The sequence below is a fragment of the Dromaius novaehollandiae genome, chromosome 24, assembly GCF_036370855.1.
Source record: "Dromaius novaehollandiae isolate bDroNov1 chromosome 24, bDroNov1.hap1, whole genome shotgun sequence".
Taxonomy (NCBI): Eukaryota; Metazoa; Chordata; class Aves; order Casuariiformes; family Dromaiidae; genus Dromaius; species Dromaius novaehollandiae.
This window is the reverse complement of record NC_088121.1, coordinates 7,876,923-7,943,988: the sequence shown is the minus strand read 5'-3', so window position 1 is coordinate 7,943,988 and position 67,066 is coordinate 7,876,923. Positions and strand designations below refer to the sequence as shown.

Here is a 67,066-nt window from a genome sequence, read left to right as displayed (position 1 = left end):
GCCTTGAGGGGACACCCAGGCCTGAGGGGACACCTAGCCCCGAGGGGACACCCGGCCCCAAGGGGACACCCAGCCCTGAGTTTTGGAGGAACGTAGTATTTTATAGCAACCACGAACGAAGTGAAAGTGGAAAACTCCTTTTTTAAAAGCAATTAAGCGGCGCCCCGGGTGGTAAATGCAGGTATTTGGGGAGCAGCGACCGAAAGGCGACGGTCCGGCTGCGCCACACGGCCGGTAACGGGGAAGATGCGCCCACGTAGGGCGATTTGGCCAACTGAGCCCGCAGGTTTGGTGACCTCCAGCTAGATCTGTGCCGGGAGAAGGGACTGCGGGGTGCGGGGGATCCCTGAGCAGGGGCTTTTCCCTGCAGAGATCCTCCCGGAGACGAGGGCGAGGAGAGCAAAGCGATCGCCTGGCGCGGCAGCACCTCCCTCAACGGGTTGCTCCGGCTTTTTCCCCACTGATCCGCTGCCAACGCACCCTCCGGGCAAAAAAAACTTGCAAAAACAAACTTGCAGAAAAAAAAAACCCAAAAAAACAAAACAACCGCCCTGCTTGGAGCCTTCCCCTCCTTCCTAGGGGAACGGCCGGGCCAACCAGCCCGGGCTCAGCCCTCGGGGGCTGCAGCCGAGCGCAAAATAAAGCAAATACCACCCGGCATCGGGCAAGCCCGTGCCAGCATCCAGCATCAGCGTGCGAGCGGCGTGAGTCACCTCCCCCGGGGGGGACATCCCGGCCGGCCTGACCCTCGTGCAAAGCCCGGGGGGGGGGGGACAAGAGGAAAAAACATGCCTTGACAGGGCTTAGAGCCTGCAAATCTGCAGTTAAGGCCTCCCCAGGGCACCGCGGTGATGCCGGGATGAACGCCGGGGATGAACGCTTCCCGCCGGGAAAGAGGGGGCAGCTGGGCTCGTCTTGCTGCGAGCGGGGGTGTCCTGCGGGATCGGCGCTCCCGAGGACCTCGGCATGGGCTGGATCCTGCAGGACAACCAGGAGAAGACCTGCCCTGGCCGCACGCCGCTCCCTGGGAGCAAAGGCGGGTTGCTGACTGCAAGAAGCTCTCCTGGGAAGATCTGGGGATGCCAGAGAGCAAGTCCCCCTATTCCGCCCTGCTCCTCCCTTTTTGCAGGAGCATGGACATTTTGCAGGAGCATGGACATTTTGCAGGAGCATGGACATTTTGCAGCGCCTCAAACACACGTCGGCTGAGGCCGGACTCGGTGGCCGCTGCTCCTGCCGCGATTTTCTCGGCTCCACCGCCCTCTGCGGGCTCCTGCCACAATTTCCATCCCGTTCCCGGGGAAAGCAGGGCCTTGGCTCGGCGCCGGGGGACCGAGCGCTGCCGGGAGGAAGGAAAAGCAGCCGGGAAAGACCTTCCTCCGCCCCAGATGGACACAGGGCAAACAGCCACCCGCGCCGAGAAGCTTTTTGTGCCCAAAAACCTGGCTTTAGCCTCAGAGAGGGATGGCGGGCACCAAGGCCAGGCTGGGAAAAGCCCCCTCCGATCTCCTCCGTAGGGACCCCGCAGCGGCACGGGGAGAGACGGATGGACGGACGGAGGACACAGGGTTCTCCCGGCCCTCAGAAAAGACACCTCGTGACCAGCCTCACACCCAGTAGAAAGTATTTATTTCAATTACAATAAGCCCCACACTGAAAGATGAAAAAACAGTTACAAAAAAAATCCCCCCCCATCCCTCCTTTTACATATAAATATTAAAAATCCCTCTACATCTTTGCTTTCCGCCTAGAGCAAGAAAGTGCCCCGCGAGACAACACGCGGGCACCTGAGCTACCGTCAGTGGTTTCCTTCCAAAAACCGCAGGAAGAGTATTAGAAAGCCCACAGGAAGCCCCTGGCCCCGACGTCGGGGCTTGCAGTTCCCGGGCGGCGGCGAGCGAAGCAGCAGGACCCGTCCGCGAGGACCGCGGGCCGATCCGCACCTCCCGCGGCTCAGCGGGCACGAAGTCAGCGGCCCGGGCTGCGGCAGGCCACGCGTCCCTTTTTGCAGGAAGGGGGTTTTGCAAAGAGAATTAAAAAAGAAAGGAGCCCGCCGGGGAAGCAACGCAGGTCCGCAGCCGGAGCCGGAGGGAGAGCCGGGCGCTCCGGCCGCGCCGTCGCCACCCGCTTGCATCTTTGGCACATCAACTTTTTCCCTTTGCACTCGGAAATTAAAGCTGTCTCCGACCCGGCGGGCTCTCTCCCTCCTGTCCCCAAGGCCCCGCTTTCCCCCATCAGCGGCTTCCCAGGATGGTCCTCCGGGAAAAAACGGGGCTCCAGGGCCGGCCGGCTGCATCCGTGGCCCTGGGAGCCCCAGGCGGCTGCACCTACGGCTGCGCCGGTTCCAAAAAAATAATAAAATAAAGTAATAAATATACTAATCCTTTGTTTAAAAAAAAAAAAAAAAAAAAAAAAAAAAAGCTTTAAAACGCGTTTTCCCTGAAATCTTCCAGTGTATTCCACAACGCTAGAAAAATACTTCCCCCCACCCAAATATATCGCGAAGTGCTTTCCACCCTCGTTGCCTTCGCCGGGGCGGCGCGTGGGACGCGGGCAAACACGGGCTGGCGCCTGCGGGCACGCGTGTCTCGACACGCAGCCTGGTCAAGGTGGGGAAAAACAAACAAAAACAAAAAAAAAAAACCCAAATCCAACCCAAAGTCATTCCAGGAGCGAGCGAGGGGAAGGCGTTTTCACAGTGGGTCGAACGTCGGGCGCCAGCGGGCGCCGCGCCGGCTGAGCACTGGGCAGTTCGGTGCACGGAGAAGTGGTTTGAGCCTCGGGGAAGGACCGGGGGACGCGGCGGGGGCCGGTGCCCCGGGGCGGGCGCCCGTCACCAGACCTCGCACTTCTTGGGGGGGTTCATGGGGGAGCCGGGCGGGCAGCCGAAGTGCTCGGCGAACTCGCGCGAGTTGGAGACGGTGCCGATGACGCGGAAGCGCGAGGGGCTGTGCGGGTCGGTGATGAGCCCCTCGTGCGAGCTCTCCGGCGTGCGCACCGAGCACCACACCTGCGAAAGGGGCGGCTTGAGCTCCGGCTTGGCCATGGGCCACCACGAACCGGCTCACCCATGAGCTACCGTGGACCAGTTTGCCCATGAGCCAGCACGTGGCATCGCTGGAGGCATCTCTGGAGGCATCGGTGATGCCAACGTCTTGCTCGCTCCCCCAGCCAAGCACCGTCAACCCACGTCGCAGCGACCTACCTGCGCGAAGCCCACAAAGAAGAGCTGGTAGTTGGTGAGGCCGAGGGTGGGGAGTGTTTCCTCCTCGCCGTTCCTTCTCAGCCAGTTTTGGTAGGCCTGGAGGACAGGCAGGAGAGCAGGGTCAAGGCCACGTCACCCCACGTTGTCCCACGCCATCCCACGCCATCATCCTACCCGGTAGGCGGCCTTGAGGCCCCCGTTGTCGGCGATGTTCTCGCCCAACGTGTGCTTGCCGTTGATGGCCTCGCCGTTGACGCTGTAGTTGCTGTACTGCTCCACCATGCACGCCGTCTGCCGCTTGAAGGCCTCCACCGAGGAGTTTTTCCACCACGGCCGCAGGTTGCCGTCCTTGTCGTACTCCCGGCCTGCGGGGAGCGGGGCTGTCGGCAAAGCGCCGGGCGACCGGCTCCACCACTGTCCCTCCTGGCCTTACCTTGGTCATCGAAGGCGTGCGTCAGCTCGTGGCCCACCACCACGCCGATGCCACCGAAGTTCAGCGACCTGCGGCAGGGCAACACCAGGCATCAGCACCCCAGAGCGGAGCCGGTGGCCCCATCCCGGCCTTGGGAAAAGGAGGAAATTCGGGAAGCAAGCTCTCCCACCCCGGCTCTTCTCCAAGGGTGTCACCAGGCTCTTACTTGGGAGAGGCGCGGGTGTAAAACGGGGCCTGGAGGATCCCGGCGGGGAAGACGATCTCGTTCTTGGTGGGCGAGTAGTACGCGTTGACCGTCGGCGGTGTCATGCTCCACCTGCGGCACATGAGGACCTTGGTGGAGAGCCGCTCAACCCCGGTTTAGCCCCCACCCCAACGATCCAACTGCCTGGAGAGCATCAGGGAGGACTCATCCCACGTAGCCACATCGTGACCCTCCACCACCACGATATTCCCGGGAGAGGCTTGCTGCGGGCACTTACTGGTCCCGGTTGGGCGGTTTCCGGAGCTGGTCGGCGGTGACCCTGGCCGAGAAGTTGTAAAACTGCATGACGTTCTCGAAGTAGAGGTCGGGCACGGCCTCGTACTGCGGGAGAGAGCAAAGCCGGCGGTGACCACGGCGCTTGGCCTCCGGCGCGGAGGCACCCGGCTGAGCGACTCACGTCGTTGAACACTTTATCCAGCTCCTTGGGGTCCATGATGAACTTGGGGTAGCCGATCATGTTGTAGATGGCATCTGCCTGGGGTGGGACATGGAGGTGTCTTTGGCACGGCACGGCGTGGGACAGCAGCGGTGCCCCCTCTGCCGCTGCAACGCCTCACCTTCTCCTTGGCGGATCTCCTCGTCTCCTCGTCCATCCACCGCAGCGTCTCCAGGCTCTCCTCGAAGGCCGTTTTGATCTCGGCGATCATCTCCTCTGCCTGGGCGAAACCCAACGGCATGTGTCAAATCCTCCCGCCGGGGACGCGGCGGTGCCTCTCCCGGACAGCCGCGGCGGGGCCACCTACCACTTGCTTGCTGTCCTCGGCGAAGGTGGCCTTGACGAACATGGCCCCCAGGGCGAAGCCCAGGTTGTTGTCTGTGTCGCTGATGCAAAACTTCCAGCGCGGGAGGCAGGTCTGCGCGGGGCGAGAAACCCGCCATCAGCCTCCCGCCCCGAGGGGACACCACCGCAGCTCCCGGGCTGGTGGGACCCCAAAACCCAGTTTCCCCCCACCACGGTGGGGACTTTGCAAAAAACCCAGGAGGGAGGGAGCCCCATGGTCGCCAGCGGGGTGGTTAAAGGAAAAACACAGACAAGAAAAATGCAATTTGGCGGCGCTCACCTTCTTCGTCCCGTACATCACCTCCATGAACTTCTCCTCGGCGTCCTGGAAGCGCTGGTCGAGGAAGGGGCTGGTTTTCCGCACCAGGTTCCAGATCATGTAGTTGTTGAGGAGGCTGCGGCGCAAGGGGAGGCCGTGAGCGGCGGGAGCCCGCGGCCGGCGCGCCGCGGGGACGCTTCTCACCATTTGTCCGTGGCGAGGATGAGGTCGGAGACCTGCTCCAGGTACTCCTTGGCGTAGACCACCACGGGCTCCGACTCGTTGAGCTCCACGGGGTAGAAGACGGTGGACAGGAACGGCAGCCAGTCCACGGCCGGTGCCAGCGCCTGCGGAAAGCCATGGCACCGCTATGCCTCTGTTTCAAGGCGTTGAGCAGCATCTTGCCCAAAAACGCTTCCCACCACGCCGGTGGCCACCAGCGCTCAGAGGTGACCCAAGAGTTTCCTCCCTCCAGTCTTGCAGGGGAAAAGTGAGCCCAGCCCAAGCCGGGAGGGCGTAAAAAAGGGGAGAACCTCCTACCTTGAGGTCTCCAGCCGTTATTTTGTGGTAGATGACCTCCTCGTCGCGGTGCTTCTCCTGCGGGATGGTGATGTTGGCCAGCGCCGTCTCGAAGTCCAGGATCTGCTGCATCTGCTGCCGCGTGGCCGCCTCGTCGGTGCCGCCCAGGAAGGTGCCCAGCTCCACCATGTAGTCGAGGTACCCGGCGAGCACCTACGCGGCGTCGAGGGGGGTCAGCGCGGCCGGCGCCGTCCCCCTCCTCCAAAACCAACATCCACGGCCGCTCCGCCACCCTCACCTTCTCGTTCTCCGTCTTGTTCAGGTAGTAGTCGCGGGACGGGAGGCCCAAGCCCGACTGGTCGACCTGCGGGGCGCGGAGAGGGGGCTGAGCGCCCGGCCCGCCGAGCCGGGGGGCACCGCCAGCCCCCCAGCAGCCCCCCAGCCCCACCTGGATGACGTTGCTGTTGGAGTTCTTGGAGTCGGCGCTGACGTAGACGGAGAAGAAGGGCGAGGTGCGGTAGTGGGCCGTCACCTCCCGCAGCGTGGCATTGAAGTCGCCCCCGGCCCAGGGGCCCGTGACGTTCCAGCCGCCCAGCTTGGGGGGAGAGACGCCGCGGTGAGGGCTCGCGCCCGGCTTCGGACGCCCGCCACCGCGTGAATATCCCCCCCGGGGCGGGCAAAACCATTGCCGCGGGGCCAAAAAAGCCCGGGAGAGGGAAGTCGCTGCGAATCGCTGCCTCCCTCCGCTCGGCCGCCCCGGCGATGCTCCGCGAGGACCGGGGACGCCCCGTGGGGCCCCGGCGCGAAAAACGAGCGCGGGAACTGCCCCGAAACAAGCCACCGAGGGCGGAAAAGCAGAAACCCTCTCGTTTTCCCCCGCCGCCGCCTTGCAAAGGCTTCAGCGGCCCGGCGGGGCTTCCCGCGCCGGTGCTCCCGGGGGAAGCGGCGGTCGCAGTCCGCACCTTCCGGATGAGCTCCACGAGCGGGGCGGCGCGCAGCTCCTCGATCTTGCTCTCGTTCATGCAGGCCCGGTAGTAGCGCTGCGCCTTGCGCTCCGCTTCGCTCGACACGTTGGCCGTGGCGTTTTCTGCGCGATCCGGGACGCTCCGGATAGATGCCGGCCTCCCCCCGCATGGCCCCCGGCTCCCTCCCTCCCTCCCGCCGCCAGCTCCGGCTCTCCGGAGGAGAGAGATAAGGAAAGAAAAACAAGCAGCGTTTTTCCAGGAGCTCTGATGCTCCTGCCCTCGCCCCCGCGCTGCCGGCTCCCTCCCCAGCTGCCTTACTTATTTCCCCGCCTGCCGCAGGCTGCAAAAAGCAGCGATCGACCCGTTCGCCACCTCTTAAACTACTCCCCTCCCCAAAATCCCGCTTTCCTCCAGGTTTTCCTGCCTTGTTACGCAGCTCACACCTATCGCTTCGCCTTTCCCAGCCCAAAAAGCCGCCCGGTGCTATCGGTGTGCCAGGTTTCCGCCGGAGCGGCCGGGCGCCGAGGCCGTTCCCGCGCTGCTCCCCCTCGCCCCGAAGCTCTTCCCGAGCTCCCCCCGCTTTTCGGCTCCTTGCCCCCGGCGCCGGCTTCCCAGCGGAAAACGCCGATAAGGAGCCGGTTGTTTGCTCAGAGCTTGAGCAAACCCTTCCCATGGGCTGCGAGGCGGAGACGGGCGCCGCTCGCCCGGGCGGCTTTTTCTCCAGCTCCTCGGGGCCAAGAAAAGCCCAGCCGAGCCCTCGAGTCCGTCCTTAAATCCTGGGGGCAAGTTTTCCCGCGGTGCCCAAAACCCTAAATCCCCAGGGGCAAATTTTCCCGCGGTGCCCTGAACCCTAAATCCCCGGGGCAAATTTTCCCGCGGTGCCCTGAACCCTAAATCCCCGGGGCAAATTTTCCCGCGGTGCCCTGAACCCTAAATCCCCGGGGCAAATTTTCCCGCGGTGCCCAAAACCCTAAATCCCCGGGGGAAAGTTTTCCCGCGGCCCCGGCCGGAGACCCCCCCGCTCACCCAGCAGATGCTTCATGACGGCCTGGTTGTGCTCCCAGAGGTTGTTGAAGGTGCCCCAGCGCGAGTGGCCGTCGGGGAGCGGGTTGGCCTTGATCCAGCCGCCGCAGGCGTAGCCGAAGAAGTCCTCGCAGGGGTCCACGGCGCGGTCCAGCGAGCCCAGGATGGCGGAGGTGACGGAGACGCAGGCCTCCGAGAGGCACACGGCCGGCGGCCCTGGGGGCGGCACGGCGGCTCAGCCCCGCGGCCCCGGCTCCCGGTCCCCCCCCCCCGGCCCCGGCGAGCCCCCCGCCGACTCACGGGCCCGGTACTGCAGGACGAGGCCCAGCAGGCAGCCGGCCAGCAGGGCGGCCAGCGCGGCCACCAGCGCCGCGAGCTGCTTCTCCGTGCGCGTGCGCTCGGCCCAGCAGCCCAGGCCGCTCCGCGGGCCGCGGAAGTTCACCTGCGCGGGAGAGAATAAAAACAGCGGAGAAACAGCGGCGTTTCCCTGTGGATCGCGGGAAAAAACCCCCGGTGCATTCCTGCATCGGCAGCATGAGACCGCGGGAAAAAAACCCTGGTGCATTCCTGCACCGGCGCATGGGACCGCGGGAAAAAATCCCCGGCGCGCTCCCGCCCTCCGAACCGCTCTCAGCTTTTCGGCCCGTGGCACGGACGAGGCCTCCCCGTCTCGGTCCGGGAACGAGGCCGCGGCTGCCAGCCAGAAATCCCGCCAGGAAGGGCAGCACAATGGGAGGAAACGCGGAGCCGGGCGAGCCGCAGCCGCCCGCTCGGAGAATCTCGGAGCCGGGCGAATGTGCGTTTCCCGGCATCGCTGTGCCCGAAGTCAGCGGCTCCAGTGTTATTTGGGGGACGAAACGCCGCAGCCGAGCTGGTTCGGCTCACTGATCCGGCAGAAAAGGGAACGAGCGGCAGCGCCGTCACATCCCGGCGCGGGGACGATCCCTGGGGCATTCGGCTCCCCTGCGGGATTTCCCCGGCGTGGGAAGCAGAGGTGCAGCGGAGCAACACAAGCCTCGATTTTGGGGCGGAAAAAGCCGTTCTCGAGCGAGGATGCCCGTGCAAACCTCCCGGTGCCGGTCGCATCGCTCCCTCGTGACTCCTCGCAGCCTCTCGGTCTCTCCCCGGATATTCCTGCGGGAGCCTGACTTTCTGAGCGGCACACGGGCTCGTCCCGGCCGCCCGCGGCCCCGTACAAAGCGGCTCCCCCGCCGCGCGGGGAGGATCGCGCCCGGCTTAGCCTAATCCGACCTTTATGCGGGGACAAAGCTGCCGGCGGGGCGGTAATTGCTCGGCAAAGGCCCCCGCGGCTCCGGGAAGGACCCGCGGGGCCAGGACTTCGCCCCCGGCCGCGCTTCCCCCTCCTCTTCTTGGCTCTCGCAGCCCCGCGGAGCCGGGAGCAAAGGGCAGCGCGCGGGGAGCTGCCGCCATCCCAAAGCGGACTTTGCCCCGGGGACGGCGGCAGCCCGGCAAAGCGAGCGGCTCCCGGGGGAAGCCCCGCTCCGAAAGGGCCCCGCGCGCCGCCGGGCCCCACCTGGAAGCCGTTGGGGTAGCCGTCGCCGTCGCCCTCCAAGGGGTCCTCGTCGTCCAGCGTCGCCCGCTTGTAGGTCGACATCTGCAAGGCGAAAGGCGGCACGGAGGCGCTCAGCGTCCCCGCTGCCGGCATGGGCCCCGGCGAGGAGGAAGAGGAAGAGGAAGGCGACACTTGCCCCGGCAGGTTATAAAGCCGCCTCCTCCGGGGAAGCTCCACGCCGGAGGGAGCGCGGGGCGCCGAGGAGCGCGCGTCGGCCTCCGCAGCCTCTCCTTGGCCTCGGACAAGCCGCACGTTTCCCCGGGGAAGCCGAGCGCCGCTTTCGCCGCCCCCCGGGGCCGTGGGAGCAGCGGGCAGCCGCGAGGCGCGTTTCCTCCCGAGACTACCAGCTCGCTCGCGCGCTCGGGCGAAGCGCGTCCCAGAGGGGAAACCGAGGCAGGGAGACGGAGCCCCGCGGCGGGTGCTGCCGCGGCCGGGCTGCCCCGGGCCTCGGTTTCCCCCGGCCCCGCGGGTGAGACGACGGCGCCGGGGCTCAGCCGCGGGGGCGAACAATAGGCCCCAGAGGTGGGAACTTCCCCTCTCGCTCCGGCGGGATAACGCCGCCTCCCAGCACCGTTAACCTTTTCCACCCTGCCGCCCGCCGCCGGGGCTCGGGGGGGGGGGGGGGGTTTGTGGGGTTTTTCCCCCCACCCCCGGATTTTTCCCGAGGGTGCAGCCAGGTTTCCCCCTGGCACGATGGATAACGAAGCCCCCCCTGCCCCCCCCCGGCTAATGAGGCGCCGCTGGGGCTCTGGTTTTAATTAGCCCCGGGTGCTTGCACAACCGCCGCGTGTGACAACAACAACAACGCGGCGGGGGGACGGGGCAGCACTTTTCCCCCCCAAAAATCTGCTTTTTTTGCTTTTTTCTTTCCTCCCCTGCTTTCTCCCGCTGTTTTTGCACGAGGCGCCGGGCCGAAAGCGGCAGCTCCGGGTGCAAAATTCCCACCCCGCGGCCGCCGCGTCCCGCAAAGCCGCCCCCGGCCCGGCTCAAAAACCCCCGGCGCAGGCAAATTCCCGGAGCTGGGAGCCGGCAGCCAACGCTTTCCCGCGGGAAGGGGCTTTCGGCGCTCCCTTTCTCCCAAAAAACACTTGGGGGGGGGTAAATAAGTAAATAAATCAGGCTGTCGCTGGCAGCCCGCCCAGGCTCAACCCTGTATTAGCCAGCGGGGAAGCCACGGCGCTGCCGGGAGCAGGGTGGCCCCGGGGGCCCCGGCAGCCCAGCGGCACCGGGCATCACGCAAAAGGAAAAGAAAAGATGAAAAAGAAGTAAAAGTGGCCCGGGAGGAAGTTAGGGACCGAAAAAGAGGCATTTTCCCATTTTCCTTTTTCCCTTCCGCTTTCCCCCAAACGCCCGTCGCCGGCGGGGCGGGACGAGCATCCGTGGGGCACCCATGGGTGCTCGAGCCCCGTTTCGGCAGGCGAGAGCCGCAGCGGTGCTTGGAAACAGGCCGTTTTGCCCAAAACGCCCCTCTTTTTTCCCCAAAAAACTACTAATAAAAACTAAGATTCCCAAAAAAGAGAGGGGAGCCCTCCTGGGTGCGGAGCCCTGGCGGGCGGCGCCGCTGCCCCCCGCTTTTTGGGGAGGGGGGCACCGTCGGGGTGAGGGGCCCCGGCGTCCGGGGGGCCCCGGCGTCCGGGTGGGGGGAGCCTTGGCCGCCGGCTCCCTCCCGGGCGCCATTTCGGCTGCGGCGGCTCCGTTTCGCTGCCGCTTTCCCCAGCGCGGGAAAAAAAAAGAAAGCAAGAAATCGTCAATTGGGCCTTAAAGCCCCCAAAACGTCGCTGCCCCTCGCAGCCCCCCCGGGGCCGATCAGCGGCGCGGCGTTAATTGGGGTCCCGATGCTAATGGGGGGGGGGGGCGGGAATTTGGGGAGCTCGGCGCCAGCCGCGCGAAAAATCTCCGCGCTGCAAAAAAAAAAAAGGAGGAAAAAGGGAAAGCGTTGAGGAAGGAGGCGCCCCGAGCCGGGGGGGGGGACGGGGGGGTGGTGGGCGCCGCGGGCCCCCGCTCACCATGGTCGCGGCTCCTCGGGGCGCCCGAGCCGCCGCCGCGGCCTCCGCAGCGAGGCTGCACCTGGGCCGCGGAAGCCAATGGGCCCGCGGAGGGCCGGGCTTCCGCGCTCGCGGCCCTTAACTCTTTCGGGCGGCCGCGGGGGCCCCCGCTGCCCGGCCTCCCCGCGGCCCCTCGCCGGCGTTTCGGGGTTGGGGGTGCCCCAAGCCAGCGGCTGTGCAAGCGCGCAAGGGCGAGCACACGGCTGTGCGAGCACGCGATCGTGCAAGCATGCAAGCACGCGATCGTGCGCGTATGCACACGTGCGCGCGCCCAAGCGCACGATCGTGCAAGCGTTCACACACACGAGCGTCCAAGCGCACGATCGTGCAAGCACGCACACGTGCAAGCACATGGCTGTGCACGTATGGAGGCACATAAGCATCCACGCACGCGACTACGCAAGTAGGCAATTGTGCAAGCACCTAAGCACACAATTGTGCAAATATGCACGCGTGCGAGCACCCGAGCACATGATTGTGCAAGCATGCACACGTGCAAGCGCCCAAACGTGCAAGTATGTGCACATCCGAACACCCAAGCACCCAAACACGCAGCCATGCACGTGCCCAAGCACCCGAGCGTGCAAGCAGGCACACACCCAGGCACCCGAGCGTGCAAGCAGGCACACACCCAGGCAGGCGATCGCGCCGGCACGCACACGCATCCGAACCTGCAATTAGGCGAGCTGGGTTCTCCCCTCCCCGCCGCCCGGGCCCAAGAGCCGGGAGCCGCCGGCCCCTCCAAGCCTTGCGGCTTTTTTTCCTCTTTTCTTTCCCAGCTGCGGCTTTTCCCAGCCGGGCTGGGCTTTCGGGAGCGCAGCCTCGCCATGCGGCCGTCCCTGCTCTGTACGGACCAGCCGAGCTAACGAGCTTTTTAACAAGCTTTTAATTGCCCCTTGCCGCCGGCACCTGGGGCTGCGGGGCCGCTGAGCACTGACGCACTCGGCTCACGTGTGGGGCTGCTACAAACGCCTCTGCCGGGGGGGGAAAACAAATGGCAGCGGGGTTTGGGGGGGCACGAAACGCCCCCGCCGAGGCCCCCTGTTTATCATAGGACCTACGCAAACAGGCTGAAGCCTGGGGAAACCGAGGCAGGCCGGGCCCCGCTGCGGCAGCCTGCCCCGAAGCGGGGCTGCAGCGTGCCGCCGGCCCCGCACAACCCCATAGCAGACACCGGAGACTCCCCCGCTGCAGCGGGCTGGGGGCAGAGAGTGGCCAAAGCACCCGGCCTTCGCCCCACCGCCAGCCCCGCTGCCGGCGAGCCCCCCAGTGCTCCCAGTGCTCCCAGTAAAACCCGGCAGAGGGCACCAGTAAGCCCAGTTCGGTGCCGTTTCCCCCCCCCCCCCCCCCGCTGCTGGCAGGCGGGTGGAGGGTGGAGGAAGGGGAGGAGGAGGAGGAGAAGGCCGGTGCCGGCGGGGGGATTTAAGGGCTCGCGGGGGCCCCGGCCCCGTCCTCTGCGCCGGAGCCAAGCAGGGCCGCGCGCCCCACGCCGGGCTGCGGGCGCGGAGAGGCCCCGGACGTCCCCGCGCGCGAAGCCCCCGCGGTAAGGACCACCGCCACCACCGCCACCACCGCCACCACCGCCACCGCCGGGGACCTCGCTGCCACCACCGCCACCGCCGGGGACCTCGCCGTGTGCGGGGCCGCGGGGACGGGCGGCGGGACGCGGGGAGCGATGGGGACACGGGGGAGCAGGGGGGACCTGGAGGTGCAACGGGGACACGGAGGTGCAACAGGGACGGGGATGTGCAACAGGGATGCGGCCGTGCAACAGGGACCTGCAACGGGGACAGGGACGCGCGGTCGGGACGGGGACATGCAACAGGGACGGGGACATGCAACAGGGACGTGCAGCGGGGACAGGGACACGCAAGAGGGATGCGGACATGCAAGGGGGACATGCACTCGGGACAGGGACATGCGACGGGGACAGGGACAAGCACTGGGGACACGGGCATGCAGTCGGGACGGGGACATGCAGTCGGGATGCAGACATGCAACGGGGACAGGGACACGCAAGAGGGATGCGGACATGCAAGGGGGACATGCACTCGGGACAGGGACATGCGACGGGGACAGGGACAAGCACTGGGGACACGGGCATGCAGTCGGGACGGGGACATGCAGTTGGGATGCAGACATGCAACGGGGACAGGGACACGCAAGAGGGATGGGGACAAGCACTGGGGACATGGGCATGCAGCCAGGACGGGGACATGCAAGAAGGATGGGGACATGCAGTTGGGATTGGGACATGCAGTTGGGATGGGGACACGCAGGGGGGGCACGCAATAAGGACAGGGACACGTAACAGGGACACGGCCGTGCAGCAGGGACCCCGCGAGCCGCCCTCGCCCACTGCCGTCCCCCGCCGCGCCGGGGCGCGATGAAGGCTCTCCTCCTCGCCCTCGTGGCCGAGCTGTGCCTGGCCTCGCTGGCGCCCGGTAGGTGGGTTTCGGGGGGGGGGGGGGACACGGGGGGGTGCCGGTGGCCGAGCCCGGCTTTGCGCCCGCCCGCAGAGAAGGAGCAGGACCCCGAGTACTGGCGGCGGCAGGCCCAGGCGGCCCTGCGCGATGCCCTGCGCCTCCAGCGCCTCAACCAGAACGTGGCCAAGAACCTCCTCCTCTTCCTCGGCGACGGTGAGCCGGGGCGGGTGAGGGTGGCCGAGCGCGGCACGAGCGTGCCGGGTCTCTGCGGCGGCTCACGGGGATGCAACCCCCCCCCAACCCCCCCCCGCAGGCATGGGGGTCTCCACCGTCACGGCCGCCCGCATCCTCAAGGGGCAGCTGCAGCACGGGCAGGGCGAGGAGAGCCAGCTGGAGATGGACAAGTTCCCCTACGTCGCCCTCTCCAAGGTGGGGCCACCACCCCGATTTGGGCCGCGGGATGGGGCCACCAAGGCGCCGCTCCCGCCCCGGCCTCGCCGAAGCCCCGCTTTGCGGCGAGCGCCCCAAAACCCCCCTTTCTCCGTCTCCCCCCCACCCCGCCGCAGACCTACAACACCAACGCGCAGGTGCCCGACAGCGCCGGCACCGCCACCGCCTACCTGTGCGGCGTCAAGGCCAACGAGGGCACCGTGGGCGTCAGCGCCGGCGTCACCCGCGACCAGTGCAACACCACCAAGGGCCGCGAGGTCACCTCCATCCTCCGCTGGGCCAAGGACGGAGGTGGGCCCCGGCGTCCCCCCGCCCTCCGGCCTCGGGCAAAGGCCCCTTGGCACCGCGGCGCCTATTCGCCCAAAGCGCCCGCTTTGCAAAATCAGGCTTCCTGCACCGTTTTGCACCGTCTGCATCGGGGCCGGCCGCTTTTTTCACCCCGCGCCGGGCGTTTTTGGGGCGCAGGCAAGTCGGTGGGCATCGTCACCACCACGCGGGTGACCCACGCGACGCCCAGCGCCGCCTACGCCCACTCGGCCAACCGCGACTGGTACTCGGACGGCGAGATGCCCCCGGACGCGCTGGAGGGCGGCTGCAAGGACATCGCCCGGCAGCTGGTGGAGAACATCCCCGACATCGAGGTAGGGCCGCCGGCCGCTGTGGGGCCCGGCCCCCCCGGCCGCTGTGGGGCCAGCAGCCCGGCAACGCGGGGGACGGACCGCGGGAAGACGCGGGGCTGCCACCGCGGGCGGACGCGGGACCAGGGCTGGGGGCAGACGTGGGGCTGGGATCCCCAGGGGATGTGGGGCTGGGACCCTCAGGGGATGTGGGGTTGGGACCCTCAGGGGATGTGGGGCTGGGACCCCCAGGAGATGGGGGGATGGGACCACCAGGAGATGTGGCACTGGTATCCCCAGGGGATGTGGGGCTGGGACCTTCAGTAGTTGGGGGGCTGGTACCCCCAGGAGATGTGGGGCTGGGACCCTCGGTAGTTGGGGGGCTGGGACCCCCAGGGGATGTGGGGCTGGGACCCCCAGGAGATGTGGGGCTGGGACCCTCAGTAGTTGGGGGGCTGGGACCTCCAGGAGATGTGGGGCTGGGGCCCTCAGGAGATATGGGGCTGGGGCCCTCAGTAGTTGGGGGGATGGGACCCTCAGAAGGTGTGGGGCTGGGACCCTCAGTAGTTGGGGGGATGGGACCCCCAGGCGATGTGGGGCTGGGACCCTCAGTAGTTGGGGCGATGGGACCTCCAGGAGATGTGGGGCTGGGACCCCTGGAGATGTGGGGCGGGGACCCTCAGTAGATGGGGGGCTGGGGCCCTCAGGAGATATGGGGCTGGGACCCTCAGTAGTTGGGGGGATGGGACCCTCAGGAGATGGGGGGCTGGGACCTCCAGGAGATGTGGACCTGGGATCCCCAGTGGATGTGGGGCGGGGACCCCAGAGGATGCAGGGCTGGGACCACTGGAAGACGTGGGGCTGGGATCAGGGATGGGTCCAGAGCTGGGACCCCCGGGAGATGCGGGGCTGGGACCCCCAGGAGATGTGGGGCCGGACCCCCAGGAGATGTGGGGCCGGGACCCCCATGGGATGCAACCCTCCCTCGCTGCCCTGCTGCCCCGCGGGCTGCGCTTCCCTCGCTGCCCATTTGAGCCAAAATTCGGCCCTGTAAATAAATCTGCTTCTGTGCTTCAAAATAGCCCCACGGCGCAGCCTGTCATTTAGCTCTTTAATAGGCTGCTCGCCCGCTTTTTTCCCTTTAATATAATTTTAACTCTGTCCCAGGCTGGAAATAATTATATAGCGGGGAAGAGGGGTTTTTTTTTTTTTTTCTTCCCGTTCTCCCTCTTCTTCGCCTTAATAATTTTGGCATTGCTTTTTTGCAGCGTTGTAATTCACCTTCGGCGCGGGGCGGCGGCGGGGGGGGGATCTCGGCCCGGTTATTTATAACGGCGGCCGGGGAGGCGGCGCTCCAAAGCAAACAGCCCGCGCCGCGGGACGGGGCTCCGCGCCGGCGGGGTCACGCGGGGACCCGGCCGCACGCGGAGCCAAATCGGGGCTGGCGCAGGGGGATATTTCGGTCCCGGGTGGTTTCGGCTCGGCGGCGTTAATAGCCGCCGGGTGGGTTATTTCGGTGAGGTCCCTGGGGTGGTTTCGCCTCGCTTCGCCGCCCGACGGGGTTCCCTGGATGTCTCGGCCCGCCGCGGTGCCGCGGGGGCTGTTCTCCTCCTCGCGCGGCCCGAATCCCCGCGGGAAAGAAAATCTCAGCTCTGTGCCAGCCATCCGGCGGGGGGCTTTTCCGGAGGGTCCCGTGGGGAAACGGCCGCCCGTTCCCGCAGGTGATCCTGGGCGGCGGGCGCAAGTACATGTTCCCCAAAAACGCCAGCGACGTGGAGTACCCGGGCGAGGAGCGGCACCGCGGCACCCGCCTGGACCGCCGCGACCTCGTCCAGGCCTGGCGCGACAGCAAGCCGCCCGGCGCGGTAACGGGGGGGGGGGGACACGGGGGGGGGGGGGACCGGCACCCCGCGGCGGGTGCATCCCCACGGGACGCCTGGGCTCCGGCAGGTCGCCCGCTACGTGTGGCACCGGCGGGAGCTGCTGGCGCTCAACCTCAGCCGCGTCGACTTCCTCCTGGGTGAGTGGGGCGGCGGGTGGGCGCGGGGGGGTCCCGGGCATGCGGCACCCCGGTGACACCCCCCCCCCCGGCAACCGCCTCCCTGCCCAGGCCTCTTCGAGCCGGGTGACATGGTCTACGAGCTGGACCGCAACAACGAGACGGACCCGTCGCTCACCGAGATGGTGGCCGTGGCCATCCGGATGCTGCAGAAAAACCCCCGGGGGTTTTTCCTCCTGGTGGAAGGTGGGGGCACAAAGGGGGGGCCCGTGGGGTGACACCGACGGGGTGATGCTGAGGGGGTGACACCGACGGGGTGATGCCAGTGGGGTGACACCGACGGGGTGACGCCAAGGGGGTGATGCTGATGGGGTGACACCAACGAGGTGATGCGGCTAGGCTGATGCCGACGGGATGATGCTGATGCGGTGACACCGATGGGGTGATGCCACTGGGGTGATGATGATGGGGTGACACCAACAGGGTGATGCTGCCGGGGTGACGCCGACGGGGTGATGCTGATGGGGTGACACCAACGGGGTGATGTGGCTAGGCTGATGCCAACGGGATGATGCTGATGTGGTGACACCGATGGGGTGATGCTGATGGAGGGACATCAACGGGGTGATGCCACTGGGGCGATGATGATGGGGTGACACCAACAGGGTGATGCTGCCAGGGTGATGCTGACGGGGTGATGCTGATGGGGTGACACCAACGGGGTGATGCGGCTAGGCTGATGCCAACGGGATGATGCTGATGTGGTGACACCGATGGGGTGATGCTGATGGAGGGACATCAACGGGGTGATGCCACTGGGGCGATGATGATGGGGTGACACCAACGGGGTGATGCCGCTGGGGTGATGCTGATGGGGTGACACCAACGGGGTGATGATGATGGGTGGCCTCGCAGGGGGCCGTATCGACCACGGGCACCACGAGGGCAAGGCCAAGCAGGCGCTGCACGAGGCGGTGGAGCTGGACCGCGCCGTGGGGCTGGCGGCCCGGCTCACCTCGCCGCGCGACACCCTCACCGTCGTCACCGCCGACCACTCGCACGTCTTCACCTTCGGCGGCTACACCCCCCGCGGCAACCCCATCTTCGGTGAGCCCCCCACCCCCCCCCAACCCCCCCCCGGGGCGGCGGGGTCGGTGCTGACGGCGCCCGCGGCAGGTCTGGCGCCGATGCAGAGCGACGTGGACCGCAAGCCCTTCACCGCCATCCTCTACGGCAACGGCCCCGGCTACAAGATGGTGGCGGGCGAGCGGGAGAACGTCTCCACCGTGGACTTCGGTGAGTGGTCCCGGGGACGGAGGGAGGGACGGACGGACGGATGGACGGATGGGTGGATGGATGGATGGACGGACAGACGGACGGATGGATGGACGGATGGGTGGATGGACGGATGGAGGGATGGGTGGATGGATGGACGGATGGTTGGACAGATTGATGGACGGATGGATGGACGGATGGACAGATGCATGGAAGGATGCATGGATGGACGGATGCATGGATAGGCAGATGAATGGATGGATGGACAGATGGATGGACGGACAGATGGACGGACAGATGGATGGACGGATGGATGGATGGAGGGATGGGTGGATGGACGGACGGATGGATGGACAGATTGATAGACGGATGGATGGACGGATAGACAGATGCATGGAAGGATGGACGGATGGACGGATGCATGGATGGGCGGATGAATGGATGGATGGATGGACGGATGGACAGATGGAGGGACAGACGGATGGATGGAGGGATGGGTGGATGGATGGACAGATTGATGGACGGATGGATGGATGGACGGACGGACACATGGATGGACGGACGCATGGACGAGCAAACCCGCTAACGCCGGGGCGTTTCGGCCCCGCAGCCCACGCCAACTACCAGGCGCAGGCGGCGGTGCCGCTGCGGCAGGAGACGCACGGCGGCGAGGACGTGGCCGTCTTCGCCAAGGGCCCCATGGCCCACCTGCTGCACGGCGTCCGCGAGCAGAACTACATCCCGCACGCCATGGCCTACGCCGCCTGCATCGGCCCCAACCGGGCGCACTGCGGCGGTGCCGCTGCCGCCGCCGCGCCGGCCCCGCGCTCCCTGGCCTTCCTCGCCGCCCTCCTCCTCCTCCCGCTGCTCCGCTGAGCGCTGGCCGCTCCCGCCGGCCGCCCGCAACGTGGTTTTCCTGCCCTGTCATTAGCATCGCTCCGCTCCCCCCGCTCCGGCCCTCGGGGAGCGCGGGGTGGGGGGGGGGGTGAAAAAAAGAAAAAAAGAAAAGAAAAAAGGAAAAAAAGCCCCCGGGCCATGCACGAGCTGGCGATGCTCCGGCCCCCCGGCGCGGAAGGAAGCCGAGGTGAATGCAAGGAAACGCGGTGGCCGGGGGGCGGCAGGGCCGGTGGCGTGGGAGCGGGGGGGGCGCAGTGGGGGGCTCCAATGGCCCATTCGCGGGGTGGGGGAGGCAGGAAGGATCCGGCCGCCGCCTCCTCCGACATCAAAACCCTCCTGTTCGCAAGCGGCCCCCTGTGCAAATAGTGACCCCCCCCCCAACTTGCAAACCACTGCCTGTGCAAATAGCAACCCCCCCATTTGCAAACCACTCCCTGCGCGTGCAAATACCAACCCCCCCGTTTGCAAACCGCACTATGTGCGTGCAAATAGCACCCCCCCGCTTGCAAACCGCTCCCTGTGCAAATACCACCCCCCCCTTGCAAACTTCTCCCCGTGTGTGCAAATAGCACCCCCCCGCTTGCAAACAGCCCGCCACACTTGCAAATAGCACCCCCAGTTGCAAACGACACCCCCCCGCATGCAAATAGCGTCCCCCCTTTGCAAACCGCTCCCTGTGTGTGCAAATAGCACCCCCCCATTTGCAAATGGCCCGCCACACTTGCAAATGGCACCCCCAGTTGCAAATGACACCCCCTGCATGCAAATAGCACCCCCCCCCAGTTGCAACGGGCCCCCCCATGCATGCAAACGGCACCCCTGGTTGCAAACACCTCCCTGTGCAAATAGCACCCCGCCAGCTGCAAAGGGCACCCTGCGCGTGCAAATCGCCCCATCCATGTGCAAAGGGCACCCTGAGCGTGCAAATCGCCCCCCCCACGCGTGCAAACGGACCCCCCCCCTGCTTGCAAACCAGGCCCTGCGTGTGCAAATCACACCCCGCGTTTGCAAACCGGCCCCTGCGTGTGCAATCGCTGCCCTTGCACACGCAACCGCTGCCCTTGCACGCGCAGTCGCTGCCCTTGCACACTTGCCCCCCCCCCCGCCGGCCGGTGCCCGCTGCGGGCGGCCGCGAGGGGCTGGCGCGGCCCTTTTCGGCGACGCTGCCCGGCGCCTGCGGCCCCCGCGGCCCCCGGTATTTATTTCCTCGCCCCCCGCGCGGGCCGGCGGCACGGGGCCAGGAGCCGCGGCCCTGGCAAGCCCGGCGCCCGCCGGAGCCAACGCAGAGCGAGGGGTTTTTTGTAAAGCCCCTTTTTTTTGCAATTTCTTTTTTTTCCCCCTTTTTTTGGAATTTCTCGTTTTTTCCCCTTTTTTTGGGAATTTCTCTTTTTCCCCTTTTTTCCCCTTCCGGCGGGGGGGCACCCGCGGGTGCCGCAGCAGCGTCGCCGTTCGGTAGCAATAAATAGATCTTTATTTTATACACGGCCCGGCCAGCGCCCCGAAACGCGGGGGGGGGGGCCGGCGGGGGGGGGGGGCGAAAGCGGGGGGGCGGCGCGCTCCCGGCGCCCCAAACCACATACTTACACCGGGGAGGGGGGGGCGCCGGGGGGGGGGATTGTCTGGCGATGCCCCCGGGGGGGGCCCGAAACGCAGCCGGGATGCTGGGGGGGGGGGGGGGGCGCCGGTGGTGGCGATGGCTTCGTGTCCTGGCGAGGGGGGGGGCGAAGCGGGGTGGCGGCGAAAAAGGGGGGTGCGAGCCCTCTTCTGGCCCCCCCGCGGCGCCCGGCGAGGAAGACTAGCAGCCCTGCGCGAAGGCCAGAGGGGGGGTCACCGGGGAGAGGGGGGGGTCACCACCACCATCACCCCCCCCAGCGCGGGGCCGGCCTCACCGTGGGCGGCAGCCGGAGCTCGGGGGGGCCGGGGGGGGCCGGGCGGGCGCCGTCGGGCTCCTCGGGCTCCTCGGCCACGCTGCCGAAGCTGCTGGCGCTGGACGACGAGCGGGAGAAATCCCGCGGCGGCTCCGGCTTCTCCGCTCTGCGAGGGACGCCTGGCCTGCGCCACCCCGTCCCCCCCTGTCCCCATGCCACCATGTCCCCGTGTCACCCCATGCCACCACATCCCCATGCCACCACGTCCCTGTGTCAGCCCATCCCCATGCCACCGCATCCCTGTCCCATCCCGTCCCCATCCCACCATGTCCCCATGTCACCCGATTGAAGTGCCACCTTGTCCCCGTGCCACGCCACCCTGGTGAGACCTCGTCCCTGTGATGTCCCGTTCTCACACCACCTTGTCCCTGTGTCATCCTGCTGCTGTGCCACCCCATCCCCGCGCCACCCTGTCCCTGCACTGCTCCGTCCCCGTGCTACCACGTCCCTGTGCTGCTCCATCCACGTGCCACCCCATCCCACGATGGCCCTGTGCCACCCCCTCCCCATGATACCATACCCCATGCCACCCCACCCCTCAGCCACCCCAGCCAAGTGCCACCAGGTCCCCAAGCTACCATGTCACCATGCCATCCCATCCGAGTGCCACCAGGTCCCCGAGCTACGATGCCACCCCATCTGAGTGCCACCAGGTCCCCAAGCTACCATGTCACCATGCCACCCCAACCGAGTGCCACCAGGTCCCCAAGCTACCATGTCTCTATGCCATCCCATCCCCAAACTACCATGTCTCCATGCCACCCCATCCAAGTGCCACCCCATCCCCAAGCTACCATGTCTCCATGCCACCCAATCCAAGTGCCACCGGGTCCCCAAGCTACCATGTCTCCATGCCACCCCATCCAAGAGCCACCAGGTCCCCAAGCTACCATGTCTCCATGCCACCCCATCCAAGAGCCACCAGGTCCCCGAGCTACCATGTCTCCATGCCACCCCATCCAAGTGCCACCCCACCCCCGAGCTACCATGTCTCCATGCCACCCCATCCAAGCACCACCAGGTCCCCGAGCTACCACGTCTCCATGCCACCCCATCCAAGAGCCACCAGGTCCCCAAGCTACCATGTCTCCATGCCACCCAATCCAAGCGCCACCGGGTCCCCGAGCTACCATGTCTCCATGCCACCCCATCCAAGTGCCACCCCATCCCCAAGCTACCATGTCTCCATGCCACCCCATCCAAGTGCCACCGGGTCCCCGAGCTACCATGTCTCCATGCCACCCCATCCAAGTGCCACCCCACCCCCGAGCTACCATGTCTCCATGCCACCCAATCCAAGTGCCACCGGGTCCCCGAGCTACCATGTCTCCATGCCACCCCATCCAAGTGCCACCCCATCCCCGAGCTACCATGTCTCCATGCCACCCCATCCAAGTGCCACCCCATCCCCGAGCTACCATGTCTCCATGCCACCCCATCCAAGTGCCACCGGGTCCCCAAGCTACCATGTCTCCATGCCACCCCATCCAAGAGCCACCAGGTCCCCAAGCTACCATGTCTCCATGCCACCCCATCCAAGAGCCACCAGGTCCCCGAGCTACCATGTCTCCATGCCACCCCATCCAAGTGCCACCCCACCCCCGAGGTACCATGTCTCCATGCCACCCAATCCAAGAGCCACCAGGTCCCCGAGCTACCATGTCTCCATGCCACCCAATCCAAGCGCCACCGGGTCCCCGAGCTACCATGTCTCCATGCCACCCAATCCAAGTGCCACCCCATCCCCAAGCTACCATGTCTCCATGCCACCCCATCCAAGCACCACCCCATCCCCGAGGTACCATGTCTCCATGCCACCCCATCCAAGAGCCACCAGGTCCCCAACCTACCATGTCTCCATGCCACCCGATCCAGGCGCCATCGGGTCCCCAAGCTACCATGTCTCCATGCCACCCAATCCAAGAGCCACCTCATCCCCGAGCTACCACGTCTCCATGCCACCCCATCCAAGCGCCACCGGGTCCCCGAGCTACCACGTCTCCATGCCACCCCATCCAAGTGCCACCCCATCCCCGAGGTACCACGTCTCCATGCCACCCAATCCAAGCACCACCGGGTCCCCGAGCTACCACGTCTCCATGCCACCCCATCCAAGAGCCACCAGGTCCCCAAGCTACCATGTCTCCATGCCACCCCATCCAAGCGCCACCGGGTCCCCGAGCTACCACGTCTCCACGCCACCCGATCCAAGCGCCATCGGGTCCCCGTGCCCCCGGTCCCCGCGCCGCCCCACGCCCGCGCCCCCAACCTGTTCCTGGCGGTGGGCATCTCGGGGGAGCTCTGCGCCGAGGAGGCCCGGGAGGCGGGCGGCGGGGCCCCGGGGCTGGTGGCGCCGGGCGGGCTGTCCCTGGCGGGGGACGGGGCGGGTGGGCAGGGCGGCGGGCGCCCCGGCCCCCCGCGCCCCGGCACCCACCTCTGCTCCTGCACCTCCTGGATGTTCTCGATGCCGATGGCGCTGCTGCGGCGCGAGCCCAGGGGCCCCGGGCGCTTCCGCGTGGGGCTCTTGCCGGGCACCAGCAGGGCCTGCGGGGCACCCACGGCGCGCTCAGGGGACGCGGCGGCGGCAGGGGGGACACCGGGGGGGGGGGACACGGGGGGCACCCACCTCCTCCACGGTGCCGATGCCGATGGCGCTGCCGCGACGTCCCCGCCGGCTCCCGGGCACCAGCAGCGACTGCCGAGGCGGCGCCCACCGCCGTCAGCCCCCGGCACGGGGCCGTCGGGGGGGCGGGGCTTGGGTGAGGGGGCGGGGCTTGTCATCGCAGGGGGGCGTGGCCAGGAGGAAGGGGGCGTGGCCAGGAGAAAGGGGGCGGGCTCAGGTGCAGGGAGGTGAATGGGAGTGGAACTTTGGGGCTGGGCTGGGGAGAGGAGGGGCGTGGCCAGGAGGAAGGGGGCGTGGCCAGGAGGAAGGGGGCGTGGCCAGGAGGAAGGGGGCGGGCTCAGGTGCAGGATGGTGAATGGGAGTGGAACTTTGGGGCTGGGCTGGGGAGAGGAGGGGCGTGGCCAGGAGGAAGGGGGCGTGGCCAGGAGGAAGGGGGCGTGGCCAGGAGGAAGGGGGCGGGCTCAGGTGCAGGATGGTGAATGGCAGTGGAACCTTGGGGCTGGGCTGGGGAGAGGAGGGGCGTGGCCAGGAGGAAGGGGGAGTGGCTCAGGGTGAGGGGGCGTGGCTTAGGGGCTCAGGCTCAGCCGAAGGGGCCAGAGGAGGTGTGTCCGTGCATTGCAGGGGCGGGGCCACGCAGCAAGGGGCGGGGCCACGCAGAAGCCCCGCCCCCATCCCATTCTCACCTTGAAGGACTCGAAGAAGCTGCCGCCGCCGCTGCCAGCGCCGCCGGCGCCGTTCTCGGGCCGGTCCTCGTCGGGGCCCAGCCCCAGCATGGCCTGGCTGTGGGCGTGCAGCTCCTCGTGCAGCGTCTCCAGCAGCGCCGCCCGCGTCCGCTCCTGCGGCGACGACCGCGGCACCGGTCACGGTGCACGGTGCAGCACCCGCGCCGTGCACGGCCCCTGCACCACGCGTGCACGGTGCACGCTGCAGGCGCAGCACCTGCAGCATGCATGGCCCCCGCCGCAGGCCCAGCGCCGCCGGGGCCGCGGCGGAGCCGGCGCGGGGCTCACCTCCAGCTTGGCGAACTTGTCGGCCCGGTAGCAGGCGTACTCGGCGTTGATGAGCTTGGTGAGCAGGAACTCCTGGAACTCGGGGCCCTGCGGGGCGACGGAGCCGCCCTGGTGGGTGCCGGCCCCCCCCCGGCGCCCCGCGGCGCCCGCCGCCGCTCACCTTCCTGAAGACGGCGGGGTCGGGCAGCGGGGGCCCGAAGAAGGGCACGTCGTCCCGCGCCGTGACGGAGACCTGCAGCGCGGGGCGGGGGGGCGGCGTCAGGGCGGCCGAGGCGCGGGGAGGGCCCCGGCGTCCGGGCGGCCCGTACCTTGTAGAGGGTGTCCTGGGAGCCGGCCTGCTCCAGCTGCACCACCACGTAGGCGTGCAAGAAGTTGGAGGCGATCATGTCAGGCACGAAGGGGGTGTTCTCGTCCTGGAAGACGATGGCCACGATGTCGTTGCCGATGTGGCGCTTGCGCTGCAGCTGGGGGGGGACGGGAGGGCCGGGGGTCAGCGGCGGCGGGGCGGCCGGCGGGTGCCCCGCGGCGGGCGCCTACCTGCTGGGCGTCGCCCTCGGTGTAGGGCAGCTTGGTGGAGACGTGGAACATGATCTCCTTGTCGCGGAAGTGGCAGTACACCGACTCGGTGCCCGTCTGCCCGTGCGTCACGTCCAGGCCGCCCCGGAACCTGCCGCGGGACGGGGCTGAGGCCGGCGGCACCGCGGGGTGGGGGAACCCGGGGGGCACCCACCGCCGCCGCCTCGCTCACCCCTTGAAGTCCTGCAGCTTGACCTTCTGGCCGAGGAAGTCGAGGAACTCCACGAAGGCCGGGCTCTCCTCCGTGGTGCCGAAAAGCTCCTCCTCGGAGGTCTGCGGGGACGCGCGCCCCGTCGGCACCCGGCGCCGGCACCCGCCGCCCCGCCACCCCCCCCCCCGCCGTTACCTGGCCCAGCTTTTGGTAGATGACGCCAAACTTGAAGTTATTGCTGATGACGTGCTCGTCGAAGGCCACGATGAGGCGGGAGGCCTGCGGGCGCCCAGGGGCTGCGTTGGCGCGGCGGAGCCGGGGGCACCCCGGGGTGCTGCTTTGTGTCCCCCCCCCCCGCGCCGCCGCTCACCTTGGGGTAGAGCACGGGGTAGAAGCGGTCCACGTTGACGTCCTCGCACACCAGCTGCGGGGGGAGAGCGAGGTGGGAGCGGGGCGCGAGCGGGGCGCGGGCGCGCGGGGCGGACGGGGGCACCCACCTTGGCCATCTGCACCACGTTGGGGAACTCGGCGAGGCAGGAGATGGGCACCACGTCGTGCAGCGTGCGGGTGCGGGTGCTGCGGGGGGGGCCCAGGCGTCAGAGCCGCCGTGGCGGCGGCCCAGGCCCCCCCGGCGCCCCCCCGGCACCCCGCTCACCGCAGCAGCAGGTGGAGGTGCTCCTGCTCATCGTACTTGAGGGAGAAGACGAGGTGGCCCAGGGCAGCGTCCAGCGAGTAGTAGTTGAAGTGCTCCTGTAAGGAGGGCAGAGAGCCCGTGGGGTGGGTGCCGGGGGCACCCGACCTGCAAAGGGGTGGGGGCACCCTCCCACGGGCAGCCGGACCCACTGCCCAGGGGGCTTGGTGGCACCGTGCCATGGGGCACCTGTGTTGGCCATGCCCATGGGACACCCATGTCATGGGGCTCCCATGCCCTTGGAGCACCCATGCCAAGGGACACCCATATCCATGGAGCACCCATGCCAAGGGACACCCATACCCATGAAGCACCCATGCCATGGGGCACCCATACCCATGGAGCACCCATGCCAAGGGACACCCATTCCCATGGAGCACCCATGCCATGGGGCACCCATTCCCATGGAGCACCCATGCCAAGGGTCACCCATTCCCATGGAGCACCCATGCCAAGGGACACCCATACCCATGGAGCACCCATGCCAAGGATCACCCATTCCCATGGAGCACCCATGCCATGGGGCACCCATTCCAATGGAGCACCCATGCCATGGAGCACCCATTCCCATGGAGCACCCATGCCATGGGGCACCCATACCCATGGAGCACCCATGCCAAGGGACACCCATTCCCATGGAGCACCCATGCCATGGGGCACCCATTCCAATGGAGCACCCATGCCAAGGGACACCCATTCCCATGGAGCACCCATGCCATGGGGCACCCATTCCAATGGAGCACCCATGCCATGGAGCACCCATTCCCATGGAGCACCCATGCCATGGGGCACCCATTCCAATGGAGCACCCATGCCAAGGGACACCCATTCCCATGGAGCACCCATGCCAATGGACACCCATTCCCCCCAACAGCCATGCTTCTGGAGCACCCACATCCCCAGCCACCCATATCCATGGGCACCAATGCCTGAAGGCTCCTGTGCCCACATGCACCCAGGCCCATGGTGCACCCATATCCATGGGGATCCTGCAAGCACACGTGCCATGGAGCACCCATGTTCAGGGGGATCCCACATCCCTCAGCACCCATGCCTATGGGTACCCATAGCTGAAAGCACCCATGCCGTGGGGCACCCGTGCCCATGGGGACTCCACATCCATAAGAACCCATGCCCATGGGCGACCCACATCCACGGACACTCATGTCTCTGAGCACCCATGTCCATGGGCACCCGTCTCTGAGCAGCCATGCCCACGGGCCACCCATGTCCACGGACTCCCACCCCCACGCAGACACCCCCGCCCAGGGCACCCGTGGGCGCCGGCGCTCACCTTGCCCAGGAAATGCTTGCGGTAGATCTTGGCCGTGTGGTTGCACTCAAGCTTGGCGCGGGCGCTGGGCGCCGGCAGGGGACTGGGGACGGGCGTCCCGCCGAGCTGGTGGTTGGTGCCCTCGATCCAGTAGCCCCCGAACTGCGGCAGCAGGATGAGGGGGAACGGCCCTTCCCGGCCCAGCACCTGGTGCCAGCGGCGGAGGTGGGTGCCGGGGCAGCACCCGCGCCCGCCCGGCGCCCGCGCCGGCACCGGCGTTACCTCGTGGACGCTGGGGTAGGGGATGTAGTCCTCCTCCGTCTGCAAGACACCGCGGCGCGGGCGTCAGGGCCGGCTGCCCGTCCCCACGGGGCGCCCGGTGCACCCATGGGTGCCCGCCGGGCGCGTCCCCCGCTTACCTTGAGAGGCGGCGGGCAGGCGTAGCGCGGCTCGGCCATGCTGCTTCCCTGCGGGACGCAAGGGGCTGTGAGCGCCCGGCGCCCGCGGTCGAGCGGGCCGCGTCCCCCCGCCCCCAGGTACCCCCAGCGCCGAGGTCTTACCGTGGGGTCGGGGGGTGGGATGCGTCTAGGTGGCCCGGGGGGGCCCCGGGTGGCCCATGGCTCTTCCTGGGGGGAGAGGAGAGGTGGGCAAGCCTGGAGCCCACCGGCTTTGGGGACCCAGGCACTTCAGCACTGCCTCACCCCCCCCCCCCAAAACCCAGCTGGCACGGCACCCTCGCCCTGACACCTCCACGCTCCTGCGGGGGCGTTAACGCTGAAGCCTAATGGTGGCGTTCACCCGAAGTATTGCTGGCTGCTGTTTGCTGGCCAGCGCGGGCTGAGCGCGCCGGCCGTGCTCATCTCTCACGGGCAGCAGCACCGGGGCGGGGGCAGCCCGCGGTGCCCGAGGTGGCGGGGCCACACGCCAGCCCCCGGCATGGGGGGGGGGGAGGGGGGGACAGACCCGAGGCCACGTGCAGCGCCGGGCACCCGGCGGCGCCCGCTGCTGGCGCCCGCGGCAGCACCATGGACAGCGGCCGGGGCGGCAGCGCCGAGCACGGCACCGGCACCGGCACCGGCACCGCGAAGGCCGGTTTGTGCACGAGCCCCCGGGCAAACGCGACGCGGCCCCACGCGCAAACGCGAGCCCCCGGCAGACACGACGTGGACACGAGCCCCCGGGCAAACACCACGGGGCCTGGTTTGTGCACGAGCCCCCGTGCAAACGCGACGCGGCCCCGCGCAGACGCGAGCCCCCGCGCAGACACGCCGCAGGCTGGTTTGTGCAGGGCCCCCGTGCAGACACGCCACGGACATGGGCCCCCCCCGTGCAGACACGCCACGGACATGGGCCCCCCCCGTGCCGCCACGCCACGGATATGAGCCCCCCCCGTGCCGCCACGCCGCGGCACCGTGCGCAGGCCCCGGGCAGACGCCGCGGGCTGGTCCGTGCAGGGCCCCGGGCCCCCGCGCAAGGTCGGCCCGTCCCCGTGCAGCCGTGCCGTGCCCGCGCGGGGCGAGTGGGGCCTCGCCGGGGTCCCGGGGGGCAGAGCGGGGCCAGGCTGGGGGCGCTATGGGGAGCAGAGGGGGGGGATATGGGGGGGGCAGGTTGTGGGGGCGGCTTGCGCTGCAGCAGGGCAGACTGAGGGTACACATGGGGCGATAGGGGTAGATGTGGGGGGCAGGTTGGGGGGCAGAGGGAGGGGGGACAGGTTATGGGGAAGATGTGGGGGGGGCAGAAGGGGACAGACGGGGGGGCAGATCCAGGGGATCAAGGGGCCGGTTGGGGGGGTACAAGGGACCGGTTGGGGGCTGCTTTGGGGGGGATTGGGGGCAGGTTGGGGGGGGGCTGGGGAGGTTTGGGGGTGGTTGCGGGCAGGGCGGGGGGCAGATTTTGGGATGGGGGGTGGATGGGGCAGGCGGGGGGGCAGGTTGGGGGGGAACAAGGCAGTTGGGACTGGTCAGGGCCGGTGAGGGGCAGGTTGGGGGGGGTGGATGGGGCAGGTGGGGGGGGGGGAGGTTTGGGGGAAGGGGGGCAGGTTGGAGGGGGCAGTTTGGGGGGCCGGTTGGGGGCAGATGGGGCAGGTGAAGGGCAGGTTGGAGGGCAGGTGGGGGGGCAGTTCGGGGGAAGGAGGACAGGTTGGGGGGGCAGGTGGGGGGGGCCAGTTAGGGCGGATGGGGCAGGTGAGGAGCAGGTGGGGGGGGCTGGTTGGGGGCAGATGGGGCAGGTGGGGGGCAGGTGGGGGGCAGGTTTGGGGGCCGGTGGCGCGGCTGCCCCGGGCGCGGGTCCCTGGCGCGGCTGCCGCATCCCCCCCCCCCCCCCGGTGAAGGTCACCGGAGCGGCGGGGCCGGGGGCGGCGGGGCCGGGGGGGCGGCGGCACTTACCGGAGCGGCGGCCGGGCCGCGCCGGCGGCGGCGGCGGCAGCGTTGGGAGCGGAGGCAGCGGAGGGACCGGGCCGGGCCCCGCCGCTGGGCGCCGGGAGCGTCACGTGCGGCGCGGGCGGGCGGGGCGGGGCGGGGCGGCACCGGGAGCCGGGAACGGGGACGGGAACCGGCAGCGGCAGCGCCCCCCGCTCCCTCCCCCGCCCGGCCGGGCACTGAGCCCCCCGAGCCCCAGCCCCGTGACGGGAGGTCTCCTCCTCCTCCTCCTCCTCCAGCCCTGAGCACCTGGGGTGACCATCCCTCCCTCCATCCATCCCTCCTTCCATCCATCCCTCCAGCCCTGAGCACCTGGAGTGACCATCCATCCCTCCCTCCATCCCTCCCTCCTTCCATCTCCAAGCACCTGGGGTGCCCATCCCTTCCTCTATCCCTCCTTCCATCCCTCCATCCATCCTTCCACCCCTGAGCACCTAGGGTACCCATCCTTCCACCCCGAGCACCTGGGGTACCCATCCCTCCATCCCTCCCTTCATCCCTCAGCACCTGGGATGCCCATCCCTCCCTCCATCCCTCCTTCCATCCCTCCTTCCATCCCTCCTTCCACCCCTGAGCACCTGGGGTACCCATCCATTCCTCCATCCCTCCAGCCCTGAGCACCTGGGGTGACCATTCCTCCCTCCCTCCATCCCTCCCTAAGCACCTGGGGTGCCCATCCCTTCCTCTATCCCTCCTTCCATCCATCCGTCCATCCCTGAGCTCCTCAGGTGCCCATCCCTCCACCCATCCTTGCCCCCTGCAGTACCCATTCCAGGTACCTGGGCACCTCCTCCTCCGTCCATCCATCCCTCCATCCCTGCTGGCCATCCGTCCACCCCTACCACCTGAGGAACAGCCGCTGCCTCCTCCCTGGGGAGCCTCACGACCATCTCCTAGGGCATCCCTTCATCCAATCCATCCCTCCATCCATCACAGAGTACCCACTGTGCCCCATCCCTCCATCCCCGAGCACCAGGCCACCTCTCGGGCCCCGCCCCAGGCCACCAGCCGCCCCTTGGGCTCAGGACCGTGCCCGGCTCTGCCCCAGCAACACCCCCTCCCCGCGGGGAGCCGTTTCCTCGGCCGCCCTTCGATCCCCGGCCGCGGCCGTGCCAGGTAAAGGCGATTCCACTTCACCCGTCCGAGCAAAGTCCAAACAAGCCCAAGCCCAAGGCTCTACGCGGCGTGTTCAGACGGGAGCAGCTGGACCACGTGTATGCACTTTAATAAGGCTTCCACAGCTCAAACGACAAGTTTAGTCCAATATGTTTGCAAATACAGACAAAACGGTCAATGTGCCTTCGATCACACCTTGTACCTGTTTCCTCTGCGCGCTTGCAAGACGCCGCGATACCAAGGCCGGTGGGTACACGGATCCATCACCTCCGTAAACGCGACTACGCCCCAGTTTATGCTTCTCCCCGCAACGTTTCGAGACTTAGCTTTGCACCGTTTTAAGGTCAAGGAAGCGCCTCTCATAACAGAACGAAACAAAAATCAAAGAAATAACAGCAAATTGAAAAAAATATCAAATTTCCAGGGACTATGTACACAAGCGAGTGCTTCAGTCTAGGAAGAATAAAACCCTTGCGCACGTTTCCAAAGGATGGAGAAGCTCGGCGCGTCGCTGGGCGCTAACGGCGGCAGACTGAACTCACGCTCAAGTCTTTACCGTGGGAAAGAATAAGCTGGGCTGTGCCGCTTCGCCCCGTGGATCCGGCCCTTCCGCCGGGGCCTCGTCCCCACGGCCGGAGGTGAGGGAAGGCAGGAGTCGTCTCGACCCCAAGTTCCCCCTTTCTGAATCTTTTCCAAGCCTCTCTGCCCCCTCCCCGACCCCCCCACTCGCTCCCGACATCGGGGACGAAAAGGGAGATGGACAAAAGCCAAGGGACGGCGAGGGAAACCACGGAGACCGACGCTTCCCGAAGGGCAGCTGTAATTCTCCGGATAAAAGGGACTATTTTAAAAGGAACACGATCAAGGTTACCGGGCCCGACTGCTCGTGTATTAACCTTCCCTCCCTTCTCCACGCAGCCCTAACCCGCGGCAGCTCCGGCGCTTTTTAACAGCCGCTCGGCTTCGGCAGCCCGTTAAAAAACAAAGCTGATGCTGCAGCAACCCAACCCGCACGGCCCGTCTCCGGTGCCGGTGCCCACACCCGGTGAAAGACTTTTGCTACGGAAACAAGGTTACGTCTCGAGGTCATGGAAACAGCTAACTTTATTACGAAGATACCTTGACAGTGCCCTTTTAAGCCTGGAAGTGGTACACTATTTCCTGCTACTAATAGTCAATCAGGAGAGGAAGAGATCCCTTCCGGGAGCTACAGGAGACGTGAAAAAAGAAAAAAAATCTTTAGTGCATTCCTGAAAACAAGGAGAACAGAGGGAAAACCTCTTTTACATGGAAAACACACCACCCAAGCACGACACAGCCCCTTCGGTATCTCCGGTTCCAGCAAAGAACGATTCAAAGCTCGCGAAGCGACCGGCAGAGCGCGAACGGTTTCTGGCTCTTGGCAGTAACATACTGGAGAAAGATGTTATCAAAAGTCGTTAAAATATTCCACGTTTCTAAAAACACAGTTCACAGAGAGAAAGACCATGTGATTATTGAAAGTTAAGATCATCATGTTTGGAAGTAAAACTGCGAAAAGGCGAGTGGCTGAGAAATCAAACCTCCGGCGCGGGCGAGGAAGGCGGCTCCCCGCCTCCTTCGCCGCGCCGGCGCTACGAGTCACGGATGGAAGGCTTTCGTAGGCAGACCACGGCTTACACGTTGGGTAAATATATGACGTTGGAAAGAGCTAGACATTCTTCACAATTAACAATTTCTTTACTTCCATGCTGCTCGGAAAGAGTAATAGTGGATCAAAGACAGGATTATCTGTAAGCAGGTTATGCCTAAAGAGTTACTGGAGAACAGATCAAGATGTTTTTGATCTACTGCATTACGATTCCTTTTTGGACAGACGAGCGTGGTACGAAATCTGAGTCAGGAAACACACGCAAACACCACTGTCTCCCTCGCTAGAAACGCCTGCCTGTAAACATGATACATTGTTACTGCTACTAACTTTTCAACCTTACTTTTGCTTTATTAAATATAAAATTTGAAACGTTCTCTCGAAGTCAGGATGTCCTTCAGTGCAATCTGCTTTGACATAAGGCATTTTTGGGGGCAGTCATTTCAGAATGGGTTTCTGCCTTCTGGAAGAGTCAAGCAACTGTTCAGTCCTGTATCCACCTTTTCTTTTAATGCCCTACCATGTCAAAATCCTCTTCCCTTCTGGTCGCTCCTCTGCCGCCAGCATGTATAAAAACCATCAGTGTCCAAGTAAACCAGTCCCTGAGGGGCAAGAAGACAACCACCGAGAGGTTACACGCTTGCGAGACGGAGCTGAAGACAGCGTGGGCTTAAATAAAGGGGGAAAAACACAAAACCAAAACGGATTCTCACCTTTAAATCCTTCTTCAGGCATACAAACTGCAGACAGGGGGCGGAGGGGGAAAGAAGCATCACGTTAGAAGTCTCTTGACAGTCATTTCTAAAAGGACCTTTTATCTCAGCGAGAGCGTACCGCAGCTTTCAGCTGCATCTGTGACTGACAGGTACAGGAACGCTTCAACGCCTTTGTTTTCTCTTGGTTTCTACAACCCAAGGCTCCCTTCCCAGCCCGGTCCTAGGCGGCCATGAATGCTTTTCCCAAAAGCGCGGCAGCAAGGCGGCTTCCCCGAGCCCCAGCCCTTCCCCAGCAGAGCCGGCGCGGCCCCCTTACCTTGCATAACGTCGTCCATCGCTGCATAATCTGCAATTGGTTCGTCGGCCTGGAAAACAAACCGGACACGGGGTCACGGGAGCACCAGCAGCTCTGCTAGGAGCCGCCGGCCCCATCGGCTCAGCGGGGCAGCTGGGTCGTGCCGGGGAGAGGAGCTGGGAGCAGGGCTGGTGCCCAAACAGCTCCTGGCACGGCTGGGAACGAGAAGGGAGAAGGCACGTGCCGCTTACGTCCCGTCTCAGGAGCAAGTCCCGTTCCAGACACGAGTGTGGAGTGGGTGGCCACCGCTTCCCGACACCGGCAAAGCTTACTAGCTTGAAAATTACTTAAAAATTACTTAATATTAGCACTTACTAGGGCACGCAGACACGCAGGTAGGGAGCACTCCTAATTTAGCTCTCCTTTAGGCTGGTAAGCACACAGCTTAGCAGCAAAGGCCAGCTAATAAACGCTCCTTAAAGAAGCAGACTCTCCCTTCCCCTAGCAGGGCAGGAGCTTGAGGAGGAAGAACTGGTTAACAAGGTTAATTAGGTCACCCGGCTTACTGCTCCCGAGTGCCAAGGACAAGCAGCAAGACCAAGAGCCACGGGTGGGCACGTCTGCGGCACAGCGGCTTTCACGCGCCCCGGAGCGCGTTTCTCCCCGGCTGTGCAAAAATTAGGTGAACTCTGCTTTTCTTTGCTCTCTTTGCAACCACAACTTCATCTAGCAGCCAGCTCACTTTCACGTTACCTTTAATAAAATGACGGATTCGGGGATGACTCCCAGGCTGCCGAGCGTCGCGGTGTCATCACTTAGTATCTTCCCGTCGATCGACAAGTTCTGGTCGAAGGGGGCAACTGAAAATGCATGCATGATCTGTGCCAACACAATGAATGAGACACACTGATTTTGTGCAGAGGAAAACACCACTGAACTACATAAAAATACCACCTGCTTAGAAGAACAACACGTGCCTTTCAATACCACCTGAGATCTTACCCTCTTCCCCCCGCTTCCCCTTCCGGCCTTGCACGCTTGCTATTACTTTCATGTTTTCTTACTCAAGCTGCTCCGCTCCTTCACCCTCCCCAAAAAGAGACGGTACCAGAAGACACGCTCCTTAATGCCTCACCTGTATTTTCAGCTCTTTCAATGTCTGATTAGCAGAAACCAGCAGCGCCTTTTCCCCTCTGACTTTCCGGTGCCGCGTGCTCCGCCTGATGCCTTGCTTTTGGTAAGTGATGTAGTTCTGGTGCGAGATCTTCTGGCGCTTTGCACCACCGTTGGTCTAGAGGGAAAAAAAACAGGAGTCCGACTCCGGGATTCACTGCAAATACAACCTCCCCCCTTGCCAGAAGACACGTTTCCTCATCGGGAACTCTTTAGTAGGAATGTTTAAGGTAGCCCAAACGCCTTTTCAAAACACATTTGGGAGAAGGTGGATGAGCAAAACTGCTCATCAGCTCATCGAGTTTCTCTTAGAAAGCGCCGATTGGAAAGGTACCCAGGAGCACACAGGCACAACGCTAGCCTGGGAAACGGAAAGCCAGACAAAGTGTGCGGTGTAACTATTACAATAAACACACTTAAATTAAGACCCTGCTGTTTTCTCTTTTGCCTGCTGGTAATAAACAGAAGAGAAGAAACTATCCCGTCATGCTGAATCCTGGACATTCAGAGCCGGACTTTTCAGCACCTCAGAGGACGGTGCAAAAATGAGGAACCTTGCAGTATTTTTGATCTCTACCTGGTTAAAATCTGGGTCTTGTTCCCCCTCTGGTTTGTTTTCCTCCCTTTCCTCTTCAGCTTCTGAGCTGCTCACGTTCAGCTCTGGAGCAGCGTCCTTCATTACCTGAAGTTATAAAAATCATTCTCCGTAACTAACCCGACAGCAGAAACCCAGACTGTCACATCATGGCAAACAGCTTTCAGAGACTTCCGGGACGCCACCTTGATCAAATGAACCGAGACAAGGCAGAAAAAAATAAAAAAACCCACAGGGATCGACTCCACATGCTCTGCGAAGGCTTCCCCTCCCAGCCGCGTCGAACCGGAGGGGACTCGGCCATGGGGAACACGTGCAGCTTGTCGAGTTTCCCCATCGAACCGCAGGTGCTGGCTAAAAACCAAAACCCCGCTGCAGGGACATCCTGCTTCCCGCGGCTTGGGACCTCCCCTCCTCTCTAGGCAAGGGCAACGCCTCCAGGGGCCTGGACTGATTTCTTTCCCATTAGCTGGCTGCTTCTCTGTTCAACTAAGTGTTCTGCAAAAGCCAGAACATAGAGAAAGGAGTATTAGCTGTAATTTATACACTCCACCCTCCCTGTAGCTGACGGACAGAGGCACCCCCCATGCTTATTTATGAGTTCAAAGTTTGTTGGCAAGTAAATGAAATCTAAATAATTTACAAAAACATATACAGACCCAAACTTCCTTTTTATTTAGAAGTTGCACCACAGGAAGCATGGATGCGCTAGGCTTATACACACGTCTACGCTTTGGCTGCGATTTGCAAGAGGACACGGGGCTGGAGCACTCTCCATCCTGGAGACCTGAAGAGCACACTTATCCATCGCTGCGTTTGCGATTCGAGGTGCAATCGCAGCTCCCAAACACACAGCAGGAACCTCTCTAGAGCCCTCTGGATTCCTAAAATTTTGCCCTTTGGAGAATGCGCCCTCGACAGCCGACAGCCGCTGCTCCACAGGGCCTCGGCTTCCCTCTTTTGCTTCGAACAAAGCAGGCGCCCAGGGCCCTCGCTCCGGGCTGCGGAGGAGGCGACGGCAGCGGCGAGGGGGCAGGAAACGCTCCCCGTCTTTTCGAGTCGAAATCAATCTGCCGAAGAAAGCAGCGGGTTCGGGCGCCGCCGTTTGCAATCGCCGCTCGCACAGCCCGGTGCCATCGCTGAGCTGACGCGCTGCCAGCAGACACTATTAATTCTTCGCCTCTCTTTGAGGCCGCCCTGCTAACGAGGGATGCTCACACAAGCTCTCACTGACTCTCTCCACTCCCAGCTGCTCTCGCAGAGCTCGGCGATGAATAGCTCTCTGTCCTTTGCCAGCCCCACGTACCAGCGTGGTCTCAGCTAGCTCCAAACTCCTCTGCGCCGCGGCCGAGGCACAGGCCGCGGGATTCAGCCTCAAGCCCGTGGCCAGCAACTCCCGACCACGCGCCGTGCTGCGTAGCCTGCGTCTCATGGCCGGGGCAGCTACCTGCCCGGGTCTGGCGCCCAGCAAACCCCAAGGCTCTGGCTCTTCCCCTCATCTGAACGTGCTGTACTTTGCAGAACTATCATGCAGCCGATTCCAAGCACTAGAGGACGGGGAAGCTCTGGAGACCCGTCGGTAACTAGCTGGTTATGCAAAATACTCTGAAACCTTTTAGACACCAGTTCAAATCAGAACCACCCGCAACACAGCAGCATTATGCTTTGCCCCATCCCAGAGGCTGGCAGGGGATCCGCTCTGCTACGTCCTTCATAAACCTCAGGGCAATGAACTATCACTGTCTCGCGTTCGGAGCCTCAATCCTCCTGTCATCAGTTGCATCTTGGCATCTTATCTCAGCTTGCACATGAGCCTTGGTTGCCTCCACAAAGAACAAAATCGCCCTAATGAGGACTGAGGCTTATTGCAACAAACTCAGATACCTGGAAAGCAAATTCTAGAGATGATATTGATCCCTTAAGACACCAGTGAAACAGAAACATAATTCAGAGCTTCAGAGGGGATCTTTAAAACCACCTTCAAGTTATTGCTCTTTCATCAGCCTGGAGCCTGAAGAACTTATTTCTATCTAGGAATAAATGGGATGTTGGCAGCCAAGAAAGGAAATGACAAATACTGGAGGGAGAGATCAGGTAGAGCCTGATAACACGATTATGAAGACAGAAACTGCTACAACATTGCCTAAAATACTCCGAGCAGGAAACATCCATGCTGATAACCGATTATACAGAGACCACCAAAAGGATTCAATGCGGCAAAAGGAAGCCTGGAGAAAAGCAAACTTTCAGAGCAGCTACAGCCCAAGTTTTAGTATTTGCTATTTTTGCCCCAAAAAGCAATAGCTGGAAAGAGCGGCAGAGTTTGGTGCTTTTTGCCCACAAAAAGCAGCCCCGCACGGCACCCTGATCACAGATCACCCAGGCACCGCAAGCAGCAGGTCCCACCCCGGGGGGACGTGGCAGGCTGCGCTAGCTTTCTTGTCATTGGGTTCGGGGAGCTATTTTTTTATTGAGACATTTGGCTCCTTAACTAATCAACGCAGTTTCCGTTAAACGAAACGGAGCCAAGATCAGCAACGGCCACGGGAGAGATCCGTACCTTTTTATTATCCACCACTTTATGGATGTAGATGGTGGCTTGGGTGTACTCACGCAAGTCCCGCTGCTGTTGGCATAACAGCCCTTCTCTGCATTCTGGACAGAGTTCTGGGGAGGCACAAAGGAAAAGAAGTTTAATTGCCTCCGCTCCTTGGAGACGCCGCATATATGGTCGCACCTGCCTGACGCCTCTATCCCAGAGCGGCTGGCGTAACAAGGGGCATCTGCCAAACTTGGCATTTGCTACATTTCCATCCCCTTAGATCTGAGCCTTTATCTGAAAAGGGCCATTTCCCCAGGAGTCAGCACAAATTAGCAAAACAAAGGAGAGAGGATGCACTCACTGGGCTCCGAGTCGTAGAGAGCGCTCTCAGGGTCCGCCCCGGCGGCTTGCGTCCTGGTGATTTTGATGACGTGATCCACGACAAACAGTTTTTGAATCCTCTCCCACTCACTGGGCCATATTAGAGCTATACTGTGCAAAGAAACAAGAACGTGCTTTATGCCATTGAAAAGCCAGGCCCTGAGCGCTCGGCGCAAGCGGCGCGGCGCTTCTGCACAGTCCCGTTTTCTCTTTAGTTTGTTAATGAAAGAAAAGCAACAAAAACAACCCATAACCCAAGCTAAATGAGAGAGCCCCTATGCCCAAGATAACAGGGAAACAGTAGTGAGCTATTAGGGACACTGCTACGCTCCAGTCATACGCAGCGAAGCCCCGGAGGGAGGAAGGAGGAGTACACAAGTGGAAGATCTGCTACTTTTAGTTCTGCATCGCTGCAGAAGCAACGCTGCGGAGCATAAACTCCAGCCCAGCGTCCAGGGCTCGCAGGGTAAGTCTCAGAGAAAGCAAATCTTAAGGATGATTTCTGCGCCCCGGTCAGATGCAGGATCATTTATTGTCAGGAACCAGCCAAGCTTAAGTAAGCTCTTTTCTTGACCCAGCATCCTTCTACAGTTGAGGTCTTGCCTCACTAGAGCGCCTGAAGAAAGCTGGTGTGAAGATTTACACCAAGGCGGGCCTGGGAAAGCGCCTGTGTTAATTTTGTTCAAGGGACGGCATTTGCGCCTCGCGTTTCCGCAGCTCAGCAAGCCTCCGGGAGCACTCCCAGCGGCTCGCGCAAGGCCAAGGCACCCAGCAAAGGCAGACGCGCGAACAGAAGAAACTCACAGTTTGGAGTCTTCTTTGGTCATGGAAGCGTAGGTGAACATAAGGCCCCCGTGGGGGCAGAGCAGAGCGCTGTTTCCTACCGAGGACACGGGGCTGCAGCGCGTCGGCCTCCTGCTCGGGGGGGACAAGGGAGAGGAACCGTTAAGGGGTTTGCAAGGTTGGCCAGGTTCTTCCGCGCAGAAGAAAATCACAAGTCTGCAGGCAGCCGCGAGAAAGGAACCACATGGGAATATTTACAGAAAGCATTCCAAAAGGGGAATATTAAACTACTGCAGACGAGGAAATCAGCTCTGCGTTCCTGCGCATTGCAAAATTGCTCTCCCCTCTAGAGGAGATTTCCATCTCCTACCACCGACAGCCTGCAGAAACAGGATTGAGCAGTGACCTTTGCCCAGAATATAGCTTCAGACAGATGAAAAAACTAATCAGGTTACTATCTAATCTGACCATCTGGTTAAGGCAGAGTAAACAAGGAAATTCAGTTTCTTATAACGTATTACAACTGATACAAACACAGGGTCCGAGTACTGCAAAATAAGCTTCCTCGTTTCCACGAAGACAAAAGCAAATCCCAGCTAACTATTTTTGCGCAGCTATGCACTGAGCCATGCAAACGCTGAGATTCAAAACTGAAATCATTATCTGTAGCCCCCAAAAGGAATAAAGAGCACTGAAAGTCTCTCAAGCCGGTTACCTGACAAATTTCCTCCATTCTTCTACAAAAAACTGCGATACAATATACAGCTCATCTGTCTCCTGGAGGAAAGAAATAATAAAAAAAAGTCTTATTTTAATTAACCCAACAATAGAGAAGCGATGACTTTTTCTGCGGTGCTCCTTTTCTTGGAGATCTCAGCATTTTTACCATGACAACTCCATCCAAGCGCACTGTAAAAGCCAAGTAAAATAATTTGAGATCAAGTACCAAGCACTTACGTTACTAATCTTGTGTTTATTACAAAGTTAATTTAGCTTTGGATCCAATTACCTTCAATTCATAGCAGGAAGCGGTTGCTTCCCTTACAGTAGCTACGGCTCTCTGGTACTGCCTGCATTTTCTGTCACTGGGCACTCCAGGTCCCTGCGGGCAGCTTGTCCCCGGGGCCTAAGCGAACGTGTTTCTGCCTGGTGTGCAAGACTATCCTACCCTGCCCTCATTTCCTTCCCCAGGCAAAATCCAGAAGCAGCTCCTGATAGTGACAGTGCACAGTGGATTCAAGACCACGGACGTGCACCTTCTGTTATGGACCAGAAAAACTCACAAACCTCAAGAGGGAGATCCTTGACTCTTGGATTTCCCAGCGGAGCCCTGATAAACAGGGTGGGGGACATAGTTTTGCTGCTTGGAGAGACCCTCGTGTTTCGAGCTGACCCATGTTGATGGGCTGCAGCTTTTCCTCACTTGCTTCAACTGCAGAAGCAAACACGCAGGTTTTGACCCAACCCCAGATAAAATCTGGGTAGGACTTGACAGCTCTCCTTTGGAGGCTTATCACGGAGCATTTTCCATGTAGTCCCTCCTAGGGTTCCTGGTTCAGAGGCGTAGACCCATGTCGACCTCAGTATTTATTCACCACTGGAGCTGCTCGTTACCCTGAGAAAGGATCCGATAGCAGCAGGCTGCTCGCAGACGTAGGCAGGCACCTGCCAAAGCAGCTTGGCACGATCTCGGAGTCAATCATTAGTCAGCGCTGTGAGACATCCAAGAGCCAAGGTGTGGAGCCCGTCCAGCAGCTCGTGCCACTTCTTTCGAACCACCTCAAAGCCCCAAGGTATTGGCAGCTCTTAAAAAGTCGTGGAGAGCTACACGCTCGTGCTGGGGAGAGACCCGTACTACAGGACTATTGATTATGTGTCTGTCCTCCTTATTCTCGGGGCTTCAGCATTTAGTTCAAGTCACGGAGATACAAACAGGGCTGCTGGCTGAGGTTTGGAGAGGTCCTGCTGGTAGACTTGGGGCCAGGATAAAGGGACAACTCCCTCCACAAGTGAAGCCTGACCTGCAGCTACAGAAATGAGGCTTGAAAACACTTCCAGGCACAAAAGGCAGCTGCCCCTGAGCTCTTTGCTCTGCTGAGAACATAAGAGGATGCTGGAGGATGCTGGAGGAGCCAGGGGCACACGTGAATTATGTCCTACCTGGCCAGCACTGGTGGTGGAAAGCCCTCTCCACCGGCACAGCTGTACAGCTTAGGTGCTTCTAGGGGTGGATACAACTGGAGCACAAATAATGTCTCTGCTTATCTGGCTGTTTCCGGTCCAGCAACAGCTATATTGGCACACGAGCAACTCTCATGGATCTTCAACAGGGCCTTCTGCCAGCACATCTAATCGGGGGAAATCACACCTCGGCGCAGCACAGATGCGAGCTCCGCTGGCAGAGGCCTCCCAGCGCCGGCACGGGCTCCGTCGGACCGAGCGACTGATTATCAGACAGAGCATCTCACAGGCAAAATAAAATTTCTTCGGAGAGGGATAAAAGCTAATAAAGCGCTCAAACGCTACCCATCTACCGCCAACCGTCTGCAAATAAAAAGCAAAGGCTGCACGGGGCAAGCCCAGCCCATCGCTGCCTGCCGCGTTGCTAGGCAGAGAGAGCGAGGAGGGAGCAACAGGCAGGCGGGAAGGCTCGGCTCTGTGCAGCTGGGGAGGCAGCTCCAAGGGATGCTGCTCACGAAAAACGGCTTTCACGCGTGTGAGGAGCGGGCGCAGCGATGGAGCACGGCGGCTCCTACCCGAGCAAGTCCACGGCCTAGGGGAATGTACGGAAAGAAGGCAATATATGGCCTGGAGGGCCACCGACATAGGAGATTAAAAAAACAGTTCTTTCTCCATCTGAGATATGCATGAAATAAGAACCTAGCACTTGTCCTTCATCTGCAGAATTAAAAAAGTCACTTATTGAACCGCCCAAGTAAGGGTCTGTTAAAGTTTATAAGTACCTTTGTCCGGTCAGCTACTGCATCTAGTGCTGGCGTGACAAACTGCCAGTCCCAAGAGCACAGAAAACCTTCCCCAAGCCCCGCGTTATTCCCCTCACCTTCCTCATTCCCCTACCTGAGGCCAGCTGCCAAGGCAAGGCCTGCATTTATCGTGAAACAGGTTCTGGAGAGACGTCTTCTGCTCGCTAGCCATCATCTTATGCAGAGCTTCGTTTTCCTCTCCTTCTCGCTCCAAAATCTGCACGAAACAGTCAAGTTACCACAGCAGTTCTTGCTTCAGTCCAGAGCTGTTATTTAAAGTTGACACTGCTTTTCTCTTCTGCACTTTTTGAATGGGGTAGCGTTAAAGGGAAACCCAGAAATACGACCACGTATTTACAGTCAACAAAAGGGTAATGTTATTTGGCATTTCAATACCTTGCACTGGGAACAGCACTCTTTGTTACTTGGGAATTCAGGGGCCTTTGGAAAATATTGCTTGAGCTTCTTCCAGGCTTCTTTCGAAACCACTCTTCTTTCATTTTCCGATATGCACAGGTCACCTGCACGGAGAGAGCCAAGAGAAGGGCTTTGCTCTTGACATGCTCAGCAACGTTTTGCAGCACTAACTAGATTTAAGAGATTACAGGGTATAAATGTGGGGGAAGATAGTCACGCACTTATCAGCCAAGACCGTGTCAGCAAAAAGAGCGCAACTAATACAGAAAGTCACCTTCGACTTCTTTATCATTTCCTTGTTTAGACAGGAAAAAATATGACTTTAATTCGCTGTAAACGCCCTTTAAATTTAGAAGCCCGTGAACCTGAGCAGCTGATCCAAATACAAAGCAAGGGAAGGCAATGACAGGGACACACAGAAAAGCAAGGACAAGCCAAAGAGGACACAGGACTACTGTTTTCTCATTGTGGCTTTTTGGAGCTCCATTTTCCAAGCTGCAGGCCAACCGTACGCGGCTGTTGAGCGTGGCAAGCTCCTCAGGATGTTCAGATAGTCCAGATTCATGATTAACTGCAGCCCCTCCTTTCAATAACACCTATCGCAAGGAGGAGAGAAGCAGGCGGACAGATCAAGGGCACCGGCAGAGGAGTAGTGCTGGGAAGGACTTGCCTGCGCACGGCTGGGAGGAAATAACTGGGGTGTGAAAACACTAGCCAAGATTTACCAGCTATCACCCAGGCTGCTCAGAGTCCTGGTGTATTATTTATTTAGGCAGCTGGCGCTCCGGCAGCTCAACATATACACGAAAAACAAAAGAGCTGCCAAAAGAATGGCTTAGCATAAGGCATTTGTGCTTGTCATTTTAGTGACAGCAATACCGGAACGATTATGCTCACGCATTTGGACGCCACACGTCCGCATCGCAACGTGCTCTCCAGCAGACAAACCAGGCTCGGGAAACCACGAGACCTCAACGGCTCGCGGATCAAACGAGCTGGCCATTTGCACGGCTGATGGCCACCGAGGAGAAAGCACGACCCCATCTCCCTCCGTGACCACCACCGCCGCCGCCGTGACGTTGAGGCACGGCTGCACCTGGTGCGGTCGCAGCGGCAAACGCAAGCATCAAGGCAGCAGGCGTTTTAAAGCACCCAGGACCTCATGCAACTGAAAAGCAAAACGGATCCGGATACAGCGTGGGAACGCTCAAGCTTTAAACTGGATTTTAACCAGCAAGGAGACAAAGCCAGCAAACTTAACAGCGCTGAGTGGAGTCCAGCAAAAGAACAGGGTACTTTATAATCTGCTCCACGTTCCTACAGCCCAAAGAGCTCAGGGAGGTGGAAGACAGAAGACTTTGCTAAGACGAGCCCCTTCTCCCCACCCTCCAGTAGCTCTTTAATGCTCAAGCACTTCCTCAGCCCCACGGACCTGTCAGCTTGGCTCTTTCCAGCCACGTCTGGACTTCTGCCAAGCCCTGAGCAGAAAAAAAATAGCAACGCTCCCCTCCTGCTTTTATTCCACTAAACAAAGGTCAGGCTGGACCGCTTCGAAACAGCATTTAGCCACTTGCTCTTCATCAAACACGACCAAGTGGCCCAGCTTTACCATAGGAGGAGGCAGGGCCAGGCTGCTTTCCAGAGCCAACGAGCACAGGAAAAAAAGCTCGTACGAATAAGCTCCTTGACATTGCATGATTAATGAACAGACTAATAAGCTGTTGAGTGGAAGAGGTGGAAAAATCAGATCAGAAATGTGCGGAGAACAAGTGCGTTGCCATCTGGAAGACGATGACCCGAACCGCCATCCCTCCGCCCCCTCCCGCCTTCGCTCTCCGGGGACGAGTTTTGGGCAGGGACATCAAAGAGACTAACTTGGCACTTGGGGAAAAAATTATTTGGCAAGGCCAGGCAACTATTGGAGAGCAAAAAATAAAATTAAAAAAAAAAAAAACGCATCAAAGATGCAAAAGGACTTCATAAGGGAAGGCCCGGATGGTATTTCTGGATGCCAGCCAGACCTCATAGATAAAGCGCTGGGTTTTCCAGAAAGTACCATTAAGGCAGTGACTTCCTCCACAGCAAAATTAGGGCTGCATGACTGAAACTATGAATTTGCTGATACACTCCCCAGAAAAATTTTTAATGTGTAAAGGTGAAAAGGTCGTCTTCCAGGAGCAATTGCAGGTTAGCTCAGGATGGTGAAATCCGACCTCCCGGTGGCCTCCGTATTTAGTGTAATTTATTCTGATACGACCCAAAGCAACAGATCAACTAGCAATTTACCAGTTTGGTATTTTCAGGGGCCTACTGGTCTGTTTTTATGCTGGTTTTGTCTGGCTACATTAGATGCTTCGCCACTGTGCCCCGTGGTTTTATTTAGCGGCAGCAGCCGCCTCGTGGCACTGGGAGTTATGACATAAAACCTCCGTGAGAAACAGCTAGCATCGCAACAACGCCCTTCGTTTTAAAACCAGGCTTTATCAAGCCATTACTGTACATCCTTTATTAGCTTTAACGACAGGAGGTGTGTTGCTAATCTATTGTGTTTCTTTCTTACTAGCAACGGGCTGCGCCGGGAGCACGCTCGAGCGCCCCAGGCAGACCCGCCTGGGGAAATCGATGCCTCCGAACCGGAGGCCCCAGTCCGTGAGAACACAAACACGTCTGGGAGCGACGGGCAGGCTAAAAAGCAAGAGTTGAACAACAGCGTAGCCAAGGATGTTGCTAACTAACTTCACAAAATGATTAACAGCAGGTCAAAACCTTATGTAAGTGGACACCACAGCACAGCAGCTTGGTAAACCGATACCCTCGGGAGTCCTGGCCGCCCACAGATCGGCCGGCGTTCCTACGGTTGTCGGGCAAGCGCTTCTGTTTTCAGAGTTCTGCTTTTTCTTTTACACCAGGAAAATAAATTGGTACTCCATCACCAGCCTCGATGGTTTTACACCACCCTTCTGTTTTCCAGAATCTCCTAACTCTTCCAGAGTTTAAGTGGCTACAAATCTTCCGTGCTCGCCTCACTCCACCACGGCACTTTGTTAGCGGGAGGAAGAGATGCACCCCTGCTACTGCCTCGCATGCCTTGCAGCATCCAAGCTTATCTGCGGTGGTCACCATCTACATCTACACCCTTTTCACTATCTTGCAAAATTTGGATTGCAATGTAACAGCACGCTTACAAAGAAAAACTCAAAGCTAAATCTTCAAGAAGCAAACGAGAATTAAGTACACTTCTTGTGTAATTACTTGTGCTGGTCTTAAGTTCAGCAGGAGAAAGCTACAAGCTTTGTGTCTTGAGCAGCAGGCAACAAAACATTTATTCAGTTCCAGCCCCCAGAGACTTACCATGTGGGCAAACAATGTCTTCGTTAAAATTTAACTCCTCTTCCTCTTCTCTTTTCTCTTCATTTGATTCGTCTAATTAAAAGAAAAAAAGAAGATGGCACAGTGTTCCTCTCTCAAGGAAAGTTAACATCGTTGGAGGAGAGAAGACCATGGTTTCCCCTCAAATTGCTGCAAAACTCCTAATCCAAGGGAGGCTTCAGAAGCACAGTGTTCTCGAATGCATTAGCCCATTCGCCCAGGGGCTGGTGCGGGATTGTGGCCTGCAGTCCATGCAGGAGCGCTTTGAAGCATGTGGAGCATGAGACCATCCTTTGTGAGATTACAAAGGACGTGTTTGTTACGGCTAAAACACCACAGGGGCTGCTGCTCCCAAAGATGCTCGGATCGGCCTTAACTGAAACAGAACTCTAGGTATGAACGGAGGGAGCAGAAACCTTGCTGGCAAAATATTAGTCAACTCTTTGCCTTGAGGATACTAATCTAAAACAGATGCTCCCTTTGTAGCTTCAGGAAGGGATCACGTGAACGAGCCAAGACCTACACGGCTCGGAAGAGCTGCTGGGAAAACCTGGGAGCGGGCCTGAGCTTCCCCTGGCTGCAAAGCACCTAGGACTGGGCAGCACCAGAAACCAGCAGAAGTCACACAAGCTTAATGAGACAAGGGAGAGCAGGCTCTGCGCCCTCCCGTTAGGTATACAGCAGAGAATTAGATGAACTTCATTAACTATAATTAACGGTAATCTGACTGCAGAGCTGATTTCTACATTCAGTTTTTAGGGGGGCAGCAGGGACTTATACCAGCGGGTGAAAGAGCAGAGCTTGACCTCCCACATCTTTGGTGCTGGCAGCAAGGCGCAAGCAGCAAAGGACACGCTGTGCCCCGAGAGCGGGCTGCGCCGTCCCCGGCACGCCAACCGGCAATTGCGGAGCGGCTCTTCGCCGCTCTGCTCCGCGCTTCTCCTCCGAGCGCCAAGACAAACTGAGTCACCGAACGAGGGGAGCCTGCCAGGGGTTTGACAGGCCCTGCGTTAATATGTAAATAATATTTAGAAACCTCAGCTATAGAGACGGAAGCACTGGCCATTTAACTGGAGCATCATAAACACGACAGTGCGTTAGTAATGGCCTGTAACAACCTGCCTAACAAGGAAGCTGGCTAGTGAGCAGCTCAAAACCCAACACTGTCCTCCTGGGAGTTGCAACCTCTTTTGAAACCTAGGTCACCACGGAGGAATCATCCGTGGGACAGTAACTCAGCTGCTGATGCAGAAAAGTACCCTTCTCCCAACGAAAGCCACAACAGAACAACCAGGCTGCATCGGCAGTGCCAGCTTAGAGATATTTTCATGAGATCTGCGGTATGTGGTGTTGCTCTTGGAGCAATCAAACCCAAGATCAATGCAATCAGCTGATCATCTCCACTTTCACTCAAACCAACTTCTTGCCCTCAGTTCTGGAACAAAAACTTGAAGAAACCCCCAATTTCCAAAGGTTTAAAAAGCAGAAGGCAAATAAAAGAAACCACAGATTCTCAAACTCATGATACAGGCAGAGAAGAGAATCCGAGTCATGATTTTTCTTTTTTGGAAACTGTGTTTTGCCAGTGCTGCTTTGCCAGCTGTGCTCAGTTTCATCAGTAAGCTTTTTTGCAAAAAACAATCTTCATTCCTTTGCCCAGGGTAATTTTTATGTTTCTTCCTCCCCTGTGTTCCCCCATTCAGGTGAAATTAGGATGTAAGGATCATGTGGCTAGGTGGTTATTTTGCACAGCTTTGTAAGATTGTTTATTTCCTCATCTTCTTCTCTGAATACAAAGATCATCCAGCAGTTTCAAAGCTTATCAAAGAAAAAGCTCCTCACGCTAAGGCTGCATTCCCTCCCTGTTCATGCAGTGGAAGCAAAACAGCTAAAACAGCACACGCAAGAACACCTGATGTGCCTTTTGTTAAGCGGTATCACACACAGGCTGGTGGATGTCTACAGCAAAAGAACTACCTTTGTTTTGTGCATTTCCATTCATTTTTCCATTACTGTGCTCCGCATCTTCGTCTTGTTCGTTTAATTGCTCTAGAGCCAATTGACGCCAGCTCCGCAAGGACGCCTTTCCAACCCAAAACCCGTCATTCCTGCGTACAGAGAACAGCGTTGGCACCACGAATCACAACTTCATTCTCATTCTGAGCCCAAACGGTCTTTAAAAGAAAGCTATTTAAACATCATTAGCACTGTTCAAAAGCTCTGACAACATTTGAAAGTGTCAGGACTTACATACCCTTTTACAGTTATTTTCAGCAAGTTCGTAACAGTTTTGTAGTCTTCATTTAATTGGTTTTTCAGTCGTAGTATTCTACACCTTTCTACCACGCAGTCCTTGCAAAGTGCTTTAACTGAAGAGGAGGAAAAAAAAAAACAGCCTATTACTATGGCACACATGGCTGAGCTTTTCATAAATGTGAGCACTGCTGTTCGAAAGCGCTTAGTTTGTCAGATAAGTGTAATGTAGGTACCGGCTATCCCGCCTCATAAGGAGAGATCGCACATGTAAGAAAGACGCCCGTGGTTACTGCCAGATCAGGCCGCATTTACAGCTTAATAACCGTAAAACGCCTCAGCTGAGGTGTGATCTGTTCCGCTAGCTTCACAGCTCTGCTAATATCGATAGTTGACAATTGCAGCTGCGAGCGAGGTCACACCAGCATGCAGAGACGCAGGATCCAAAAGATAGGAGAATTTGGGCCCATGCACCAGTTATCGTACCGCTCCCAAGCGTGACTTTCCTATAGCATGAAGATGCTGTATAGCCACCTTCAAATGCCATGTATGAGTGTCTGCCGCCTTCCTGTACGCTGAGACAAGAGGGGATCCTCTCCGCTCAGCCTGGGCAACTCCTGGAGTGACACTTTGCCACCTAAACCCAGAAAAAAAACGTTCTCCAAAGCTGCCCTGGACCAACAGGAGGGGAAGCCCAGCAGCTGGGCAAACGCTTCGTCAGGCAGCAAGAGGAACCAGAGGGTCACGTCCATCAGCTGCAAGGTGAGATGGAGAGCGCAGCACATCAGCCCTTTCCCTCTCAGCCATACTCAGCAAAACAATCTGCAGGCGATCTTCCAGTTGACTAATAAACGTTGGCCTGTTTTACAAAGGCTGCCTGCGTCACAGCAGTTGCATTTCTTCCCTATAAGCTCCTAGCAGGAGCTGAGCTAATTTGGTCTCAGTGGGAGTTACCGAGCTCCCTTATAAAAGGAGCTAAGCCTAGGGCTTGATTAAGGGATGCCCAGACACTGCAGAGGCCAAGGGCTTACCCCAAAAATCAAATGCGTGGCAGATGTGCACAACACAAGCACATATGCCATCACGTATGTGTTTTGTTAGGTCAAGGCAGCTTGGGACATGCTGGAGGTGAAAGATAGTAAATGATTTTCTCGGCCAGCACACACCCACACCGTTCCAGAGCACAGGCTGCTGGCAAGAGGCAGCACAGATCTGCACACAAAACACTGCCTACACCGGACCTGGAGGTGCTGCAGGCATAAAAAAATCGTCCCTTTGTTTTGAAGAGCTTGGGGGTTTACATGTGCGCGTTTTGCTGTTTGGTAGCATTAGCTTCATAAACTCCTCCAAATATTACCTTTTTTAACCTAAGTGCACCACTGCCTTCTCGCAAGCTACTCTATGCACAGTTGTTTCTACACAGAGCAGACTTCAGGTCTGAAACAGCCCCTCCAATCAGACTAATCCTATTTGTTGGAATGCTAATGTAATCGAGCAATATAAAAAAAATTAACCCGGGAATAACAAGGCAGCACAGAAGTTACATGCAGAGATAAAGCTAGGTTAAAATAATAAAGGATGGCCCAGCAAGAGGCTGGGACCAGAATAAGGCTCTAACACATGTTTAGCACACAAAAACGTGACTTCAAAGGATGCTTCCTAGTCAGACACCTTACCATTCAGCCGGGGTCCCCCTCCGTATCTCCTGTAGAAGAAGTCAGCCACATACTCTGATATCCTCTTCATAATTGATATTTTATCAGGATGGAGTTTCCCGTGTGAACACAGGCAGGCTGTGTTATCTATAGGTTTCGGAGGAGTGGACTCATCCAGCCATTTCTGTAGCCATTCGAGAGAGATGAAATCGTATGGGGAACCTGGAAGGGAAAGACACAAAAAGAAATAAGCCCACACATGTTAGTACATGACACAGCAGATGGTATTTATAATTACTCTGATACTCAATGATAATTTTAAAAATTAACAGGCTACCACCGTTGATTACATCTCCGCAGGACAAGTTTTCAAACATCTAATGCAGCTTCCCTGTCCAATTCTCATCTCAGCACTGCAGATTTCTAACATGGTGCCTCTTGCGACAGATGCTACGTGAAGTTAGATACATGAGAACAACTGATCATTTAATATTCAAGCAATCAATGTGAAACAATGGAGTACTCTAAACAGGAAAGGGCATGCTTTCAGACTGCAAAACCTGTAGCAGCTTATGGCAGACTACTCAAGGCAAGGGCATAAGCAAGGCTTTCCTACTGTCCATCAAGGGACAAATACAGTATTTAAGGTATGCTCTAACATTGCTAAGGGAAAAGCCCTTTACAAAACCGAGTGAGATCTTCAGGGTAGATGTAAAAATAAAACAAAATCACTGCACATGAGACCAGTATTCTCCTCACACCCTCAGTGCCCAAAATTTTTTTCTGGGCTATTCTTACAAACCTAGGTGAGAGACACTCCTGCATCAAGAGATTTACAGTGAAAGTGGTAACATGCTCAAATTTCTCAGTGTTACTGGGATATACATATATATATATATATATTTTTTTTTGAAACAGGGCGGTAGGGCCCCCCACATTTGTTAAAAGAAAAATCTCACATAAAGCCAAGGTTCAGGAGCAGGTCAGAAACGGGTCAGCATCTCTACACGAGCAGTAAACTAGCTTTGTATGAAGTCCCCATAAACTCATATCTTGATAGCAAGAGCCAGTGTTGATTCTTAAACCCAAAGAACAAGCATGACTACATTTTAAGGAAGAATTTTACATTTTGAAGCCACTTGCTGTGGATTAAATGGAAACAGAACTGTAGCAAAAAAGCTTATCTCAGCGCTTTTGCCATTTGCCATTAACGGCAATCATCCGAGTTCCTAGATAGGTTCCTAATCACAAACTGAGCAACAGACAGTGGTGTGAGAACAAAGTAGCTTTCTCTTAGCACACCAAATCTAGCAAACACTGGCGAGGCAAACACTACAGCTTCCAAAAGACGGCTGGAAAATTAGCAGGATGACCAAGAAATTAAACACATTTTGCTGACGCGACGAGGGCAGTTCTGAAATGGAGAGGAAAGGGTTCTGCTGTTAGTTACATTTATCAAAGGAAATGAAATTAATGTTTCATACAAAGCAGCAACAAAGAAGCTTCAGCAAAATACTTTGTCCTCTGACTTGCCCTGGATTTTTGTGAAGCCAGGCCTCAAGCTCTCTTCTCTGCAGGACAATCAGCAGTCGTTTCATCTTACGCAATAACATTGCCAGACTCGCACAGGCACGACCTCCAGAGAATTGCAACGCTGTCAAAAATGGTTTGCTAGCTGGGGATGAAAGCTGCCTCTCAGAAAGGAAGTTTTTCTGGGCCTGGCTTTACAAACCTGGCACAAGAGACATCTCCACAGCTGCACAGATCATCCCAAGCTCCTCAGGGATCAAACCCAAAGCAGCCCTGGGGTGACACTACCTCCAGCTGCGCTAGCAAGCTGCCGTGCCCAATAGCAGGGGCACACAGTGGGTGCCTCCAGGCACTGCCAGCTAAAAATCGGGGCAGAGGAGCTAGAGTCTGTCTGCACCTGTACTTGTAAACACATCTCACTAAGGTTTGTTCCTTCATTGTGTTAGAAATGCTGAGGGAAAAGTATTCTGTTTCTGCTAAAGGCAAAAAAAAAAAAAAACCCCAAACTGAGTTGCGCTTACTACTCCTCCTTTCTAATGGTGACTCATGGCAGATTCATACCTCCACCACGTCTTTGATTTACAGGTGACATTTGAACAGCACTCAGGCTTGCAGGGACTCTGCAAGATGAGCTGTGACACCTTTCTATTCCTTAGTTAAGCGCCGCTGTTCTCAAAGCCAGCCTCATAAATTGAACAGGCAGATGTTTACAGGAGCTGAGCTCTCGCCGCTCAGGAAGGCTCGTGAGCTCCTTATGCGCTCGACAAAAAGTCGAGTGGCTATTTAGCTACTTGAATCTTGATTCTGGTTCTCAACTCTGAGCATTTAGCCAAAGAATATTAAAAACTAAAATCGAACTGTATAAAGGGCTACACAATCAAAAAAAATTTTTTTTTGAAGTTACAAAGTTCCTACTGTTTTTAGGAGATGTGCATACTGGAGAGAAATTCCCCACGCTGGTGAGACAGAGCAAGCGCCCACATGCTTGCTTTGAGGGAGACTGGGGAGAGAAAGGCAGGGGGTATCAAAATCCTAGTGCTCAGACACACTAAGATGACAAAACCCAAGGAATTGAAAGGATTAACCCCACTAAGCTGTTGCTCATTAGGAGCACGAAGCTTAGACATGGGGCTTCGAAGCATCAGTAGCGATGAAACAGTTTTCTGCTGGAGGCCAGGTGTTCTTGGACCCGGTTACCTGCCGATTAATTCAGACCAAGAGCACCAAAACTTGGCGTGAGCGGGCAATCTGAGACTGCCCAGTTATTCTGCCTCAATGCTACTAAGCAGTAATGAGCCGAGCTGCTCACAGCGCAGGAGAAAACAGTCACAATGCATGGAAGCACACAGGAGACTGACTGACGAGGAGGGAGCAAGAGGGAATTAGTGATGCCAGAGGCCATTAGAACGAGCAAAAAAAGGAGAAAAATAGGTTAAGGCAGATGAGCAAGCAAGGGAAAGCAAATACCAAGTGTACACATAGCAACAACAGACAGCGATCGCCTTCCTCTTCACGGCGAGGGCTACAGCTAATGCCTTCCAGTGAAGCGTTCAGGCCACAGAACCAAGGTGTGGATTAGTCACAAAACATTACTAATCTTAACAATGGTCTACTACAAAATACTACCAGAATATCTTACAGACCAGCTTCAGCAGGTAACCTTTTGTAGAGCTCCTTCACCTCTTCGTGTTTGATTTTGCCTCTGGCCACGCTCTGTTTGCGCATCTCTGCCATTTCGTTACACCACTCCTCAAACTTGCAGTTGTCGCGTTCCACCAGCTCCTGCAGGAAAGCTGCGGGGAAAGGAACAGCAAAGACGCCGGTCACTTCGAGGAAAACACCAGATACACCTGAAGCTGCCGCACCGCTCACGAGGCGCAGCCCCAAGGCGCACACCGTCTCGGCGAGAGGGACCAGGCGCATCTCGAAGGCAAGGGCAGAAAACCCCCATGCGATCAGAGATAAGCCAGAGCAGATCCTCGAGTTGACGGGAAGGCGAGGGGGACAGCGATTTTTGCTGTCATCAGTGGAAAAAACCTTAGCAGGGGAAAAAAAAGAAGATAAAGTACTTCCCTTGCAGGGATGGTGTAACAGAGGGGTAGAATATGCTTATCTGAAGCCTCTTCCGATTCAACAATATTTTGAAGAGCTAAAATATGTCAGAAAGGTGAACTCCTAGGCAGCCACAGAGCACGGTATCTATCTTGGGAGAATATACACTCTTAAAAAACGTAGTCAGCCTGACCCATTCACCCTCAACGACAGGGGCTGGGGACCCAAGTTACACTCGCCGCTGTCCCAGAAAAGCTGCTCTTCCCAGCACCAAAGCAAAATGCCTTGAATTTGCAGTTGCGTGAAGCCTCGCTGAAAGCACGAGGCTCGCCTGCTGCCCTTGGCTCCGCGTCCCTGGCACACGGCCATGTGAAACAAAGGCAACGGCAGGGCTGCTCAGGAATCTGAAGCTGGGTGGAGAGGCTTTGCTGAGTATTGTTTTGGGCAGAGGGGTAGGAGGCGAGAGAGGGCGAGAGCGCTGGGGAAGCAAACTGCAAAGAGAGCCCCAAGGCGTGAATTAGCGCGCGTTCCCAGGGCTGCACGCCTCCGAGAGCGGGCGCTAGAGGCAGCGGGGAGGCTGGAAGAGGTTTGATGCTGTGATTAGGGGTCCTTGTGATTTCGGAGAAAGCTGTGCAATTATCACCATCATTACCCTCCTCTTCCAGATAACCTAAACTGAACGCTGACAAACAGCTCCGGTCAAAAGGGAAAACAATGCCTCTGTCGTCCCTATTTCACAGGGAAGGGAAGAAGGTGGAGCACACCTCCATCCCTACCAGCTAAGGCCTAATTAATATTTCTAATCAAGTAGCATGCAAATACTAAGCATCATTAAATCCACAGGCCAAACCTACAGGGATTTCTACCACCCCCAGTGATTCTAAAGCAAGACACGAACCTGCTAGTACAAAATTCTTCTAAGGGCTTGCATCCTCTTATTTCTATGCCATTTATTCTCAGTATGGCAAAGATTAAGTACTTGTAAAAGAAACATGACATCTGTCAGGATTATTCACCTGCCGCACAGTACATGCACTGCTGATGACATTTAACCACACTGTTCTCCCTCGCTTCAGGTACCTGAGCGGCTACAGGGGGAACCCGGCTGCGAATCCCGTTACTCCAGCCACGCTCAACGCCGGCAGCTGGATATTCTGCAGACGTTGCTCGCCGCGGGATTACCTCCTCCTAACCCCCTGCCACCTCATCTCTTTGGTAAGATGGTGAGGCCTGAGCGGGCACAGGGGTGGTATCAGCCAGGCTAATGTCATTCAAGCGCTAGGAAAGCCCAGGGGGCTGCAACGTGGACGACCCAAGTTCCGACACCGAGTCACCTTATGGCACCTTTGGGGACTCCTAGACAGCGGCTGCAAAAGGCGCTTCATGCAAAGCACCGGTTCCTGGCCTGCCCGGTGCTTCACAAGGACGGACAGAGAGGCCAGGAGAGTCGAGGCTCGCTTACCTGGTACTTCGACTGTCGGAGACTTCTCCCGGGTTTGCAGCCTGTATACCAGCATGTAAGCATTTCGAGAGCAGTGAGTGCCTTTCCCACACTTAGGTTTACGAGTCTGAGATTTAGAAGGCTCCGCTGTGGTACAGAAGGCAAAAAATAATAAACACACAAGCCCGCTTACTGGCTCGCCTTGAATGGGCCGAGTTTGCCATCTAGCCAGCTTCCCTCTCACCGCATGCTGTGCCCTGGCAGGCCTCCCTCTGCAGAGCACCGGGCTGGCATGAGCCTCGCATGCATGGCAGGGAGCAAACTTTATCCAAGACCCAAATCCCTCTAGCGTTGCTGAAGCCAGGGCAATTCAGAGGCACTAAGTTAGGATCCTGCTCTGAAGTACCCTCTAAGAGAGCCTTTCTTCTCTCTTTAAGCCTAGCCTCACCGAGCCAAAAAGTAGCCTTTGCAAAAACATCCTTTCTTCCCTCTGCCTCCTGTCCTCATTAGTGTTGGTGTCTTGACACCAAAGAACAGAGTCCAACCCTCAGGGAAAAAAAAATACATTTACACATGACTGGGTATGTAAAAAATATGCACCAGTCTATTGGGCAACAAAACCTTTAGGAACTGAACAGCCACGGAAATGGTCACTTCAGAGCATCTGATTCCAACGCTGGCTTTCACCGAGATGAAGAATGAGGCCATATAATACAAGCTAATGTGGAAAGAGAGTTGTCATGTCCAGACAGACTGCCAGGCAAAGAAAGAAACCTTACTAGAATGCTTATCTACAGCTGCGGCTTCAAAAACCAAACAGTCCTTTATTTTTAAAAAAAGGAGCAAGCCTCTGTCGGTCAAACATTTAACAGAACAAGGAATGGGGAAAAAATTGGATTTTTTTTGTATTTAATTTCTGGAAAAACTCATGTGCGTTCCCCGCCACACTGCCCAGGGGATTTCCTAGACAGATTTTATTTGCAGTTTCTCCAAGCATTTAAAAATTGTTCCCATCTGCACAGCCAGACTTCAGCACTCTCCCTGCTTTATGTTACCGAACTTCTGCTGCTGCTGTGTGCATTTGCAATGAAGGAGACCCCTGAACTCCAGTTTTGCTTGGAATAGGCAAATGACATTACAACTTCAGTATTTTGCTTAGCGCGCACACACACACACACGTATATATATATTATATATATATATTATATATATATATATATTATATATATATTATATATATATATATATTTTATATATATATATTATATATATATATATATATATTTTATATATATATATATATATATATATATATATATATATATATATAAATTATATATATTTTTTAAGGCTTCCAGCCTGCAGAGACTTCTAAACATGCTTTACTTACATTCTCAAAGCATTTTGTGTTTCAGCAAGAATACTTACTCGTGCTTAAGCATAAACCTGCAGAGAATTGAGGGCTCAGCAGTTTAATAGCATCTTATTTTGTTACACTGGGTAACTCAGGAGTCTAAAAAGAAAGGCTGAGAAGCCTTTATTTCCTTTCAGGGCTTATTTTTCTATCTTACACCACTAGATGTCTAGCCAGCTTCACAGTTTGGTTGCAAGTTAGTGGTAGTCAAGCATTAACAGGATGACATTGCTGCTCTGGTGGGAGCCTGCATTTATGCAAGTCGTGACAAAACGCAAGAAGTTTATGAGTAAGATAGCTGAAAATTAAGTGGCACCATGCAGATACGTGCATGGAAGCAAACAGGAGAGGCAGGCCGGCACCCCATGTCTGCTTAGGGGTGCGCTCAGGCTGATGGGTTTTCAAAACAAACTAAGGGAACTGATAAATATGCCTTTTCATTAAGCTATTATGACAGATGCTTTAAAGAAAGCCCCTATTTTAGAAAGTCCAACTATTGGTGTGGGAGATGCAGCAAAGCATGAGTGTCCTGGTGGGGGAATGTTTCTGGGAAGGGATGACTTACATTTAAGCACAATTTCTGGCATTAATTTCCCTCTTTCCCGATACTGCAAAGCGTTCTGCGCTGACAGGCGCGGGAGAACACTGAGCAACTGCAAATCCAGGCACTTAAACTGTCAATTTAAAAGTGGACAGCTACTATATATTGATTGCAGACTGAGAAACCAGCAACGCTAGTCTCAGCCTAAGCTCTCCAGCGAGTACAGGGAAATCAAGACCCTAAAGTGTTCAGGTAACAGACGGGCAGGGTTATCTAGGGCAGCAGGATGGCACCAGCACAAGGCAAGCCAACAACAGTGGAACAGAAGGATGAGAACAGCGCAAAGCAAAAACGCAAAGAAAGAAGGCAATTTTGGCTTCTAATACATTCTTTTGATCAAGGTTTTTATAAAGACTTTTTACTGCCTCCTAAAAAGTTTAAGAGTAGACACCTCAGTGGAAATAAAAACATAACATGTTAAGGAAACTGAAAGTAACCTCGTTATCTCTTCCTAATGCCTCCTTTTGCATGCTGGCCAAGGAAGCAGCAGCTTGCCTGTATTACCCTGATAGGCAACTGCTGCCTGGGTTATCAGCAAGTTATCTGCCAGGAGGCAAAGCAAGAGAAAAACTAGAGTAGAGGAAGTGATCACGAGGTGTGCATAAACACTCGCATAAGGGCTGGAGCAAAGAAAATCTGGCTGCAATTAACAGAACTGCAGTTTCATGTGTTGCTTTTAGGATGTGAAATCACATGTAGGAGCAGTTTGTTTTAAGAGTATCAGGTCCTCCACGTACTCAGCCTCCACGTTTTTTGGTGAAAAGAGTTATTTTAAAAGGGCACTCACAACTTAAAGGTTTTACCTAGATCTTCCTCAATCCCCAATTGCAATTTCTTCCCCTCCATCTTTTCTATGTCTTCATCGTTAAACTTGTACCACTCGCCCGTCTGCGGGTCCTTCACGTGGGCGATGTAGTGCCCGGAGTACGCGCTCACGCCTCTGTGTATGAGGACAGCACTAAGTTCATACACGTAGACACCATCTGAAAGGAAATCGGCAGTTATTTAGCCCTCTGGACAAAACAGGACAGGTCTTTTCTTTCCTATTACTTGATGCTTTTGCAAGACAGCAAACAAAGACCGCACTTGAACTCATCTCTCTCCAAGACCTCTGCACAGCTTTATTCAAAGCCCCCAACTTTCACAAGCTGTTTAGCAAGGCACTTGCGATTTTTTGTTTGAAAGGCAGCTTCAAACCACTCTTGACATTCTTTTCAATCAAAAAAGGGGATTCAGACGAGATCCCGTCAAGAGCCGCGCGGGTACCACGAATGAGCACGTAGTGCACAACTCACTTCTTTGTTCCATGAAAGGCTCCATGTCAAGCAGCTCAGAGAAGCCGATGTAGGTGTTCAGCTTCTTCTTGTGGCCGGTTTGTCTGTGCGAGAACAAAGGACCAAACTTCAGCTACAGGGATCAGGGGACAGTAATAATGGCTCACGTCTCAAAATAACTTTCCTGAAACCCCCTGAGCAACCCAAGAAAAGCCACGCGTGTGCGCTCCGATTCCCAATATCTAAAATCAGTGCAGAAAGAGTAAAGCAGATGTCTTTCCACAGAGCTTCCGAGTGACCCAAGCCGCTCCTGCTTTTACAGCACGTGCACGCGTGCCGGGGGAGGCTCACCTGTCAAACACAAACCGCATCAGCTGCAGGTTGAGCGTACATGGAAGACTCAACAGCCTGATCTTCCTTGTGGCATTCTGCTTACTTTGACAAGTTTCGCAAAAGTAACGATTGTCCCCCTCTAATTTTTCTTCCTGACCAGAAGGCAAAAGGAAAGGTCTTGAGAACACGTTACTACTCAACAGTCAACCACTACAGTCTATTTGCTAGATGGAAATTTAACAGCGTTGAAGTTATTTTAACCATTTAAGTCTCTATTGAGCTGCTCTCCAAAATACTCTCCAGGCTAAAAACACACAACCCTTTGAGTTAATATATGCACTTTATTAGAGATTATAGAGTTAGCAGGCAGCTCTCAGTTTAAGGAAAACAACAGTCTTTTAGCCTGAAGCAAGCCCTAGTTCCAGTGCTCAGGCAGTTTACAAAGCCATCAAGTTTGTCCACCACCTGACTGAAGTTCATGAAGTTGGTTCCTATCACGAAGGCTATGGAAAAACTCACCGTTTAATGAGATCACATGGACCAAGTTAATGTAAAGCCCACATTTTAGCCCCGAAACTACAATTCTCTTGTGCTCAGCCAAGCAAACATCACTGGGAAATAAGAGTCTATGTCTAAGTAGAGCCGATATGATCAGGCAAGAGGAGAACTCCAACAACCCTAAAAAGAGATCACCAGCTGTTTCATTTAAAGGAAGGCCAGACAAACTAAGTTTACTGTTGCAGGGCAGCAGGACTGGAGTCTGCGGAGATGGATGCCCTTCCATGCATGCACGCAGACCAGCCTGTTTTCTCAGCAGACCTTTCATGAGCGGGGCAACCGGTTTGCTGAGTGCATCAGCAAAGACTCTGCACAACAGCCAGATTGCACCTCGGCTACAGAGTTACATTTCCGGTTAGTTCTGTCCTAAATATATTTATTTGAATCCACACCTTGAACTTTTAACATGCCAGCCATTTAAGAGCAAGGCAAATTTCAAGTTGAATTAAGAGCCATTCCTGAAGCTACTCTGGGGCCTTGCTAGTATTTTTTAAGAACATGTTTTAGAAAAGGGAAAGTCTCCTGTTGCTACGTGGATGAGCACCGATATAGAAAACACGGAAAACAAACCTCCTTCCTGTGCTGCCCATGACAAAGAATGCAGGGACTTTTTGTATGCGTTTCTGTTGTATCAACTTTACTGGGAAAACACAATTACTAAATGTGTGACTTCAAAGTGTTTTTTAAAATGTGTAACACGCCCACGCGTCACACTCTGGGTACAGAGCCACCCCTTGCTCATTCACTTCACAAGTACACGTCTCAGTCCTCATTTTCTGGGTCCATGGAGAAATAGTTCCTTTTGCATCCATCCCACTGAGAAAACTCGATCTCAGCTGCCCACTTTGCTGTAATATCAACCTCAAAAGCTGTTAATAGAAGAAGGGAATTGAAGCACCTTGCTAAGCAGTGCTTTGCTGGCACTATTAAGAATAGCAAGACTTTTTTTTTTTTTAAAAAAAGAGCTTATTACCTTAAGAAACTCAGTAATACAGTCTGTCAGCTGCTTGTGCCCTTGTATATTTAACTCCAGTTCATAAAATTTAGACACAAGTTTGGACTCCCTGCCACACTGGTTGCAGCTGGAATAAAAAAAAAAAAATTCACATGAGATCAGTCCATTGGTTAATGAGTCCTAACTCCCCAGTCGTCAGTAAACTAACACCTGAGCTATAAAACCAGGAAAAAAAGCTTGTTTAAGCCAGCCCTAATATGGTACACCTCTACACCACAACCACTCCACAGCATGGTGTAAGCAGGATAACAGCACTGACCAGGAAAAATAGGAGTGTCTGTTTACAACTCATACATAACATTTTATAACTTTTCCAGGTGAAATTCTCAGCTCTGAACTCAGGAATGAAATGGGTACGATGACATCCAAGTACTATAATTTCTGGCTCCAGGACTTTACGTTCCATTAACTCACTGAGATTTTCATTAGCAAATTTTTATTAATAGACTAAAAGCATCTGGCTAACTGCAGCAACATCGCACAGAATTGGATTCTTATGGAAACCTGAAAGCTAAACAAAACACTGGGAAGCCCTATTTGTCACACAACATTTCAGAAGTTTACCTGCCTTCTACAGCTGTTAAGAAGAATCTTTCCTGCTCAAATTCTTCCAAAATGTTTAAATATTTACAGAAAGGTTCTTCACAAAGACCAAATACTTACACCGTGACATATGCATATTCTCCACAGAACTGCTTTTGCACTATGTTTCGAACATCTGGATTTTTTTGTTTGGATAGAGTATCTTCCAGCAGGGACATGAACAGCTTTGAAAACTCCTGGGCATCCTAGAATGGAAAGCCAAGTTCGTTAACAATACACCGCCACGCAAAGCGCAATCACAACCTTGTCGCTAATTTACTGCAAATTACACGGAGTCCTACACACAGGCTGCACAGAAACTTCAGTGTGCGCTGAATAGAAAAAGACCAGTCAGGAGAACTAAAGAAAAGAGGAATTTGCCTAAAAGGAGCACAAGGCCCCCAGCGTGAGACTGCAGCATGAGTTAAGTTGGCTCCTGGCCAATAGCTCAGGGTGGTTTGACTTCTGCCCTGCTATTTGCAGGATCCTGAGAAAGAGGGGAGAGAGGAGAAGAAAAAAAAAAAAAGCCACACACAAAACCCCCCAGCAGCTTGTTAACCACATAAATCCCTTCATGACTCCACCTTGCATATTGGCATCAGCTTCTGCTGCCCAGGAGCAGCAACACAAATGGTTTCTCTACCTCATTTGACTGCAGCACTGCAGACAACAGGTTCAGAACATCCTTATCCATCAGGGAACATTGGAATAATTTACAGAGTATTAATCTTCCTCTACCATGGTACGGTTTGGCAGGAGGGTCAATCTCTGTGTCCCACCTCTTTATCCCACTAACAGTCATTTGTCAAAGCCTTGGCGTATAATACAAGCTATTCCTGCTTGCATTACAGGTCTTAGCCGTGTCAGAGAGAGACAACAGGTAAGCAGAGACGGGATGACTCTTGGCCAAGCTACACCAGCTCACACTAACAAGAGCTCCACCGACACGGACAGTCCCAGCAGCACAATTCACTCTCCTTTTCCAGTTTCACCAAACACCACGGCTGCTTTTTTGCCACCTCTGTGCCCTCAAGCCTCCTGTCCTGCTGCTTCCACTTCTGCCTCTAATTCTCAGATTCCTCCAAAGAAACAAACTGAGAAGCTGCCCCATGGCTTTCACCCCTTTCTACTCCTCCTGTAAGACTCAGGAGCTTCTCCACACTCGTCTCAGGGCCTCCCTTTCCTCCTAGTACCCAATTTTCTTTGCTCCCTCTCCCACCCTCACTCTCCCCTGGCTCTCTCCTCTATAAAACAAACTCTCTCCCACTCATCCTACCCTTAGCACCTGCTGCCTCTCCAAATTCTAACCTTTTCACTGCCACATCTGCTGCAAGTCTCCAGGTCTCCTCTCCAGTTCTCACAACTGTTAAAACCGTGGGCAGCACTTTACTCTCTCCTTTAATATCACCAGCCTTTAATGACCGCTTCCCTCCCAGGGACTCGAGCGACTTTCTGCTCCTCATCCTCCTGAGGAATCACAAGCCGTTGCTCTTGTTCTTCCTCCAATGGTCCCCCTACTTCTCAAAGCGTTCTTTCAGGACACATCTTTTTCCGGAGTCGTCTTCAACTTTTGCAACAGCCTGCAGGCTCCATCTATGGTGCTCGCACCTCTCTGCTGCACGCTTTCTTGCCCCACAGTCCCTGCAGAGAACTTGCAAACCTCTCCAACTTCCTCCCTCCTGCCTAAACTTCAGGTCCTCCTCGTAACACGTCTGATGCTGCCGTGCCATCTGCCCAGCCAGCTGCAACTCGCATCCTGCCTCCCGTCATCTCTAATCGAGGCGAGAGCAAAACCTCGGCCCCAGCGTCATCGGGCTCAGTGTGAGGCTGCTGCTGAGCAGCCACAGCACTGCAGCAACCTCCCCGGGCCCATCAGCCGGCTCCCAGGGCCTCCCGTCCACACTGCTCCTCGTCCCCGCCACAAAGCGTGTCCCCCTGCCCCAGGCGCGGGAGGAACAGCCCATCAGGGCCCCGCTCCCGCCCCGAAGTCTGCTGCGGTGCCACGGTTAATCACCCGCTAACGCCCCGTCCCATTGCGCCGGGCGCCCCGGCTCCTGCCGACCTCGCACGGGGACAGGAAGGGCCTGGAGCACTACTTGTCCCTTTGTGTTTGCACAAATGAGGCCGAGCGCGAGATCACCACTCGGAGATGGCAGAGGAACAGAAAAGGGCAGCTTCACACTTCTTTAAAGAAGGTAATTACTCGTCCCTAGGCAAAGGCAGTTAGAAAAGAGAGCGCATCAGGAGGAGCACATCAGGGAGGCGGCTCAAGCGTACCTGTTGCTGTCCTGTATCCAAGCCTAGCGCTTTCACGAACCCGGAAGGATCGATGTATCGCCTTTTACTGTTCTGCAGCAAGGCAAATAAGTACTGGAGGTGTTCACAAATGGTCTGAGGCTCGTAGTCTAGCACAAAACAAGTTGCACAAGTTACTAGCGAGTTATGTTGTCTCATTTCAAGATAAAACCGTTCAGTTAAAGTAATTTGCTTTTTCTTTGTTGTTTACACACGTAAGCTTAATGATTAGTAACAAAAGGGTTTTTTAATAAACATTTTTATCCTGAGATCTGAAACAGTACTAATTATGACAGCTAAGTCACAGCACAAGCCAAATATCCCACAGTGCCTAACGTGAGCTGCTAGTAAACAGTTTAAGCAGCATGTGCTGACTACCACATAGCAACAGCTTCTTATTTAAACCAAATGGCAGCACATCATTCACAAAATACCGTAAAAACAGGACCAGAAGTCAGGCAGCTGTACTAATTCAAGGTACACCTATAACGCTGTGTACAACACAAAAACATATCTCACCCAAGCCCGTCAGGTTTACTGTGCTGGCACTTAAAGTCTCACGCCTACTGGGTACCTAAATACCTGTCCTCTCATGGGACAAGGCGCAGCTCCACGGCAGCAAAAGCCACTCCCTCCCTCGCCCCACTATTATCATTAAGCCATGAAGCATCTTGGCAAAAAAAGGAACACTAAAAGAAGTTTTCAACCAGATCAACTCACTCCGATTTAAACATAACTCTGGTAAAGAATGGTTTAGGTTGGTTTGCACCTAAAAGCTAGGTCAAATACTTAAAGAGAGCAGCGTGCTCCGCAGATAGGACAAATAGTTATTACTCCGGCCATCAATTCCAGTGATAAATGCTTCACAAAACCAACGCCACACAAGGCTTTAGAAATAACGGTGAAAAGAAGCACCTTGCTAATCACAAGGGGTGGCTGCTATGGCACTTTTAAAATATAAAACCAAACATCGCGATTCCTCCTTTTCTACTTATTTGGATGCGACGTTTACTACTATTCTGACCGTAAAGCAGAGCAATACCCCGCGCCAGAGGACGTGCAAGTTCCAGGCGTTTCACTGCGCCGAGGAAAAACCTCCACGCTCAAATAGGCCGAACAGCTTCCGTTTACCACAAGGAAAGGTATGGACAGCTGTTACGACCTTCCACTGACCTCTGTCTTTTGGGATGCCCTCGCCAGTCGTGTACTCGCTGCAGGTGCTCGGACACAAGTAAAGCGCTTGCCGAAGCTCCAAGTTAAGAAACCACATCTGCAAGAAAGTGTTCACGTAGCACGTGGCTCCGAGGTTCGTTAAACCTACGAATGCGTTCTAGCACAAAAAAGAAAGCAACACATGTAACTCGCTACTCCAAAGCGGCAAACAGAGAAATCCAACAGTTGGGTCAGCTGTTCTGCTCCGTTACCTTTAACTGAGCTTGCCATGGGCTATTAATATTGAGGGGGTTTCTGTTTAAAGGGATTCTCTCCAAAGTTTGGGGGCATGAACAGTGAACACAGCATCCTCAGAGTGCTGTGCACCTGAGTGCTTTTCTGGAGAAAAACCCTCCTGTTTCCCTTCTGAGCCAAAGACAGGACACAAATTTATGATCAAGAAGTTTTCTTCCAAGGGTTTCAGCACAGGTTCCTCTCACGCGGAAGCAGGCTGTTTATCAGGGATAGGCTACACTAGCATCACTTCGCCTGCGGGTCATCACTTCGCCCTACAGGACATCAGCCCCCGAAACCGCAGATCCAAACTCCCGGGAGACAACAGGTCTCGGCCTTCCTAAGGGCTGATACCAAACTCCTAGGACACGGGCAGGCTTCACCCACCCTGCTCCGCACCTCCCCGGGGGCCGACCCCGGCTGCACGGGGCAGGGGACGTGAGGGGGCAGGGGCCCGGGCCCTACCTTCTTGCGGCGCTCGCAGTTGGGGTCGTCGATGTTGTGGAAGCTGTTCTCGTCGATCTCGCCCAGCCAGACGTGCTCCCCGATGCCCACCAGGCAGTTGGGGTTCCCCCGGCAGTTCCTCCTGCGGAACCGGCACCAGCCCAACTGTCACCCCAGGGAGGGAGCAACGTCCCTTGGGGGGGGCAACGGGGGGGGCTCCCCGCAACCCAAAAACATGGAGGGGGCCCCCACAACCCCAAAAGGATAGGGAGGGCCTCAGGGATAGGAGACAGACAGAAAAACAGGGCACAGCAGGGGAGACTGACACCCCAGGGACTGGGGGACCCTGGCAGGGAAAGGGAGAAATCTGGGGTCCCCACAACCCTGGGGGATGGGGAGCCCCGAGAGGGGGGGAGGCTCCCCCAAAACCCGGGGGACAGGAGCATACAGGGCCCCCACACCCCGGGGCGCCCAGAGGGGGAACCGGTGTCCCCCTAGGGACCCGGGTACAGAGAGGACCCGGAGGGGATGGGATGGGGGTGGGGAAAGGGGGTCCCCACAGCACTGGGGGACCCAGGGAAGGGAATGGGGGGGCGTCCCAGCCCCCAAAACACGGGGAGGAGAGTGGGTCCCCACTGCCCCGGGGGGCCCGGAGGAGGGCGCCCCGCACCCCGATAGGGCCCCCCCAGACCCGGGGGGGGGGGATATGGGGCCGGGGGGAGGGGTAAAGCCCGGAGAAGGGGGCGAGCGGCCCCGGGGCAGGGCGGAGACGGCCGCCCGCAGCCCGGGGGGGAGGGAGCGGGGCCGGCGGGCGGGCGGCGGCGAGGGGCGGGGAAGGGGAGCGGGAGGCGGCGGGGCCGGGGCCGGGGCCGGTACCGGCAGGCGCCGCGCTGGCAGGGCTCCAGCCCGACGCGGTAGGCCGCCTCGATGTGCTCCTGCGCCACCGCCTCGGGCGGCACCGTCTCGGTCCAGCGCCACGCCGCCTTCTCCAGCTGCAGCCGCGGCGCCATCGCCGCCCCGACCCCAACCCCGACTCCAACCCCGGCCCCGGCTCCGGTCCCGGCTCCGGCCCCCCCGCGGCCGCGGCCCCGCACGGCCCGGTCCGGCCCGGCCCAGCCCCTCCCCGCCGCCGCCGCCGCCGCCGCCGCCGTCACGGCCGGTGACGACACGCGCGCGACGCGCTGACGCCACTAAAGCGCGACGCCGGGCTCCCCCCTCCCTCCGCCCGCTCCGGCGCTGGGGGGCGTGGCCTGAGCGCTGGGGGCGTGGTCAGGCGCGGATGGGGCGTGGTCAGGCTCCCAATGGGCGGGGCTCGACCGCGGCCCGGCCCCCACGTGGCGGCGCCCCCAACCCCCCCCCCCGGCCCCCTCCGCTCGCCCGGCCATGCCGCACCCGAGCCCCCGGCCCCCCCACGTGGGTCCGGACCCCCCCCGGACGTGCCCCCTGGATCCCCTTCTCCCTGGACTCCCCTGTCCAGAGCACCTGGACCTTCATCCGCACCCCCCTGGACCCCAAGGTCCGGACCCCCTGCACCCACCCCCAAGCGTGCCCCCCAGACCCCCAGGGCCATACCCCCATGGACCTCCATCCACACCCCCCTGCACCCCCAACTGTACCCCCCCAGACCCCCAGGGCCATACCCCCGTGGACCTCCATCCACACCCCCCTGCACCCCCAACTGTACCCCCCCAGACCCCCAGGGCCATACCCCCGTGGACCTCCATCCACACCCCCCTGCACCCCCAACTGTACCCCCCCAGACCCCCAGGGCCATACCCCCGTGGACCTCCATCCACACCCCCCTGCACCCCCAACTGTACCCCCCCAGACCCCCAGGGCCATACCCCCGTGGACCTCCATCCACACCCCCCTGCACCCCCAAGCGTGCCCCCCAGACCCCCAGGGCCATACCCCCGTGGACCTCCATCCACACCCCCCTGCACCCCCAACTGTACCCCCCCAGACCCCCAGGGCCATACCCCCGTGGACCTCCATCCACACCCCCCTGCACCCCCAAGCGTGCCCCCCAGACCCCCAGGGCCATACCCCCGTGGACCTCCATCCACACCCCCCTGCACCCCCAACTGTACCCCCCCAGACCCCCAGGGCCATACCCCCGTGGACCTCCATCCACACCCCCCTGCACCCCCAACTGTACCCCCCCAGACCACCAGGGCCATACCCCCGTGGACCTCCATCCACACCCCCCTGCACCCCCAACTGTACCCCCCCAGACCCCCAGGGCCATACCCCCGTGGACCTCCATCCACACCCCCCTGCACCCCCAACTGTACCCCCCCAGACCCCCAGGGCCATACCCCCGTGGACCTCCATCCACACCCCCCTGCACCCCCAACTGTACCCCCCCAGACCCCCAGGGCCATACCCCCGTGGACCTCCATCCACACCCCCCTGCACCCCCAACTGTACCCCCCCAGACCCCCAGGGCCATACCCCCGTGGACCTCCATCCACACCCCCCTGCACCCCCAACTGTACCCCCCCAGACCCCCAGGGCCATACCCCCGTGGACCTCCATCCACACCCCCCTGCACCCCCAACTGTACCCCCCCAGACCCCCAGGGCCATACCCCCGTGGACCTCCATCCACACCCCCCTGCACCCCCAACTGTACCCCCCCAGACCCCCAGGGCCATACCCCCGTGGACCTCCATCCACACCCCCCTGCACCCCCAACTGTACCCCCCCAGACCCCCAGGGCCATACCCCCGTGGACCTCCATCCACACCCCCCTGCACCCCCAACTGTACC

General features: G+C 58.3%; 4 protein-coding genes across 9 annotated transcripts; 1 reads left to right on the top strand and 3 right to left on the bottom strand.

Annotated features, from left to right (window-relative positions):
- Window positions 1-1,612: 1,612 nt before the first annotated feature.
- Window positions 1,613-11,109, bottom strand: ECE1 (endothelin converting enzyme 1). 2 transcript variants are annotated; one of them, XM_064497042.1, is made up of 19 exons: window positions 11,030-11,109; window positions 8,985-9,065; window positions 7,751-7,892; window positions 7,454-7,666; window positions 6,425-6,549; window positions 5,911-6,057; window positions 5,761-5,826; window positions 5,484-5,675; window positions 5,148-5,290; window positions 4,965-5,079; window positions 4,647-4,757; window positions 4,461-4,559; window positions 4,301-4,378; window positions 4,121-4,224; window positions 3,844-3,954; window positions 3,639-3,706; window positions 3,380-3,570; window positions 3,206-3,301; window positions 1,613-3,010 (listed from the first exon to the last, which is right to left on the bottom strand). In XM_064497042.1, the coding sequence occupies exons 1-19, from the start codon at window positions 11,030-11,032 to the stop codon at window positions 2,834-2,836; spliced, it is 2,262 nt and encodes a 753-aa protein (XP_064353112.1). In that variant the 5' UTR covers window positions 11,033-11,109; the 3' UTR covers window positions 1,613-2,833. The 2 variants fall into 2 exon arrangements, with proteins under 2 accessions (XP_064353112.1, XP_064353113.1); XM_064497043.1 differs by lacking the exon at window positions 11,030-11,109 and adding an exon at window positions 9,160-9,301.
- A 1,343-nt stretch (window positions 11,110-12,452) lies between these two features.
- ALPL (alkaline phosphatase, biomineralization associated) lies at window positions 12,453-20,210 on the top strand. Of its 2 annotated transcripts, none has more exons than XM_064497040.1 (12): window positions 12,453-12,611; window positions 13,383-13,512; window positions 13,588-13,707; window positions 13,808-13,923; window positions 14,061-14,235; window positions 14,410-14,585; window positions 16,283-16,426; window positions 16,512-16,581; window positions 16,672-16,806; window positions 17,476-17,667; window positions 17,737-17,856; window positions 18,446-20,210. In XM_064497040.1, exons 2-12 carry the CDS (start codon window positions 13,455-13,457, stop codon window positions 18,709-18,711), a joined length of 1,572 nt encoding a protein of 523 aa, XP_064353110.1. In that variant the 5' UTR covers window positions 12,453-12,611; window positions 13,383-13,454; the 3' UTR covers window positions 18,712-20,210. The 2 variants fall into 2 exon arrangements, with proteins under 2 accessions (XP_064353110.1, XP_064353111.1); XM_064497041.1 differs by having other exon boundaries at window positions 12,465-12,611; window positions 13,399-13,512.
- Window positions 20,211-20,410: 200 nt separating this feature from the next.
- RAP1GAP (RAP1 GTPase activating protein) lies at window positions 20,411-29,443 on the bottom strand. 2 transcript variants are annotated; one of them, XM_064497039.1, is made up of 20 exons: window positions 29,369-29,443; window positions 27,545-27,610; window positions 27,404-27,451; window positions 27,267-27,305; window positions 27,006-27,191; window positions 25,676-25,770; window positions 25,518-25,596; window positions 25,391-25,444; window positions 25,216-25,299; window positions 25,042-25,142; window positions 24,831-24,960; window positions 24,602-24,757; window positions 24,454-24,525; window positions 24,294-24,380; window positions 23,967-24,119; window positions 23,287-23,355; window positions 23,095-23,204; window positions 22,930-23,028; window positions 20,622-20,766; window positions 20,411-20,536 (listed from the first exon to the last, which is right to left on the bottom strand). In XM_064497039.1, the coding sequence occupies exons 3-20, from the start codon at window positions 27,440-27,442 to the stop codon at window positions 20,528-20,530; spliced, it is 1,707 nt and encodes a 568-aa protein (XP_064353109.1). In that variant the 5' UTR covers window positions 27,443-27,451; window positions 27,545-27,610; window positions 29,369-29,443; the 3' UTR covers window positions 20,411-20,527. The 2 variants fall into 2 exon arrangements, with proteins under 2 accessions (XP_064353109.1, XP_064353108.1); XM_064497038.1 differs by having other exon boundaries at window positions 24,602-24,706; window positions 29,369-29,404.
- A 2,160-nt stretch (window positions 29,444-31,603) lies between these two features.
- On the bottom strand, window positions 31,604-65,489 carry USP48 (ubiquitin specific peptidase 48). Of its 3 annotated transcripts, none has more exons than XM_064525693.1 (27): window positions 65,172-65,488; window positions 64,317-64,437; window positions 63,579-63,735; window positions 62,388-62,515; window positions 60,192-60,316; window positions 59,487-59,595; window positions 57,974-58,107; window positions 57,644-57,726; window positions 57,152-57,331; window positions 54,355-54,480; window positions 52,484-52,633; window positions 49,332-49,532; window positions 47,657-47,771; window positions 47,380-47,510; window positions 45,385-45,456; window positions 42,013-42,137; window positions 41,711-41,833; window positions 39,348-39,409; window positions 38,654-38,764; window positions 37,830-37,960; window positions 37,487-37,593; window positions 34,909-35,013; window positions 34,294-34,449; window positions 33,912-34,037; window positions 33,180-33,228; window positions 32,861-32,887; window positions 31,604-32,749 (listed from the first exon to the last, which is right to left on the bottom strand). In XM_064525693.1, exons 1-27 carry the CDS (start codon window positions 65,303-65,305, stop codon window positions 32,727-32,729), a joined length of 3,111 nt encoding a protein of 1,036 aa, XP_064381763.1. In that variant the 5' UTR covers window positions 65,306-65,488; the 3' UTR covers window positions 31,604-32,726. The 3 variants fall into 3 exon arrangements, with proteins under 3 accessions (XP_064381763.1, XP_064353106.1, XP_064353107.1); XM_064497036.1 differs by having other exon boundaries at window positions 63,579-63,675; XM_064497037.1 differs by lacking the exon at window positions 34,909-35,013 and having other exon boundaries at window positions 65,172-65,489.
- Between the last annotated feature and the right edge of the window lie 1,577 nt (window positions 65,490-67,066).

Bases quoted from the DNA above. Each gene is read 5' to 3' on its own strand.
- RAP1GAP (XM_064497039.1), bottom strand. From the start codon at position 27,442: ATGGCCGAGCCGCGCTACGCCTGCCCGCCGCCTCTCAAG. The intron at 24,961-25,041 runs GTGAGCGAGGCG...GTCCCGCGGCAG, and splicing joins AAGCTGCAGGACTTCAAGGG to GTTCCGGGGCGGCCTGGACG. The intron at 24,381-24,453 runs GTGAGCGGCGGC...GTCGCCCCGCAG, and splicing joins ACCCCGCCGTCTTCAGGAAG to GGCCCCGAGTTCCAGGAGTT.
- USP48 (XM_064525693.1), bottom strand. From the start codon at position 65,305: ATGGCGCCGCGGCTGCAGCTGGAGAAGGCGGCGTGGCGCTGGACCGAG. The intron at 45,457-47,379 runs GTAGTTCTTTTG...TCTTTTAATTAG, and splicing joins TGGAAATGCACAAAACAAAG to ACGAATCAAATGAAGAGAAA. The intron at 32,888-33,179 runs GTAAGGGGGCCG...CCCTGTCTGCAG, and splicing joins GATGGACGACGTTATGCAAG to TTTGTATGCCTGAAGAAGGA.
- ALPL (XM_064497040.1), top strand. From the start codon at position 13,455: ATGAAGGCTCTCCTCCTCGCCCTCGTGGCCGAGCTGTGCCTGGCCTCG. The intron at 17,668-17,736 runs GTGAGCCCCCCA...CGCCCGCGGCAG, and splicing joins CCGCGGCAACCCCATCTTCG to GTCTGGCGCCGATGCAGAGC. The intron at 17,857-18,445 runs GTGAGTGGTCCC...TCGGCCCCGCAG, and splicing joins CGTCTCCACCGTGGACTTCG to CCCACGCCAACTACCAGGCG.
- ECE1 (XM_064497042.1), bottom strand. The intron at 4,560-4,646 runs GTAGGTGGCCCC...GGTTTCGCCCAG, and splicing joins CCGAGGACAGCAAGCAAGTG to GCAGAGGAGATGATCGCCGA. The intron at 3,302-3,379 runs GTAGGATGATGG...CCTGTCCTCCAG, and splicing joins GCCTCAAGGCCGCCTACCGG to GCCTACCAAAACTGGCTGAG.